We start from the raw sequence: 72089 nt of genomic DNA, 5'->3' as shown, positions 1-72089 counted from the left end.
AATCACTCAAATGCTTTGTGAAGTGTGTTCAACAAGAATGCACGTGGATGGGGGCTCTGGCAGAGATTCAGTACTGTTATTCAGCAAATCTACTGGTGTAGTCTGATGCATTTACTTTATACAGCCCCGGTGGAAGACAGTCTCCAGCTTGGTCCTAGGTGCCAGGAGAGACTGTTTCTACCATAGGAAGACATCAGATAAACATGAGACCAGAAATACCCATTAGGTCAGATAAACATTTGCATAGAGAGAGTGGAAGTCACTGAAAAATGATAAATGGCTTATTACAAAGCTCAAGACTAGGGAAACTTTGTGAACAGATCACTTCTTTCATTAGCACGGAATATTGCTTGTGGAAGTAATGGTGGGGTCTTCCAAGATCTCTCTGCCCCTACTAACATATGGTCTGAACTATAATTTTTTCTAGCTGAGAAAATACATCTTGCTTGTTTCACACATGAGAGTTTCTGGACTGAGGATAGTGCTGATCTTTGCAAATCAGCCAACGTAGATATGCTTCACATGCATTAAAATGCTATTGGAGGAAGGTGATGGTAAATCTGCACGTTGAGTGGAGCTGAGAGCCATGTATTTATAGTGATAGAAGATAAGGGACTTACATCCTCCGGGGAGTGTTTGGGTGTTTATGGATGGATGCTAAAGCCAGTGGTCTATATACTACTAGAAGACTGTCTGATAAAATACATCCTAAGTAAATTTCTACAGGGATTTAGAAGAAAAATTAAGATAGGTCATGCATATATCTATTCAGACGGGGATTGGGAGAATACAGCAGACATCTTGATCAAATTTTACAACTTGGTTTATTAAAAAACTATGCATGTATGTGATCAAATAGTATGAAGATGAAATAAATGATGGCACAGTCCTCTTGCATGTACTGAAACAACCAAGGTAGTGAGAAACTGAACTCAGCATCAATAGAAAATAAATTACCTGAGCATGACTTTAGGTAGATAGAACTCCCCAAGGACAAAAGACTGTGCAGAGCTGGCCAGAGAATTAAACTGAACAGAGGGGTGTATGTGTGTGTGTGTTTGTGAGTGTGTGTGTGTACATAAGGTGGGGATGCTACAAATGTATGTTGGCAGTAATTGACACTATTCTAATCTAGACTGTGCTTATTCTTCAACAGAAACAGAAGCAACCATAGAAAATATGAGAATAAGAAAATATAATAAATAGTATTTGCAGAAGTTACCATCCCATCATTTGGACCCACCTGGTTATATTTCTATGATCACTGTAGTATTGGTTTGGCCAAAAAGTTCGTTCGGTTGATGAATACGTTGTTCAATAAAGTTCTTGGTGAAAATGAAAAATGTATCTTTATTTTTACCTAAAAACAAAACGAACTTTTTGGCCAACCCAATACTTCACTGCTACTGATGTATAATAGTGGGCAAGGAGACATAATGGACATACCACATTAGCTATTATCCTTTCATTGTCTTTTCATGGTTTTATAAAATTGGAATAGGGGTTTAAACAAATGATTAAGGATTGGGGAGATTACTAAATCAACTAAAAAATGTGTTCTCAGATAGAAACAAGTATTCAACATCTTATCTTTCCATCTCATGGAAGTTTTCTTTTTGTTTGTTCCATCCTCAGATTGGGACTATTCCTGTGTGTGCCAATGAAGGGCACTAACAAGGTGTAAAGCATGATGTCTGTACCTCTATAGTATCCTGACCACTGAATGTAACTTTTTATATTCTTACTAAAACAATTGGGCATAGACCGTAATCTCACCTGTTGTAGCTAAATTAGGTTTAACTGCAATTCTTTATTTTCAAATCCTATGACATCTTTCTGGGGATGGAGTAAAGCAGAAGTGATGGTACAGTTGATGTTACTAGGTATTTTTGAGCAAGCAGTATTGCCAAACTTGAAGTCTATGCAATGTATTAAAATTAAAAAATATATAAATAAAAGTTGTGAGAATTGGAAAAAGGAAGCAAACTCTGATGTTAACATGACATTTTATAAATATAGTGTGAGGGTTAATTTTATGTGTCAACTTGACTGGTCTAAGGGATGCCTAGATAGCTGGTAAAGCATTATTTCTCAGCGTGTCTGTGATGGTATCTCCAGAGAGATTAACATTTAAATTGGTGGATTGAGTAAAGAAGATGATCCTCACCATTGTGAATGAGCATCATCTGATCCATTGAGGGCCTGTATAGATCAAAAAGACAAAGAAAAGGCTAATCTATTCTCTCTACTTGAGCTGAGACATCCATCTTCTCCTGCCCTTGGACATCAACGCTCCTTCTTCTCAGAGTTTTTAACTCAGTTCAGGGCTTACACCATCAGCCTCCTAATTTTCTGGCCTTTGGACTTGGACTGAATTACATCACCAGCTTTCCTGGTTTCCAGCTTGCAGAAGGCAGATTGTGGGACTTCTCAGGCTCCATAACCATATGCTCCAATTGCAATAAGAAATCTCCTCTTATACTTATCTATTGACAGTTAATAGATCAATCAATTAAACTATCTGCAATTGCTTCTGTTTATCTAGAGAACTCTGACTAATACATATAGGAAACTCCTAAAATCTGTAAAAGATCATTAAATTAGTAATATTGCTTTTCTGGTAGACCAGATATAACTATTTTTAAAAAATCAATTGATTTCTATATACCAGTAACAAAGAGTTAGATAATTTAAAAGAAAAATTAGAATACGTAAGCTATAAACTAGAAGATGTTTTCAATTCCACTTGAATATATAAACAATTTTGACAAAAAAAAAGAGAAGAAAAATGGACAACCCAATTGGAAAAAAAATAAGGAAAAGAATTGAATCAGTAATCAGTGTTTTGGATGAAAAGAATCACAATTGTCAAATGAATATATGAAAAATCCTCAAGCTCATGAAAAATCAAGGAATTATGAATTAAAAACAAAACATGGAATCTAAAAAGTAAAAATGCTTCTGAAGAACCTAGGGGCAGGATAGGAATAAAGACGCAGACGTAGAGAATGGACTTGAGGACACAGGGAAGGGGAAGGGTAAGCTGGGACGAAGTGAGAGAGTGGCATGGACATATATACACTACCAAATGTAAAATAGATAGCTAGTGGGAAGCAGCCGCATCACATAGGGAGATCAGCTCAGTGCTTTTTGACCACCTAGAGGGGTGGGATAGGGAGGGTGGGAGGGAGACGCAAGAGGAAGGGGATATGGGGATATATGTATATGTATAGCTGATTCACTTTGTTATACAGCAGAAACTAACACACCATTGTAAAGCAATTATACTCCAATAAAGATGTTTAAAAAAACCCCAAAAAACATGGTAACATTTCATACCCACCAGTTTAGAAAATAAGTTAAAAGGTCAAACAATATTGTTAGCTAAGATAAGGAGCAAAAGAGATAATTACACCCTTCAGGTGTTAGGGGATAGATGTATAATAACTGCTGGGCAGCACTGCATCACTGTCCTTGCAGAGCTGAAAGTAGCGGTCCATCCTGGTGAGGTCCTTCCATCTCTCCCTTGCTCATGCCTATGTCTTGAAGCTCCTTGACTGCTCTCTTCCTCTCAGAACCCTAATTCTGACCACTTTTCACAACACTAACTTCCACCATCACAGTTCATGTTACCCTCATCTCTTGTCTAAATTATTAAAATATCCTCCTAACTAGTCCCCTGTTCCTGGCTTTGTCACCCCTCCCCCTAACATTCAGTACATTCTTTCCTAAAAAAAGTTATTGGAGTAGAGTTGATTTCCAATGTTGTTAGTTTCAGGTGTACAGCAAAGTGAATCAGTTATACATGCACATATAACCACTCTTTTTTAGATTCTTTTCCCATATAGGTCATTACAGAGTACTGAGTAGAGTTCTCTGTGCTCTACAGTAGGTCCTTATTAATTACCTATTTTATATATAGTAATGTGTATATGTCAACCCCAATCTCCCAGTTTATCCCTGCCCTCCCTACCACCCACCGATAACCGTAAGTTTGTTTTCTACATTTGTGAGTCTATTTCTGTTTTGTAAATAAGTTTATTTGTACCATTTTTTTCTAGATTCCACATATAAGTGATGTCATATGATATTTGTCTTTCTCTGTCTGACTTTCTTCACTCAGTTTCACAGTCTCTTGGTCCATCCATGTTGCTGCAAATGGCGTTATTTCATTCTTTTTTATGGCTGAATAATATTCCATTGTACATGTGTACTACATCTTCTTTATCCATTCCTCTGTTGATGGGCATTTAGGTTGCTTCCATGTCTTGGCTATTGTAGATAGTGCTGCAATGACAACCCAATCAGAAAATGGTCAGAAGATCTAAATAGAGATTTCTCCAAACAAGACATACCGATGGCCAAAAAGTACATGAAAGATGCTCAACATCATTAATTATTACAGAAATGCAAATCAAAACCACAACAAGGTATCACCTCACACCACTCAGAATGGCCATCATCAAAAAATCTACAAACAATAAATACTGGAGAGGGTGTGGAGAAAAAGAAACCCTCATGCACTGTTGGTGGGAATGTAAACTGATACAGCCACTGTGGAGAACAATATGGAGGTTCCTTAAAAAACTAAAAATAGATTAAAGTTTTACTGAGCTCTGACCACCACAGCAACAGTCAGCTCTACCCACCACCAGAGCCTCCCATCAAGCCTCTTAGATAGCCTCAACAACCAGAGGGCAGACAGCAGAAGCAAGAAAAACTACAATCCTGTAGCCTGTGGAACAAAAACCACATTCACAGAAAGATAGACAAAATGAAAAGGCAGAGGGCTATATACCAGATGAAGGAACAAGATAAAACCCCAGAAACACAACCAAATGAAGTGGAGATAGGCAACCTTCCAGAAAACGAATTCAGAATAATGGTAGTGAAGATGATCCAGGACCTCGGAAAAAGAATGGAGGCAAAGATCAAGAAGATGCAAGAAATGTTTAACAAAGACTTAGAAGAATTAAAGAACAAACAAACAGAGATGAACAATACAATAACTGAAATGAAAACTACACTAGAAGGAATCAATAGCAGAATAACTGAGGCAGAAGAATGGATAAGTGACCTGGAAGACAGAATGGTGGAATTCACTGCTGTGGAACAGACTAAAGAAAAAAGAATGAAAAGAAATGAAGACAGCATAAGAGACCTCTGGGACAATATTAAACAAAACAACATTTGCATTATAGGGGTCCCAGAAGGAGAAGAGAGAGAAAGGACCAGAGAAAATATTTGAAGAGATTATAGTCAAAAACTTCCCTAACATGGGAAAGGAAATAGCCACCCAATTCCAGGAAGCACAGAGAGTCCCATACAGGATAAACCCAAGGAGAAACAGGCCGAGACACATAGTAATCAAATTGGCAAAAATTAAAGACAAAGAAAAATTATTGAAAGCAGCAAAGGAAAAATGACAAATAACATATAAGGGAACTCCCATAAGGTTAACAGCTGATTTCTAAGCAGAAACTCTACAAGCCAGAAGGGAGTGGCAGGATATACTTAAAGTGATGAAAGGGAAGAACCTACAACCAAGATTACTCTACCCGGCAAGGATCTCATTTAGAGTTGATGGAGAAATCAAAAGCTTTACAGAAAAGCAAAAGCTAAGAGAATTCAGCACCACCAAACCAGCTTTACAACAAATGCTAAAGGAACTTCTCTAAGTGGGAAACACAAGAGAAGAAAAGGACCTACAAAAACAAACCCAAAACAATTAAGAAAATGGTCATAGGAACATACATATCGATAATTACCTTAAACGTGAATGGATTAAAGGCTCCAACCAAAAGACACAGGCTTGCTGAATGGATACAAAAACAAGACCCATATATATGTTGTCTACAAGAGACCCAATTCAGACCTAGGGACACATACATACTGAAAGTGAGGGGATGGAAAAAGACATTCCATACAAATGGAAATCAAAAGAAAGCTGGAGTGGCTATACTCATATCAGATAAAATAGACTTTAAAATAAAGAATGTTACAAGAGACAAGGAAGGACACTACATAATGATCAAGGGATCAATCCGAGAAGAAGATATAACAATTATAAATATATATGCACCCAACATAGGAGCACCTCAATACATAAGGCAACTGCTAACAGCTATAAAAGAGGAAATCGACAGTAACACAATAATAGTGGGGGACATTTACACTTCACTTACACCAATGGACAGATCATCCAAAATGAAAATAAATAAGGAAACAGAAGCTTTAAATGACACAATAGACCAGATAGATTTAATTGATATTTATAGGACATTCCTTCCAAAAACAGCAGATTACACTTTCTTCTCAAGGGCGCATGGAACATTCTCCAGGATAGATCACATCTTGGGTCACAAATCAAGCCTCAGTAAATTTAAGAAAATTGAAATCATATCAAGCATCTTTTCTGACCACAACTCTCTGAGATTAGAAATGAATTACAGGGGAAAAAACGTAAAAAGCACAAACACAGGGAGGCTAAACAATACGTTACTAAATAACCAAGAGATCACTGAAGAAATCAAAGAGGAAATCAAAAAATACCTAGAGACAAATGACAATGAAAACACGATGATCCAAAACCTATGGGATGCAGGAAAAGCAGTTGTAAGAGGGAAGATTATTGCAATACAATCCAACCTCAAGAAACAAGAAACATCTCAAATAAACAATCTAACCTTACACCTAAAGGAACTAGAGAAAGAAGAACAAACAAAACTCAAAGTTAATAGAAAGAAAGAAATCATAAAGATGAGAGAAGAAATAAATGAAATGGAAACAGAGAAAACAATAGCAAAGATCAATAAAACTAAAAACTGGTTCTTTGAGAAGGTAAACAAAATTGATAAACCATTAGCCAGACTCATCAAGAAAAAGAGGGAGAGGACACAAATCAATAAAATTAGAAATGACAATGAGGAATTTACAATGGACACTGCAGAAATACAAAACATCATAAGAGACTAATACAAGCAACTCTATGCCAATAAAATGGACAACCTGGAAGAAATGGACAAATTCTTAGAAAGGTATAACCTTCCAAGACTGAACCAGGAAGAAACAGAAAATATGAACAGACCAATCACAAGTAATGAAATTGAAACTGTGATTCAAAATCTTCCAACAAACAGAAGTCCAGGATGAGATGGCTTCACAGGTGAATTCTATCAAATATTTAGAGAAGAGCTAACACCCATCCTTCTCAAACTCTTCCAAAAAATTGCAGAGGAAGGAACACACCCAAACTCATTCTATGAGGCCACCATCACCCTGATACCAAAACCAGACAAAGACACTACAAAAAAAGAAAATTACAGACCAATATCACTGATGAATATAGATGCAAAAATCCTCAACAAAATACTAGCAAACATAATCCAACAACACATTAAAAGGATCATACACCATGATCACGTGGGATTTATCCCAGGGATGCAAGGATTCTTCAATATACGCAAATCAATCAATGTGATACACCATATTAACAAATTGAAGAATAAAAACCATATGATCATCTCAGTAGACGCAGAAAAAGCTTTGTTGACAAAATTCAACATCCATTTATGATAAAATCTCTCCAGAAAGTGGCATAGAGGGAACCTACCTCAACATAGTCAAGGCCATATACAACAAACCCACAGCAAACATCATTCTCAACGGTGAAAAACTGAAAGCATTTCGTCTAAGATCAGGAACGAGACAAGGATGTCCACTCTCACCACTATTTTTCAACATAGATTTGGAAGTTTTAGCCACAGCAATCAGAGAAGAAAAAGAAATAAAAGGAATCCAAATTGGAAAAGAAGAAGTAAAACTGTCACTGTTTGCAGATGACATGTTACTATACATAGAGAATCCTAAAAATGCCACCAGAAAACTATTATAGCTAATCAATGAATTTGGTAAAGTTGCAGGATACAAAATTAATGCACAGAAATCTCTTGCATTTCTATATACTAATGATGAAAAATCTGAAAGAGAAATTATGGAAACACTCCCATTTACCATTGCAACAAAAAGAATAAAATACCTAGGAATACATCTACCTAGGGAGGCAAAAGACCTGTATGCAGAAAACTATAAGACACTGATGAAAGAAATTAAAGATGATACCAACAGATGGAGAGATATACCATGTTCTTGGATTGGAAGAATCAATATTGTGAAAATGACTAAACTACCCAAAGCAATCTACAGATTCAATGCAATCCCTATCAAATTACCAACGGCATTTTTTACAGAACTAGAACAAATCATCTTAAAATTTGTATGGAGACACAAAAGACCCCGAATAGCCAAAGCAGTCTTGAGGGAAAAAAACGGAGCTGGAGGAATCAGACTCCCTGACTTCAGACTATACTACAAAGCTACAGTACTCAAGGCAATATGGTACTGGCACAAAAACAGAAACATAGATCAATGGAACAAGATAGAAAGCCCAGAGATAAACCCATGCACCTATGGTCAACTAATCTATGACAAAGGAGGCAAAGATATACAATGGAGAAAAGACAGTCTCTTCAATAAGTGGTGCTGGGAAAACTGGACAGCTACATGTAAAAGAATGAAATTAGAATGCTCCCTAACACCATACACAAAAATAAACTCAAAATGGATTCAAGACCTAAATGTAAGACCGGACACTATAAAACTCTTAGAGGAAAACGTAGGAAGAACACTCTTTGACATAATTCACAGCAAGATCTTTTTTGATCCACCTCCTAGAGAAGTGGAAATAAAAACAAAAATAAACAAATGGGACCTAATTAAACTTGAAAGCTTTTGCACAGCAAAGGAAACCATAAACAAGATGAAAAGACAACCCTCAGAATGGGAGAAAATATTTGCAAATGTATCAACAGACAAAGGATTAATCTCCAAAATATATAAACAGTTCATTCAGCTCAATATTAAAGAAACAAACAACCCAATCCAAAAATGGGCAGAAGATCTAAATAGACGTTTCTCCAAAGAAGACATACAGATGGCCAAGAAGCACATGAAAAGATGCTCAACATCACTAATTATTAGAGAAATGCAAATCAAAGCTACTATGAGGTATCACCTCACACCACTTAGAATGGGCATCATCAGAAAATCTACAAACAACAAATTCTGGAGAGGGTGTGGAGAAAAGGGAACCCTCTTGCACTGTTGGTGGGAATGTAAATTGATACAGCCACTATAGAGAACAATATGGAGGTTCCTTAAAAAACTAAAAATAGAATTACCATATGATCCAGCAATCCCACTACTGGGCATATACCCAGAGAAAACCGTAATTCAAAAAGACACATGCACCCCAATGTTCATTGCAGCACTATTTACAATAGCCAGATCATGGAAGCAACCTAAATGCCCATTGACAGGCAAATGGATAAAGAAGTTGTGGTACATATATACAATGGAATATTACTCAGCCATAAAAAGAAACGAAATTGAGTCATTTGTTGAGACGTGGATGGATCTAGAGAGTGTCATACAGAGTGAAGTAAGTCAGAAAGAGAAAAACAAATATCGTATATTAATGCATGTATGTGGAACCTAGAAAAATGGTACAGATGAACCAGTTTGCAGGGCAGAAGTTGAGACACAGATGTAGAGAACAAACGTATGGACACCAAGGGGGGAAAACTGCGGTGGGGTGGGGATGGTGGTGTGCTGAATTGGGCGATTGGGATTGACATGTATACACTGATGTGTATAAAATTGATGACTGATTAAAATAAATTAATTAATTAAATTAAATATTGAAAAAAAAAGAGCCTGTTTTCTTAATATGCAGGGAAGAGGAAGCACTTTACCTCTGTGTTCTGCTTTTTCAAAGCCAAGTCTAATTACAACAAAAACACTAAGCAAAAAAAAAAAAAAAACTAAAAATAGAGCTACATATGATCCTGCAATCCTACTCTGGGCATTTATCCAGAGAAAACCATAATTCAAAAAGACACATGCACCCCAATGTTTATTCAGCTTATTTTTACCATAGCAACCATCCTACTAAAATATGTCAGATGGTGTCACTCTTCTTCTCAAATACCTCTATTGAAATCTTTTGTAACTTAGAGTAAATGCCAAATTCCACATGTCAGTTCCCAATCTGCCCCCAGCTTCACTCAGCTTCTACTTCTGGCTCCTTCTCATGCACCTCCTAGCACACTCCACTTAGCTTCTGCCCAGGCCTTTCCCTGATTCCCTTAGTGGGGAGTGGTCTTTCCTGGAAATGCCCCCACAATGAATCAGTCTCTTGTCTGCTTTAGTTGTTTATCCCAAGGTCATCTTCCTGGTGAGACCTTCTCTAATCATCATATGCTAATTACTCTCCCCAACAAGGTTTCCAGTCCTGTATTCTTGTGCTAGTCCTCTTCCTGTTGCATTTTCCCCTTATGATTATAACCATCTAATAAGCCCTATTTGTGCTAGTCACTGGGACTTCTTGCAAGTGTTTGATCACCTCCTTCCTCCCAGGTGCAGGTTGTTTGGAGTTCACAGCCACACTATGTGCAGGGCCAGGAGCCTTTCCTTAGGCTTGAGACACAGATACAAGGACAGGTGTCTGTTCTGTGAAGAAGCTTGATGTGCATCAGTGGCTTTTGCCACATTCTCTTCACCCTCCTCCTCTGTGCCTGATGTGTACCCAGAGTGTGGCGCTTTGGCCACCCTGGGTCCCCAAATGAGAAAGATGACAAGATGTAGAGAGGTCCCTGCTACCCCTTGAAGAACATGTAACAAATCAAGAAATAATATTTTTAATTTTTTAAACCTCTAAGATTTGAGGATTATTTGCTACAGTAGCATAACCAGGCCTATCCTGACAAACATAATGTTTTATTTTTCTGTCTTATTTACTCTTTGCCTTTCCCACAGGTATATAATCACCATAAGGGAAGGGATTTTTGTATGTTTTCTTCATTGCCCTAACTTCTGTCTTAGAAACAATTTTAAAAACTAAATAGTTGAGTGAAAATTGAACAAATGTCCTTTGGCCTACAAGTTTTACATCCTACAGAAACTCTTGCACAGCTATAAAAGGAGATACATACAAGAACTGAAAACAACTACAAAATCTATCATTTGTAGAATGGATAAATCCACTGTGTTATCTTCTCACAATAAAATAACATAAAATAATAAAAAAAAAGAATGAACTACCATTTTCAATAACATAGTGGGATCTCAGGAATCCAATACTGAGTGGGATAAAGCTACTCAAGGAAAAATGTATAAAGTATACTAACGTTTATTTAAAGTAAAAAAAAAATGACATAATGAAATGATACAACTTTGAAGTTAAATACATATGTAAGAAAACTGTATTCAAAATCCAGTTCATTGTAAACACAAATTTCAGAGTTGTGGTTCTTCTTGGGAGAATGGAGAGAGAAAGGTGGATCATATTGGGGGAGGGGGCTTGTGGGGAACATTTGGTAATGGTTACAATCTCTTTAAAGGGTACACACTTCTTTGTTCTCTTTGTCTTATTATTCTCTGGACCTTATGGATACATTTACACAATTCCTTTTATGTGGAAAATATTACAAAAAACACACACTTGCTCACATGCATATGCAAGCAATTAAAAAAAAAGAAAAGGGTCATATAGAGTTATGTTTTAGGGAGGAGCAGCACTGGAGCAGGGGATTGAGTATGGGGTTTTATACTATGCTCTTCAGCTGTGAGCACCTCTGCAACGTACTATGTCTCTATCGATTATAACACCTGATCTTGCCTACTACCTAGGGTGGGGTGAGAATAAATCAGATGACTACACACACTGCTTGTTTTGGGTTGAGCATTTCCTCCAAGCCAGGCATGGGGCAGGCAGTATGAACATCTCATTTTAATAAGGACACTGACGATCAAAAAAGTTAAGACATTATTTTAAGGTCACTCAACTGGTAAGTGGAGGGGCTGGAATTAAGACTTGACCTCTATCTATTAACAAAGTTAGAGTTTGCTTCATTCTGACCAGTGCTTCCCACAGCCCAGGGGAAAGCAGTCTGTAAGATTTGATGTAATTGATGCAATTACAAGAAATTTGCTTTCTATTACTTCTCTCTTCTAAGCCATCTTGTGTGTTGGTGAGATTTAAGTCAGCCTGTCACCTAGTTTTAAAATCTCATTGCTGTGGAAATGGGATCGTTCTATGAAGTGGTGTCCACAGCATTTGCCATGATGATGGTTTCTACTGAATGAGTTGCCCAAGGTAAACCACAGAAGAAAGGTAATCTTACTCTTGACACTGTAGGAGAGCAAAACTTGCCTCACCACAGTGTCTCTTTGGTCTGCAGATTATTTTGAGCTGATAACAATCAAGTCCCAAAGGATTCAGACAGAAACTTTGACCTTCCTCCTAACTGCCTAAAAGAAGGTAGAGGAGCTGCTCCAGGAAAGGTGCTATCCCCACGGATAACTGTAGTTTGAAGTAGGTGTGTAGACAGGAAGGAACCTGGCAAAATCCATTTGTTAAAACTCTTCTTGGCACCCCTTTGTCTCTGCCTGGCCCAGAAAACATTTATTTGCCAAACCTTTGCTTTTCCATCTCCACATGAATGGCCTTCCTCCCCTTTGAAATTCCAAACCACTAACCCCAACATCCTCTGTTGCCTTTAGCTGAAGATGGTATTTAAGGTGAGAGCTTCAGCTATTTTGGTGAGTTACTGAGTTTTCCTGGTCTTTCCCATGATGCTACTAAACTTTTGCTTGATTTTCTCCTGTTAATCTGTCAAGAACCTAGGGGTAGAGGAAAATGTCTTCCTCCTTGACAGCACCATCATAGATTAATTGTTTATTGAACTTTTCTGGTCAAATACTCTATAAATGCCATCATTTACACAGATAACTACATAACAATCACCCCCTCCCCATTGCTTCCTCATTGCATAGGCAGGACTACTCTGTCTTTCATGGTTCAGTGCCAGATTCTGTTGTAAGTAGGCACTGGACAAGACAGAATCTATGATTTCCTGGAACTCGTACACCAGTGGAAGGGAGATGTAAATAAATAAGTGAGCGAATAAATAGACGGGACATTTTTAGGCAGCCATATATGCCTTCAGGAAAACACAACAGCATGCAACATGGTATTATTGAGAAAGGTGGGAGGAGGAGATTCTGACTTAGAGATTTAGATTGAGGTTGGAGAGAAACTTCCCAAGATGTCATTTGATCTGAGACCTAATGTACAAAGGGAAAGAAATACCCCTGCATGAGACCCCTGAATCATAATATATCCAGACGAGGGCTCAGTAAATATGAAGCCCTAAAGCCAGACAGAGAGGCAAAAGGAGGAATAAAGGACAATGGCAGCTGTGGCTTGAGCTTGTGGACAGAGTGGTAAGGATGAGGGCAGAGTTCTGAGAAGTGGCCGGAGCCACTGGGTTGTTGTCTGCAGGGCTCAGACTGACCACTGGGCATATAACTCCTAAGGGCATACAAAAGCCCCAGACTGCCCTTGCTTCATACATTTTATTCTCAGTCTTGCTGTAACTTATGAAATCATATTTCAGAGGGTGATCCCAGACAGCTTTCTTCCTCCAGCCTCATTCCTGGGTTTAAGATGCGGTTTTCTGCTCTAAATGGAACATCTGGGCAGGTTAATGCAAAGGCAAAGGCTTGTGTTCTCAGAGCTGCCTCACCATCATCACTGTCAGGCTTGCCTTGCTGCCTGACTCTGGAAGAGTCAAAACCCTGCCCTACTCCAGGAAGATTCTAGAAGTCCATATATAATACCATGGGACTCAGATCTAAGCCCCAAATGCCAGACTTTGGCCAAGTTCTGAGGTTCCATTTTCTAACCTTTATATTGACTCATAATAGAATCCTGAGTAACAGTGCACTGGGTCTGACTCACACACATTTCCTGACCCCACTTCTACGAAGAGGTAAACTGAGGCTTAGAAATGGAAAGGCCTGATACCTGGACACAGGTGCTCCCAGTCATGAGCAGTGACTGTGGCTGAACCACTGCCCTGTGGCTACACAAAACTATGGCTCCCTTGAACAATCTGTAGCCCCAGGTGTCCCTGAAGAAGGAATGCCAAGTTCAACCTCTTTTCTTCATATCTTAGCTCCTCTCAATGATCGTAGTCATATCACCAAGCACGCCAAAAATTATGCATTTGTTAAATAAAGCTTACTTATGATCTGGTTTCAGTAGAACAAATAGACATTTCTGCAGTTTTATTTTCCTTTCGGAGTTAATTATGGTAACTATCCAAGGATTACAGCAGAAACTGCTTTTCTAGTAATTTCTCCTCCTGTGGGTAACACTGGACCAGGAGCGGTAACATTCCCGCCGAGATTGAGGGAGGGATTTCCCTGATGCAGAACAGGGTTTCCCTGGCACAGGTGGGGAGTCTGGTGAACAGAGCTGGAGAACTAATCTCCTGCAGAGAGAGCCTGTCTGCTGTGGACACACAGCTCCTCCCAACGGAACCCCTTTCTGAGTGTCAGCCTGATGATTGTTTTTGCTCTACCATGGGACATCCTCAAGGAGATGTCTTGACACCTGGGGGACCTGGTTTCTTCTGCGTTAGGGTAACTGGTCCCAGAAGCAGGTCCCCTCTAAGACATCTGATGGGAATCAGCCCAGCTCTTTGCACACCAAACTCCATTTTCTTGTTCAGGTTTCTTAAGAGGGGTATGGATTCTTTTGCTAAGCCCTAGACTCAACTTTCCTTTCTTATACATGAAGGGATTTAAACAATGAGATGTAGAGATAGGACATCTTTTAAATACTTTTGAAAGTTGAAAAAAATCATTATACAATTCTATTGAAATGCAAATAAAGCAAAACCCAACACATATTAATGATAAATTCCTATTGGTTAACCAACACAGGCTATGGTATTAGAATTCCAGCAGGTCTGTACCCTTTTTGAGGATGACATGTGTATGTAGAGAGGTTTCTTTTATGAAACCCATATACAAGCACACACAGTGTACACATATAAATAAGTATATAGTATGTATTTAAAAGCCTAGATATTTTGTAAAGTTATTAAATGTCAATGATTGGGTAAGTGGAATAGTTTGAGTGGGTAAAAAAGAGCAAGCAGGGATTGTAATTGGGAGCTTACATTTTTAATCTATAAACTTCTGTATGATTTTGCTTTTTTATTTTGAAAATATAGTCAATTATTACTTATGTAAACTATTTTTAAAATAAGAAAAGAATTTGAAAATGGGCTTTAGTATTGATAGGGAATAAATATGTTGGAAATAATTATCATGAAAAAGGAATATGAGGAGCTGATTTCATCAGGGATTTTCAGTACTTTATTATTGTGCAATCAGTAAATATTGTTACAGAAAACCATCTGGACTCGTGTCTGCAAGTTGTATGAGAAAAGCATATGGTGAGCAAAACAGAGGTGGCTGTAGCCCTGGATCACATGAGCAGTTGTGGGATGAACAGGGAAATAAGACCTCATGCAAAGCCTGAGGGAAAAGGGACCAGAGATGCAGAAAAGAAATCTGGGCACGGCTGCTATAATTGATAATGGAGCCGAGCATGTCAAGTGATAAAAAGCCCTTTATTGTACTTAATCATTTTAGAGACTTAAGTGAAGTCAAGTGGAACAAGAGATAGAAGATTCTCAGCAGGTTTAGGGCAGTCTCACTGACCTGGGCAAGGTTAGTTCAGTGTGTCAAGGTGATTGTGTGGTGAGAAAGGCAGGGTGGAAATGTCAACCTCTCTTTTGAACATGCAGCTGTAGAGGGAATAAAAGACACACAGCATCGGGTGGACATGGTCAAGGAAAGCTGCCTTAAAGCTGGGCGTCCTAGTGTAAGTATAAACATATTGGAAGAAACAATCCAGTAGAAATGGACAGGTGGGTGGAATGGGAGAGAAAGGGCTTACATATGATGAGCAACCCTCCAGGGTGGGGCTGAGGGAGGGATTCCAAGACCAGGTGAGGCCAGGCCACAGATGGTGACCATGGAACCTCTCTAGCAGGAGAAAGGGAAGGAAAGATGAGCTTAGTTATTTATTATTAGGTAAACTACCACATATAGTTACTTTTGAGATATTCGTTTTTGCCTTCTCCACATATTCTTCCCTTCATTTCCCCTGGTAAATCAAGCAACATTCAGTGTTCTTCCAAACTGAGAAGAAAGTTGTTCTGGATTCTGTTTCCAAAAGCCTAGATCCACTGAAGAAAGAGGTGTATGAGGAAATAAGGTGCGCTTAGAATTAAAAAAGATGCTCCCAGGTGGAGGGACAGAAGAGACTTCTGAGAACCCTGTGCGCAGCGGGGCTGCCCTGTAGGACACCCGGGATGCTCAATGACCACCAGGAAGGCAGCCCTCAGCAGGGGTTCTCAGCTCTTCCACTGGTCCCAACTGTGGTAGGAGATGCAGCCCACTGGATTAAAGATGCCGTGGCAGACACCACACCTGCCCCAGGGCCAGTCAGCCTGGGAGTCAAGGGCTGCAGTAGAGACCTCACCCACAGCCTTAAAACTCAGGTCAGAGCAAGTGAGCCTGGTGGCTTCAAAATGTCTGAGAATAATGTTCCTGCCCACCCAGCGACACAAAATTAAGTTGATTAGAGAAAACAAAAAACAAAAAACTGGTGTTTTCCTACACATATTTCTTAAATTGAGACTCATACTTGCCATGTAAATGTGCAGTTGTTGAAGTCGGGGGGTTCTGTCAAAAAGCTCTCTTTTCTCATCATAGGAGGAGGAGAGTTCATCTTCTTGAGATTGTGTGGGTGGGAGTGTTAGGGGAGAGAGAGAACATTTTAGAAAACTGTTAAAATGATCTTCATTGAATTCAGCAAAATAGTCACCGAATACATAGTGCATGTTAGTAACCTTTCTAGGCAGTAGAAACATAGAGAAGAAAAATCCCAAAGCCGTGACCTAGAGCAGCCTGAGAACAGGAGCTGGGTGTGGACTTAAAGCTGCTGGACAGTGTTCACACCTTGCTGGATATTGCACATCATGGAATTATGATTATAATCCTCACTGCAGCCCAGGTGGGAGATATGGTGGGGCGGGGAGCCCAAACTGGATTCAGAAAGCAGCCAAATCAGAAAGAAACTCAAAGGAGGGAGAAAAGAGTATATTCGGAGGACCAGATGTCTTCCTAAAGTTAAAGCAGAGGCACACTGAGTATAAGATGGTGAGAGATATGGGGTTATTGATGGTGGTGACCAAAGAGAGCCCTGCAAGATTTAAGGTTGGAATCCTTCTGAAAATGAGGAATTCCTGCCACTGTGGGATTGTGGTTCACTGATGTGTAGATAAACATCTCTTGGAATTGAGGAAATTGAGACTTTAAACCTACAGGGCATTGAATGTGCACCAGAATGAGTACTTACACTTTGGGGTGAGGGAAGTTGTGAAGATATAGAGAAATGCTGACACCCTGATGCCAATGTTACCTGTGAATTTGGGGGCGGGATTTCCTGATGACAACAGCTAAGAGGAAGATGACTAGACTGTAACACGAGTTGACAGATTTTATTTTTCAATGTGAGGCTGAAAGTCATGTTGAAAATACGACCTGGAAACAAAAAAGGAGTGTGGGCCCCTTCGAAGCCAATTAGTACATAGCCTGTTGTTGAATGTTCACTCTTCATTGAAGTCTACAAATGTTCTAATAAATATGAAAAAGAGCCAATGTTTCATTAAAATCCAAATGTATAAAAAGTTCTCCCTAAGAATTCTCTGTGGGAGGATTGTGTTGGGGCAGTTCAAGAGGAAGGATGGAGCTGAAAAGACAGCAGGAGAACAGCACAGAACATCCCTGGTCTCGAGAACGGCTCGATTTCTGTTGATGGAGTCAAGAGTCTTAGCGCCACCAACTGGCCTCTGAGATCTCATAGGAACTGAGGGGTTAAAGAGGTTTCAGTGGTAATATACAAGGCACTATGGTTCTAAGGCTGATGATGGAAATGGCCGTGGAACCAGGGTTTGTTCAGGAAAACAGGCTATTCTTGGACTTGGAGTCAAGGTATACCAGGTATTGATGACTTGAATTTGGGAATTTGGTGTGTGTGCCAAGTCTGAAGAGCTGGGGCAGTGGGGATCTGGGAAGATCTCAGCTGGAATCACAAATGTTCACATATCAGCCTGAAGCAGGAAATGGCTGGTTCCAGAAGGGTGTTGGAAACCACTTGTGTGGCTGTGACTGTGTCCAACAGTAGTGACCTCTGATTTCTTTCAGCCTCCCACCCCAAAGGCAATTCCTCATACCAGCCAACTCAACCCAAAATCTTATTGGAAATACAATTTCTGACTTCTTTTCTACAATGCAGAGGTGGCCTTGGGAAGAACAGTGATGATGCTGAATTGGTAACAGGAAATTCAGCACACATGGTCCCTGAGGTATTCAATATTCTGCAGCCTTTATAAAAGTCAGTGAGGCCTATTTTACAGCTTATTTTATTCCTTAATCAACTTTTTAAAAAAGTTTACACAATATGCAAAGCACTGTGCTTGGTTCTGAGGGTGCAAAGATAAGTATTCCACCAACCTTGTCCTGAAAGAAGACACAGACTGGAAACCAGGTCTATTTTTCTAGAAATGTCTTCTTTTTTATGATCCTTATGTGCAAATAATTACCTACTGTTAGGAGCAAACTCTGAAGACCTGGGGCTGAAATTAAATAATGAGGCATATAAAGAGACACTGATTCTTCCTCATATTTAAATTTTCAGATGACTAGAAATAAACAGTTAAGTTTGTAAATTAAAAGAGACCCAAACAATTGCTTACTCTTGGATAAAAAATCAGTGATAAGTTATGACTACTTTTCTTCTTTTCTTTTAAATTTCCAGCCAGTAATTTCCTCATCAAGCCTAAGCAGTAACTTCAGCTTTGAAACTCAACAGCTCTCAACACTGCTTGGATATTAATTTTCAATTTCCTGTGTACGCTGAGTGGGACTCTGGGAGCAGCAGGGTGGAAGGAGGGTTTTTCTGGGAATATTTCAATGGTTAGTGAAGAATACAAATAGCAGTGCCATCTCCTGCAGAGATTTTTTTGCATGCTTAATCAATTTAAGTATCATGCTCCATCGATTTGAGATAAGGTTTATTACCTAATGTACGGGAAGATCTTCTTTAAGGAGTTCTCACCTCATTCTCCATCTTCCTTTGGCTGCATTAATCCTGGCTCCCTGTGCAGTTTTGTCCTCCATCCTGAGTCCTTGTGGTACTTTGCTCTGATTCAGTACTGATTTCCCATTAACGCTGACTCATGTGAATCACTCACTTTGTATTCAGAGAGCATCTGTGCCCTACTGGCTATGCTGTGTTCAGAAGCAAGGCTTTGAAGCATCACATCTGCAGAGATGAATATTGGGCAGTGCAAGAAATCTTGGCAAGTGAAGAATTCACAGCCAGTGGAGAAATCCAAGAAGTAACTTTTGCTAAGTAAAGTTTTTCCCATTCTACCTGGATACCACTAACGTCTGGAACCTTACTATAAAAATGAATTTCACAGGACAATAAGAACATAGATTTCAACTAATTGTGCAGTTTTGAGATAGCCTTTGGTATTTAGGATCATTTTAGAATGTATACATTTCCTATATTCATTAGAATGTATATGTGCACTTCAATATCTGGTAGAAAGTAACTAGCTCCCAGGTTGAAATTCTGGCTTTCTGTCTTATTAACACAATGACACTGGGGAAATTATTTAACTTCTTTGTTCTTCAGTTTTCTCCATGTAAACTGGAAATAATGACTAGAATCTAAGATTTTTCTGTATATTAAACAAGCAGAAGGTGAAAAGTCAAACAGCAGAGAGAGAGAGCAGGAAAGAGGGAAAATTATTCTCTAGATATTGCAGTATATTTTGTTTAAGAGACATATAAATTTAATTTCATACAGCTGAATTTCTGCAAATGCTCTCTTAGAGTACCAGGACTTAGTGGGTCTACACTGTGGACCCACACGTGTTTTAATTCTCATGGCAACCTCATAATATCAGTATTATTCTTGCCAATTTCAGATAAGGAAACTAAGATTCAGGTTGAGTTTATCTCATAATGACTGACTTAGTGAACTACATTATTAGGATAAGAACCAAATTTGCTTGACCTTGAATTCCCTGATTTATTCACAAATTCCAATTATGTACTGAGAATCTGGGTCCTAATATGACGCTGGGTATTGTTTTACAAGACAATCTTTATCAAAGGATAGTTTCTTTCTATTCCCATTTGAGTTTCTTCCTTCCTTCTCCTCTGATTGCTTTCCTCCTTCTGTCCTTTCACCCTTTTCTCCCTCCACCCTACTTATTTTAATTAAGAATAAATATTGAGATCTTATATTAAGAATAAATATTGAGATCTTAAGAATAAATATTGAGATTCTAAAAGAAAAACATTTGTAACTATGTGAGGGGAACTGAACTTATTGTGGTAATCATTTTGCAATATATAAATATGTTGAATCATTATGTAGTACAACTTAAACTAATACAATGTATATCAGTTATATTTCAATTTAAAAAAGAATAAATGCTCAATTATACAAATGGGTTATTAGACTCTCTAGTGTTTACCATGTATGTTTTCATTGATAACTTTTTATTTTGAAGTAATTTAAGATGCAAAAAGTTCCCAAAGTTTAGGGTTCCAATGTACCCTCTACCCAGCTTCCCCCAGTAATAATAATATCTTATCAAATCATAGGACAATGTCAAAACCAGAAACTGATGTCAGTGTCATTCTAATAACTCAGGTACAGACTTTATTCAATATTTATCAGTATTTATGTACTTTTGTTTGTGTGTGTACACTTCATGAAATTTTATCACATGTGTAGGTTTGAGTAACCATCACCAAAATCAGGATACACTATTTCCATCACTAGACAGAAACTCCTTCAGGTCAACCTTTAATAGTTGCATTCTTTCCCCAAACTTGACCCCTGGCAACCACTGATTTATTCTCTATCTTAACTTGTCACTTAGAGAAAGTTATATAAATGGAATCATAAAATATATAACCCTTTAAGATTGGCTTTTTCACTCAATATAATTCCCTGAGATCTATTCATACTGTTGTATGAATAAATTTTCCATTCTACCTGTTTTGGTTTTTATTTTTAATTGATGTATAGTTGATTTACAATGTTATGTTAGTTTCAGGTGTATAGCAAAGTGATTGAGTTATACATACACACATGTGTATATATATATATATAATTTTTCAGATTCTTTTCCCTTATAGGTTATCACAAAATGTTAAATATAGTTCCCTGTGCTACACAGTAGGTCCTTGTTATCTGTTTTATATATAGTAGTGTGTACATGTTAATCCCAAACTCCTAATTTATCCCTCTCCCTGTTTCCCCTTTGGTAGCCATAAGTTTGTTTTCTATGTCTGTGGGTCTATTTCTGTTTTGTATATAAGTTCATTTGTATCACTTTTTACAGATTCCACTATAAGTGATATCATATAATATTTGTCTTTCTCTGTCTGATTTACTTAACTTAGTATGATAATCTCTAGGTACATCTATGTTACTGCAAAGGGCATTATTTCATTCTTCTTTATGGCTGAATAATATTCCATTGTATATATACACACCACATCTTTATCCATTTATCTGTCGATGGGCATTTAGGTTGCTCCCATGACTTGGCTATTGTAAATAGTGCTGCAGTGAACATTTGGGTGCAGGTATCTTTTTAAATTATGGTTTTCTACTTTATTGCTGAGTAGTATTCCATTGTTTGGATGTACCATGGCTTTTTATCCATTCATTTGTTGAAAGACATATGGGTTCTTTCTAGTTTTTGTCCACTTAAAATAAAGCTAATTTAGTGTACAGGTTTTTTTTGAATGTAAGCTTACATTTCCCTAGGATAAATTACCTTTAGTGTGATTTCTGAGAGGTATACTAAATGTAGGCTTAAATTTATAAAACAAAATACCACACTGATTACCAGAGTGGCTGTATTGTTTTACATTTCCACCAGCAATGTACAAAAAATCCAGTTTCTCCACATCCTCACCAGCATTTGACACTGTCAGTATATTTTATTTTGGTCATTAAAAAAGTGTGTAGTGTTATATCATCATGATTTTAATTTGTAATTCTCTGATGGCTAATGAAGTTGAATATCTTTTGATGTGGTTATTTGCAATGTTTTACTTTCTAGATGAACTGTATATTCAAGTCTTTTGCTGATTTTCTAACTGGCTTGCTAAAGTTTAATTAGTGTTATAGTTTTACTATTGAGTATATACTTTATTAATACAAACATATTTTTTTCTGTTGAATGCTTTTGCATTGAAATATGTACTGCTCTCTATTAATATTACTAAGCATCATTTCTTTCATTATGTTTTCTATTTTCTTTTGTATTTATTTAGCATCTTTGTTCTTCATTTTCACCATATATATATATATATATATATATATATACAGTTTGTTTGAGATGTGTGTTATGAAAAAGTCTCTGGTTGAAAGCAAGCAGACATCTGACAGGGTGGGCTAGAACTCAAGATGTGTGCCCTGTAGAAAGGGCAAATGCAAGAGGGCTTTTCAAGCCTGTGTTGGCACCAGTAAACCTAAGCTCACTGTCTAGGGCCATGCTGGTAACACTGGTCACCTGGCCTCTGGAGGACTTGGATGAGCTCTCAGGTCCAAACAGCTCATCGTCTGGCAAAACAGAGAAAGCACACAGAGTGAATTGTCAGAAATCCTCCTATTCTATATAGGTTCCTTGAAAATTCCACTGATTACAAATTATATTTGACAATATTTATCTTTGAATTAGTTGTAATTGTATGTTACAAACTCTAGGGCAACCACTAAAAAATATAAAAACAGAATTATAACTAATATGCTAAGAAAGGGGAGAAAATGAAATCCTATAAAATACTCAATTAAAACCACAAGAGGCAGAAAAAGCATTGGAGACAAAAATGGAAACAAAACACAAGGGCAACACATAGAAAATAGGAAGAGATATGATGGATACTAATCCAATTATACAAATAATCATTTTGAATGTCAGTAGTCTAGATGCATCAGTTAAAATACAGAGATTTGTCAGAGGGACTCAAAAAAGAAAATATATGTTATCTACAAGACATCCTCTTTAAATATAAAGATACATACAGATTAAAAGTAAATGCATTAAGAAAAATATACCATATATCATACCTTCAGAAAGAAGCAGGAGTAGCTATATTAATTGCAGACAGAACATATTTTAAGAAAAGTCATCAGAGATAAAGAAACATATTACATAATGATAAGAAATCAATTTTCTAAGAAGACATAACAACTCTTAAGGTGTATGTGCCTAACAACAAATTGTCAAACTACTGAGAGAAAGTGAGACAAACACTGATAGAAATGCAAGAATAAACAGATGAATCCACTATCATAGCTGGGGATTTTAACACCCTTCTACCAGAAATGGATTGACCTAGCAGGCAGAAAATCAGTAAAGACATAGCTGAACTCAACCACACTACCCATCAACTGGATATGATCAACATCTATAGACCACTACATCCAAAATCAGAATAGATATCCTTCTCAAACTCACATAGAATATTCACTTTCCTGGCAAAAAAACAATCCCACAACTTACCAAATTTAAAATAATATAAATCATGTAATATCTGCTTTAAAACCAAAATGGAATTAAACTAGAAATCAATAACAGGAAGATAACTGGAAAACTCCAAAATAAGTGGAGATTACACAACATAGTTCTAAGTAACACATGGGTCAAAGAATAAATCTCAGGAAAATTTTTTAAATATTTTGAATTAAATGAAAATGAAAACACAACTTATCAAATTTGTGGAATGCAATAGAAGGAGTGTTCAGAGGGAAATTTATAGCATTAAATCTATATATTTGGAGAGAAGAAAGACGTAAATCAATAATCTAAATTTCCACCTTAGGAAACTTGAAAAAAAGAGCAAATTAAATCTAAAGTGAGCAGAAGGAAATAAATATTCATAATTAGAGCAGAAAACAATGAAGTTGAAAACAAGAAATCAATAGAGAAAATCAACAAAACCAAAAGCTGGCTCTTTTTTTCCCCAACTTTATTGAGATATAATTGACACATAACTTTGTGTAAGTTTGAGGTATATGATGTGATGTTGTGATATATGTATCAAATATTATAAAATGTATTTTATAATATTTTATCAAATATTATATTATAAAATGATTACCATGATAATATTAATACATTCATCTCACATAATTACCTTTTTTTGCTTATGTGGTGAGAAAGTTTAAGATCTATTCTCTTAACTTTTAAGTATACAAGACAGTATTGTTAATTATACTCACCATTCTGTTCATTAGATCTCCAGAACTTATTTATATTTTAACTGGAAGCGTGTATCCTTTGACCAAAATTTCCCTATTTTCTCAACCCTCCAGCCTCTGTCAACCACCAACCTACTCTCTGTTTCTATGAATTTGGCTTTTTTTGATCCCACATGTAAGTGAAATCATATAGTATTTGTCTTTCTCTGTCTGACTTTATAAATTTACCAAAATGCCCTTAAGTTCCATCCATACTGTCACAAAAGGCAGAATTTCCTACTTTGTTATAACTGAGTAGTATTCATATATAGTTTATTCATATATATGTATATAGAAATACTTACTATGTTCATTCATATACTTTATATATTATATATATACATTTTCTTTGCACATTCATTGATTGATGGACACTGAGGTTATTTCATCTTGGCTATTGTGAATGATGCTGCAATGAACATGGCAGTCTAGGTATCTCTTTGAAGCAGAGATACCTATATACCTAGAAGTGGGATTGCTGGATTATATTTTTAATATTGTGAGGCACCTCCATATTGTTTTCTATGCTGGCTGTACCAATTTACATTCCCACCAAGAGTACATGAGTTCCCTTTTCTCCACATCATCAGTAGCACTTATCACACCTTTTTTTAACAATAGCAATTCTAACAGGTGTTTAATGATATCTCATTGTGGTTTTTATATACATTCCCCTGATGATTAGTGATGTTGAGAACCTTTTCATGTATCCTTTGTTTTTTTTTTTTTTTTTAATGTCTATTAAGTTATTTGCCCATTTTCTAAATTGGGTTATTTATTTATTTTGTATTGAGTTGTTTGAGTTTCCTATACATTTTGAGTATTAACCCTGCATTGGAAATATGGTTTGCAAATATTTCTTCCCATTCATTTTCCTGAGTTTTTCTTTTGCCATGTAGAAGCTTTTTAGTTTGATGTAGTCTCACTTGTTTATTTTTGCTTTTGTTGCTTGTGCTTTTCATGTCATATACAAAAAATTATAGCCAGGATTAATGTCAAAGAGTTTGCTGTCTGTGTTTTTTTTCTGGAAGTTTTACAGTTTCAGATCTTTAGTCCATTTAAGTCTTTAATCCATTTTGAGTTAGTATTTATGTAGGGTGTAAGATAGGGATCCAATTTCATTCTTTTGCAAGTGAATATCCAGTTTGCCTGTCACAATTTATTAAGGAGTCTTCTTTCCTTATTGACTATTTCCAGGTCCCTTCTCAAATATCAGTTGACTGTATACACATGGGTTTATTTCTGGACGTTTGATTCTATGGACGTTTGGTTCTATGGACGTTTGGTCTATGTGTCTGTTTTTATGCCCTTATCATACTGTTTTATTTACTACAGTTTTGTAATGTCTTAACTTTTAAGTATACAAGACAGTATTGTTAATTATACTCACCATTCTGTACATTAGATCTCCAGAACTTATTTATATTTTAACTGGAAGCGTGTATCCTACAGTTTTGTAATATAGTTTGAAATTAGAAAGTGTGATGTCTCCAGCTTTGTTCTTCTTTCTCAGCATTCCTTTTGCTTCTTGGGATATTTTGCAGTTTTAAACACATTTTAGGATTGTTTATTCTATTTCTGTGAAAAAATTCCGTTGGAATTTTGATGAGTGGCATTTACTTTATGGATGGCTTTGGGTAGTATGTACATTTTAACATTATCAATTCATCCAATCCATGAACATGGGATATCTTTCCATTTATTTGTGTCTTCTTTAATTTCTTTCATTAATGTCTTATATTTTTTAGTGTACAGATCTTTCACCTCATTTAAATTTATTCCTATTTTATTATTTTTGATGCAATTGTAAATGGGATTGTATCTTTATTTTATTTTCAGATAGTTCACCATTAGTGTATAGAAATGCAACTGATTTCTATAGTTGATTTTGTATCCTGCAACTTTACTGAATTTATTAATTCCAACACTTTTTTAGTGGAGTCTTTAGAAATTTCTCTATATAAGATCAGGTAATCTGCAAACAAGACAATTTTACTTCTTCCTTTATAATTTGGATGCCTTTTAATTTTTAAATAATTAAGTAATTAATTATTGCCTAATTGCTCTGTCTAGTACTTGTAGTACTGTGTTGAATAGAAGTGGTGAGATTGGGTACCTTTACCATGTTCCTGGTCTTAGAAGAAAAGCTTTCAGCCTTTCACTGTTGAGTATGATGTTAGCTATAGGTTTGTTATATATGGTCAAGGTACGTTTCTTCTATACCCAATTTGTTGAGTTTTCATGATGAAAGAATGTTGAATTTTGTCAAATGCTTTTTCTCTGTCTATTGAGATGGTCGTATGATTTTTTTTTTTTTTGCTACCTTAAAACTATACCACATCTGATACTTTTTTATACATATATTATTTCCTTGGTAGTTCATGCTTTTTCTTTCTTTTCTGAGTCTTTTATTTCTATGTCAATGGTAAGGACCATTTTATTAATCTTTTGATACACATATATCTTGCTAAAGCTCCTGAAAAGAGTCAGAGTAAAAATAAGTAAATGAATTGAGGTTGTAGGAACTTATTTAACCATCAAATCATTTAAATACCCTTGATTCATAGCCATTGTGATAAAACAGAAACTTGTAATTTAAAATTGAATATTAAACAATTCTGAATTATTTTAAAAATCCAGAAAATTCTTAATTATGCAATTAACTTTAAGTACTTATTTTTTCTTAAGGATTTTATGTGGGAAAGTGGGTGAGCCACTGATGGTCAGCTAATCGCCATGTTGAGGAATTTTAATGATCTATTAACTTAATTTTTTATACCAACTATGAAAAATATTCTGTACTTTCATAATTAAGCAAAAATACATTAATAAAGTTAGATTATGTTTCTACTAATTTTATATATGATTATACAATTGTATGGTTGTGTCTGATTGGAAAGAACTATAATTAGTTATAATTAATGTGCACATTGTAATTGACTTTTTCATTTATGATAGTTCTTGTGGAAATAAATAGGATAATAATTTATCTGACAATAATAGCATTATCTGACATCTATTAACCACTCACTGAGGGCAAGGGGCCACATGCTAAATGATAAATGAGGAGTTTTTAATCTAATCATCTCAACATCCCTAGGAGGTTAATGACATTCTTTTCTCTACATAACCAATGAGAGAACTGAAAGAACAATTAATCTGCACAAGTTTACATAGCTAATAAATTGCAAAAACTAAACCTGAATTCAATGTCTGATAAAACAGAAAAACAAGTTTTCTATAAATTAAACATATCTAAATGTTGCCCCCTGTACTTTACCTCCACTGACCCTGCTGTAGATGAGACTGTATCCCTGTTAACATCTGGTCTGTGGCTTTAGCATCCAAACTGGTCAACTTGGTTGAAATCTCTTCATTTCATCTTCCAAATGAGGCAGCTGAGGCAGGAGGTCTTTGTTACATTCACGCTGCTCAAATTTAATCTTCAGCAGGATCTCAATTATCTTAGCTGATACTTCACTTTCTTGTTGTAGTGTTGAGTACCCTAATAACTTCGCTCCTGACTCCTTTTCTGGTCTGAAATACTGCTGTATAAGTTCTTGAACAGAGTTTTTATGTATTAACAAACAATTCGATCTCCATTTCAAATGTCCTTTCAGCTGGGCATGTTGGAAACCTCTACTTATGTTCCAAGACTCAGTTTGAATGTAAACTCAACAAAACCATCCAAGTGTTCCCTGAAAGCATTCATGTCTTCTTCTTCAGCGTCCCACTGCAGCATGGGATGTCAGGTAAAGATTAGTAAAATGGTGCACTCTCATTTTCCTGTCTCCAGGATAGGAATGTATGCATTCACATTTACAGAACCAATGCCCAACAGAGAGATCGGATTGGCATAGAAACTCAATGAATATGTTCTGAATGATTTTTGATGGAATGAAGTTGCAATGGAAGAGGGCCTTGGGGTACCCGGATCTGAATGATTCTATTGATCAGCTTTCAAGCAGAAGTAAATGAAAGTGGATGGAAATGCACGTGGTGTAACACCCTTCCCACCAAATTGTTGCCAGGCACAGAGCTGACTTCCTACCTCAAGCACCTGTGCTTTTCTGCCTGAAGGCTTCTGACCATGTGAACAGTCTCACCCCATGCACTGGGTAGGTTGGAGGTACCTGGATATTAATGACCCAGAAGCAGCCCTCAACCAATGAAAAATCAATACTCCAGCTTCCTCGCCTCACATCTTGGGTAACTCTGAGAACTGTTTTGTGCAGGTCCCTATTTGGGATCGCCCCAGCAAGTAACATGATTTAATGTGCATGGGCTTTCCTCTCTTACCTGTCTCACTTCTCCCCTACCAGGATCATTTCCTAAATAATTTTCTTGATTTAAATCCTTATCTCAAAGTCTGCTTCCACGTGAGAACCGAAACTAAAACACACACCTTGGCAAATGCACTCAGCTGTTGAGAGAAGACCAGCTCATCTTGGCATGTCCCTTCCTTCAAGCATGCATTTCTGTGATGATCAGAGTGTGAGACGAAAACTCAAAGCTCGTGAGCAGGAGAGAAGCAAAATCGATGGGATTTGATGAGTCCTGGACCACAGTTAGTTGCTGATAATATGAGCTTGTGACTCCACAGTAATATCTCTGGTAATATTTCTTACCACAAATCGCATTCCAGAGATCCCCAGAAGACCCAGCTGCTCACTCACAGGTTTCCTCTCCACAACTTTTTAAAATTGGAGTATAGATGATTCACAATGTTGTGTTAGTTTCAGGTGTACAGTACAGTGATTCAGTTATACATACATATGTATCTATTTTTTCAGATTAAAAATTTTTGAGTATAATTCCCTGTGCTATACAGTAGGTCTTTGGTGTTTATCCATTTTATATATAGTAGTGTGTATCTGTTAATTCCAAACTCTTAATATACCCCTCCCCTGTCTTTCCCCTCTGGTAACCATAAGTTTCTTTTCTGTGTCTGTGCGTACATAACTTCTTAAGAGCATAACTACAACGGACGGTAGGAAATGGCTGCTGATTAATTAAAAAGAAAGCTAAATAGTTATTTTGTAAATAACTTGATTTTTTCTTTGATTTTTCTGCAGCTATGAACCAGCTCTGTAAATCCTGCCAAGTCAGTTAATCCCACGTTAGTTCCTGCATGTGAAGGATGGACTCTATTGAATGCTTAAGTGAGTTGTTCAAAAGGCACCTGGATCATTGTCCATAACAAGTGTTCAATAAATATTTGTTGAAAAATATTTATTTCAATTATTTCTGAAGATGAAATGCCAGCGTTTCCTATGAACATCTTGGCAGGTAGCATACTTATTTTCTAAAACATCATACTTACTTTTGACAGATGAATTCCCTTTAGTGATAGTTTTTGGATTATTATAAGCTCCAACGTCTATCTGCTATGTGTAGTGCCTCTGGCTCTGAATAGAAAAACTTAAGCCCTGTAATTAATGCTATAAAGAAATCTATTCATTCATCATCGAAGCTTTGCCAGGTGGATATCAGCAGGCGTTCACCCCATACCCAATCATGGAGAGCAGGACAGGGAAAATGTTTAATTAATAAAAGGAAATCTTGTCACTGAATTTATGTGATACCTCTAAGTTATTGCTAGTACTCAGATTTTTTTTGAATGTCACACTGAAGAATTTTTTCATATGTGTCAATAGTTATCAATTCACTTACTCATAAATATTTTTTCAAGTGCTTTCTAAATGTTACATACTGTTAACATCATGAGAGATGAATATAACCCAGGACCTTACTCTTAAGGAGAGTAAAGTCTACTGTACATTACAGAAAATAGTAATATAATATAATATAATATAATATAATATAATATAATATAATATAATATAATATAATATAATATAATATAATATAATATAAATCAGAGGTTTTAAAGACAGCTAGCAGTGACCAGGGACAGATCATGGCAGCAACAGCTATTTTAGGGAAAGCATGTTTGAGAAACTGTTGTTCTCACAGAGAAGATGAGGGAGTGTGAAGTAGCGATGGATTAAAGACACTGGGCAGCTGATGCATATGGGAGGGGGCTTGCTAAGCTCGGGAGGGGAAACAATGACTAGACATGGGTAAGTTCTTACAGGTTTTGTCTATGCAGAGAGGTTATAAATCTATACATGCAAGGGCAAGGAGAAAGTGATAGTGATCCGAGAAGTAGAAATAGTATTTGGGGATATGGCAGAGAGAGAGGATTTCCACGTTGGAGAAGAGGTCACATGGGAAACATGGAAACTTGAAGGTCAAGCTTGGATTTTAGGAGTAGCTGGGTTAGGAGGTGTTGGAATACATGTTCCAGTGCATGGACTCAGGAAAATGCAGGGCACGGAAGGCAAGTAACACTTCTTTTTGGTTGGAAGGTGGGAAAAGTGAAAGAATAAAGGGAGAACATTGTGTCTCCATAATACTATAAAATTCTCAGCATTAGAGAAAAATCTTTATCTTTGTAGCAATAGAACCATGAAAATAATAGATATTCAACAAGTCCCAGTTGAGTAAAAGAATGAATGTTTCATGAATAAATTAATTCAAACACTAGGGTTTGAGTTCTGTCTCTAGAATCCACTTCTTACCACTGGACTGACATTGGGCAATTACATTAATTTCTCAGAGTCTCAGCTCCCTTTGTATAAAATGGCAATTGAGAACAAATGTCTGCCATTTTCCAAGACTAATCACTCAAGTGAGTGAGGACAAAATTAAGGTACTTTCCAATATTCAAAGACACAAAAGTTTGCCTTTCCCATATCTTTTATGAAAAAAGAATAGAGGGTGTTTTCCAGCACAACTGTAGGGACACACATCTGAATAAGATATTATCTCTGGTCTAGATATGTATCTCCTGGGAAAGTTGTAAGAAAGAGGGTCACCTAACATAAAACAGTATCTATAGAAGAAACATGGAATGTTGTAAAACTAAAATAAACTAAAATATGTAGAGCTTCTGTCTAAAATGTAAAGCTACATGTAAATCTATATCTATGTGTATATCTATGTTATAGATTTCCAAAACTCATCTATCACAGTCTTAACTCCCAATGTGATTATATTTGAAGACAGGGCCTTTAAGGAGGTAATAAAGGTTACATGAGATCATAAGGGTGGGGTCCTAATCTGATAGGACTGGTGTCTAAAAGAAGAGGAAGAAACACGAGAAATCTTGCTTCCTCTACCTAAACACAGAGGAAATGCCACATGAGGATAAGGACTGAGACACTGTTTAGAAGCCAGGAAGAGAGTCCCTCCAGAATCCAATCCCAATGGCACATTGATCTTGGATTTCTGGTATCCAAAACAGTGAGAAAATAAATTGCTATATTTTAAACCACACAATCTATGGTATTCTGTTTTGGCAGCCCTAGCAGACTAATACACTACATCTACATCTACATCTACATCTATATTACTGGACATCTGACTTTAAATCTGTATATTTTCTGATTTCCTAGAAATTTTCCTTATTTCTTTTTACATTTACAAGGTTTAGTTTTTGTGTTATCAGAGGACCCGAATTAATTAAAGTGGTAGTTCATGTATTGTGTGCCTGTTATGTGTGCAGAGATTATTATTCAGGTGATCAAGGTAATTAAACCAAGAAAGGGTGGGGTGGGAATTCCTCAGCAGCATTAAGACCTAGGGCAGGTAGTCTATGCTTAGTGCTTGGTTGAAGAAAGAACAAACTAGCTTTACGATGGATTCATGGGCAGTAGCCATTACCTTTAATAGATTGTAAGGATCACTAGTGTTGAGAAAGCAAAGCCCTATTTGCTCTCTTAACTTAGAATGCCAGAAATCATGAACCCAAATTGTTAACTTTAGCACGTGTATGAAATACTGTGGAACAATATTCTCAATGTGCAGTCAGTGGACTACCTGCTAGAAAGTCACTTGCAGTTACTGTTAAAATGCAAACAGTCAAATTTACTGTGTTGAACTTCTTGACATAGTGCCTGGGAATCTGCATGAGATTCCCACATGATTCTTAGGTACACAAATGTTTAAGAATAACGATTCTAGAGAGCTTCAAGATGACAGAGGTGTCAGACGTGGATATCACCTTCCTCCTCACAAATACAACAAAAATACATCTACATGTGGAACTACTCCTACAGAACACTTACTGAATGCTGGCAGAAGACCTCAGACTTCCCAAAAGGCAAGAAAATCCTCACGAAGTTGGGTAAGGAAAAAGAAAAAAGGAAAAAAAGAGACAAAAGAATAGAGGCAGGACCTGCACCTCTGGGAGGGAGCTGTGAAGGAGGAAATGTTTCCACACACTAAGAAGCCCCTTCACTGGTGGAGACTGGGGGTGGGCGGAGGGGAAGCTTCAGAGCTATGGAGGAGAGCACAACAACAGAGGTACAGAGAGCAAAGCAGAGAGATTCCCACACAGAGGACCAGTGCCAACCAGCATTCACCAGCCTGAAAGGTTTGTCTGCTCACCCTCTGGGATGGGTGGAGGGTGGGAGCTGAGGCTTCAGCTTTGGAGGTCAGAGCCCAGGGAGAGGGCTGGGGTCGGCTGCGTGAACACAGCCTGAAGAGGCCTAGTGCACCATGGCTAGCTGGAAGGGAGTCCGAGGAAAAGTCTGGACCTGCAAAAGAGGCAAGAGACCATTGCTTTGGGGTGCACAAGGAGAAGGAGTAAAGAGCACCGCCTAAACGAGCTCCAGAGATGGGCATGAGTTGTGGCTATCAGCACAGACAACAGAGATGGGCATGAAATGCTAAGGCTGCTGTTGCAGCCACCAAGAATCCTGTGTACATGCACAGGTCACTATCCACACCTCCCTGGGAATCTGTGCAGCCTGCCACTGCCAGGGTCCCGTGATTCAGGAACAACTTCCCCAGGAGAACACATGGCACACCTCAGGCTGTTGCAATGTCACACCAGCCTCTGCCACCACAGGCTCACCCCCCATTCTGTACCCCACACACCCCTGGACTGAGTGAGCCAGAGCCCCCTAATCAGCTGCTCCTTTAACCCTGTCCTGTCTGGGCAGGGAACAGATGCCCTCAGGTGACCTAAACGCAGAGGTGGGGTGAAATCCAAAGCTGAACCTCAGGAGCTGTGTGAACAAAGAAGAGAAAGGGAAATTTCTCCATGCAGCCTCAGGAGCACTGGATTAATCTACACAATCAACTTGATGTGCCCTTCATCTGTGGAATATCTGAATAGACAATGAAGCAATCCAAAATTGAGGCAATGGATTTTGGGAGCAACTGTAGACCTGGGGTTTGTTGTATGCAGCTGACTAGTTTCTGATTTTTATGTTTATCTTAGTAAAGTTTTTATCACTTGTTATCATTGGTGGATTTGATTATTGGTTTGGTTGCTGTCTTCTTTTTATTTTAATAATATTTTTTATTTTAATTATTTTATTTTTCTTTCTTTCTTTTTTTTTCTCATTTTTATTCTGAGTCAAGTGGCTGACAGGGTCTTGGTGCCCCAGCTGGGTGCCAGGCCTGAGCCTCTGAGGTGGGAGAGCCAAGTACAGGACACTGAACCACCGGACACCTCCTGGTCCCACATAATATCAATCAGCAAGAGCTCTCTCAGAGATCTCCGCCTCAATGCTAAGACCCAGCTCCACTCAACAACCAACAAGCTCCAGTGCTGGACACCCCATGCCAAACAACTAGCAAGACAGGAACACAACCACACCTGTTAGCAAAGAGACTGCCAAAAATCATAATAAGTTCACAGATACCCAAAAATGCACCACTGGATGTGGTCTTGCCCACCAGAAAGACAAGATCCAGCCTCATCCACCAGACACCAATCCCCTCCACCAGGAAGCCTACACAACGCACTGAACAAACCTTACCCACTCGGGGCAGACACCAAAAACAACGGGAACTATGAACCAGCAGCCTGTAAAAAGGAGACACCAAACACAGTAAGTTAAGCAAAATGAGAAGACAGAGAAATATGCAGCAGATGAAGGAAGAAAGTAAAAACCCACCAGACCAAACAAATGAAGAGGAAATAGGCAGTCTACCTGAAAATGAATTCAGAGTAATGATAGTAAAGATGATCCAAAATCTTGGAAATAGAATGGAGAAAATACAAGAAAAGTTTAACAAGGACCTAGAAGAAATAAAGAGCAAACAAACAATGATGGATGAACAACACAATAAATGAAATTAAATATTCTCTAGAAGGAATCAATAGCAGAATAACTGAAGCAGAAGAACAGATAAGTGAACTGGAAGGTAAAATAATGGAAATACCTACCACACAGCAGAATAAAGAAAAAAGAATGGAAAGAATTGAGGACAGTCTCAGAGACCTCTGGGACAACATTAAATGCACCAATATTCGAATTATAGGGGTCCCAGAAGAAGAAGAGAAAAAGAAAGGGACTCAGAAAATATTTGAAGAGATTTTACTTGAAAACTTCCCTAATATGGGAGAGGAAAGAGTCAATCAAGTCCAGGAAGCACAGAGAGTCCCATACATGATAAATCCAGGATACATGCCAAAACACATATTAATCAAACTATCAAATATTAAATACAAAGGAAAACTATTAAAAGCAGCAAGGGAAAAACAACACATAACATACAAGGGAATCCCCATAAGGTTAACAGCTGATCTTTCAGCAGAAACTCTTCAAGCCAGAAGGGAGTGGTAGGACATACTTAAAGTGATGAATGGGAAAAAACTTCTACCAAAAAGCTCTAGTCAGCAAGGATCTCATTCAGATTCGACAGAGAAATTAAAACCTTTACAGATAAGCAAAAGCTGAGAGAATTCAGCACCACCAAACCAGCTTTACAACAAATGCTAAATGAACTTCTCTGGGCAGGAAACACAAGAGAAGGAAAAGACCTACAATAACAAACACAAAACAATTAAGAAAATGGTAATAGGAACATACATATCAATAATTACCTTAAATGTAAATGGATTAAATGTTTCAACCAAAGGACATAGACTGGCTGAATGGATACAAAAACAAGACCTGTGTATATGTTGTCTACAAGAGACCCACATTAAACCTAGGGACACATACAGGCTGAAAGTGAGGGGATGAAAAAGATATCACATGCAAATGGAAATCAAAAGAAAGATGGAGTAGCAATACTCATATTAGACAAAATAGACTTTAAAATAAAGACTATTACAAGAGACAAAGAAGGACACTACATAATGATCAAGGGATCAATCCAAGAAGAAGATATAACAATTGTAAATATTTATGCACCCAACATAGGAGCATCTCAATACATAAGGCAAATGCTAACAGCCATAAAAGGGGAAATTGACAGTAACACAATCATAGTAGGGGACTTTAACACCCCACCTTCACCAATGGACAGATAAAATTAAATGAAAATCAATAAGGAAACACAAACTTTGAATGACACGTTAAACAAGATGGACTTAATTAATATTTATAGGACATTCTATCCAAAAACAAGAGAATACACTTTCTTCTCAAGTGCTCATGGAATATTCTCCAGGATAGAACATATCTTGGGTCACAAATCAACCCTTGGAAAATTTAAGAAAATTAAAATCATATCAAGTATCTTTTCTGACCACAACATTATGAAATTAGATATCAATTACAGGGGAAAAAAACTGTAAAAAATACAAACACATGGAGGCTAAACAATACACTACCAAATATCCAAGAGATCACTGAAGAAATCAAAGAGGAAATTTAAAAATGCCTAGAAATAACATGACAATGACAACACGACGACCTAAAAGCTATGCAGCAAAAGTAGTTCTAAGAAGGAAGTTTATAGCAATACAATCCTACTGTATTGCTATAAACTCAAGAAACAAGAAAAATCTCAAATAAACAACACAATCTTACATTAAAACAATTAGAGAAACAAACAAGAAAAAGAAAACAAGAAAAAAAATCTCAAAAAACAACCAAATCTTACACATAAAGCAATTAGAGAAAGAAAAACCATAAAAACTCAAAATTAGCAAAGAAAGAAATCATAAAAATCTGATCAGAAATAAATGAAAAAGAAATGAGGGAAACAGTAGTAAAGATCAATAAAACTAAAAGCTGGTTCTTAGAGAAGATAAAAAAAAATTGTTAAACCATTAGCCAGACTCATCAAGAAAAAAAGGGAAAAGACTCAAATCAACAGAAGTAGAAATGAAAAAAGAGAAGTAACAACTGACACTGCAGACATACAAAGGATCATGAGAGATTCTTATAAGCAACTATATGCCAGTAAAATGGACAACCTGGAAGAAATGGAGAAATTCTTAGAAAAGCACAACCTTCCAAGACTGAACCAGGAAGAAATAGAAAATATAAACAGACCAATCAAAAGCACTGAAATTAAAACTGCGATTAAAAATCTTTCAACAAACAAACGCCCAGGACCAGATGGCTTCACAGGCAAATTCTTTGAAATATTTAGGGAAGAGCTAACACGTATCCTTCTCAAACTCTTCCAAAATATAACAGAGGGAGGAACACTCCTCAACTCATTCTACAAGGTCACCATCATGCTTATACAAAACCAGACAAAGATGTCACAAAAAACAAAACTATAGGCCAATATCACTGATTAACATAGATGCAAAAACCCTCAACAAAATAGTAGCAAACAGAATCTAACAGCACATTAAAAGGATCATACACTATGATCAAGTGGGGTTTATCCCAGGAATGCAAAGATTCTTCAATATATGCAAACCAATCACTGTGATATACCATATTAATAAACTGAAGGATAAAAACCATATGATCATCTCAATAGATGCGGAAAAAGCCTTCAAAATAATTCAACACCCATTTATGATAAATACCCTCCAAAACGTAGGCACAGAGGGAACTTACCTCAACATAATAAAGGCGATATATGACAAACTCACAGCCAACATCGCTCTTGATGTTGAAAAACTGAAACCACTTCCACTAAGATCTGGACAAGACAAGGCTGCCCACTCTCACTACTATAATTCAACATAGTTTTGGAAGTTTTAGCCACAGCAATCAGAGAAGAGAAGAAATAAAAGGAATCCAAACTGGAAAAGAAGAAGGAAAACTGTCACTGTCTGCAGATGACATGATACTATACATAGAGAATCCTAAAGATGCTACCAGAAAACTACTAGAGCTAATCAATGAACTTGGTAAAGTAGCAGGATACAAAATTAATGCACAGAAATCTCTTGCATTCTTACACACTAATGATGAAATATCTGAAAGAGAAATTAAGGAAACACTTCCATTTACCATTGCAACAAAAAGAATAATATACCTAAGAATAAACCTACCTAAGGAGAAAAAAGACCTTTATGCAGAAAACTATAAGACACTGATGATAGAAATTAAACATGATACAAACAGATGGAGAGAGATACCATGTTCTTGGATTGGAAGAATCAACATTGTGAAAATGACTCTACTACCCAAAGTAATCTACAGATTCAATGCAATTCCTATCAAATTACCAATGGCATTTTTCACAGAACTAGAACAAAAATTTCACAATTTATATGGAAGCATAAAAGACACGAATAACCAAAGCAATCTTGAGAAAGAAAAACGGAGCTGGAAGAATCAGGCTCCCTGACTTCACACTATACTACAAAGCTAAAGTAATCAAGACAGTATGGTACTGGCACATAAACAGAAATCTAGATCAATGGAACAGGATAGAAAGCCCAGCGATAAACCCATGCACCTATGGTCACCTTATCTTTGACAAAGAAGGCAAGAATATACAATGGAGAAAAGACAGCCTCAATAAGTGGTGCTGGGAAAACTGGACAGCCACATGTAAAAGAATGAAATTAGAACACTTCCTAACACCATACACAAAAATAAACTCAAAATGGATTAAAGACCTAAATGGAAGGCCAGACACTAGAAAACTCTTAGAGGAAAACATAGGCAGAATACCCTATGACATAAATCACAGCAAGATCCTTTTTGACCCAGCTCCTAGTGTAAGGGAAATAAAAACAAAAATAAACAAATGGGACCTAATGAAACTTAAAAGCTTTTGCACAACAAAGGAAACCATAAACAAGATGAAAAGACAACTTTCAGAATGGGAGATAATATTTGCAAATGAAGCAACTAACAAAGGATTAATCTCCAAAATATACCAGAAGCTCATACAGCTCAATATCCAAAAAACAAACAACCCAATCCAATAATGGGCAGAAGACCTAAACAGACATTTCTCCAAAGAAGATATACAGATTGCCAACAAACACATGAAAGGATGCTCAACATCACTAATCATTAGAGAATGCAAATCCAAACTACAATGAGGTATCACCTCACACTGGTCAGAATGAACATCATCAGAAAACCTACAAACAATAAATGCTGGAGAGGGTGTGGAGAAAAGGTAATACTCTTGCACTGTTGTTGGGAATGTAAATTGATAAGGCCACTATGGAGAACAGTATGGAGGTTCCTCAAAAAACTAAAAATATAACTACTATACGACCTAGCAATCCCACTACTGGGCATATAACCTGAGAAGACCTTAATTCAAAAAGAGTCATGTACCACAATATTCATTGCAGCTCTATTTACAATAGCCAGGACATGGAAGCAACCTAAGTGTACATTGAAACATGAATGGATAAAGAAGATGTAGCACATATATACAATGGAATATTACTCAGCCATAAAAATAAACAAAATTGAGTTATTTGTAACAGGGTGGATGGACATAGAGTCTGTCATACAGAGTGAAGTAAGTGAGAAAAAGAAAAACAAATACTGTATGCTAACACATATATATGGAATCTTAAAAAAAAAAAGTTTTGAAGAATCTAGGGGCAGGGCAGGAATAAAAATGCAGACATAGAGAATGGACTTGAGGACACAGGGAGGGGGAAGGGTAAGCTCAACGAAGTGAGATAGTGACATTGACATATATACACTATCAAATGTCAAATAGATAGCTAGTGGGAAGAAGCTGCATAGCACAGGGAGATCAGCTCAGTGTTTTGTGACCACCTAGAGTGGTGAGATGGGGAGGGTGGGAAGGAGGCTCAAGAGGGAGTGGATATGGGGACATATGTATACCTATAGCTGATTCACTTTGTTATACAGCAACAACTAATACAACATTGTAAAACAATTATAGTCCAATAAAGATGTTAAAAAAAAAAGAAAATATATACTGAAGAAAAATAAAAACTGCAATCATATGACATCAAGGCAAAAATGTTAAAATTCGGTTATAACTCCTGTGTGTGTAGTTATGCATGTATGTGTGTATGTATGTGTAAATACACATATACGTGTGTAAACAACCTATGATATATCATATATAACCTTTTAATAGGAATAGGGCCATTCTCCACATGCTGTTATGTTTATCACTATTACCCTTTCCTCAGTCATTTGCTCATTCATAGTTCTTATAACTATATTGTATAGAGATTTCTGCTTCTGAGCTGATAGAGTATACTTAATTTTCCCTATTTCTGCCTCCAATTTCAGCTTAAAAATCCTGGACATTACAATTAAACAATCACAAAAAAATTCTGTAATGTCAGAAAATAGGGCAGACTGACAAGGGACCCCAGGACATGTGGAACAACATCATGGTGAATTCCCTGTGTTTGATTTTTGGCTTATACCTCCCTATGTGGTACCAGTGATACCAGAAACCTGGAAAATTCAGTGAGCACAAACATAAAAATTCCAGATTAAACTTACTCTCTCTAGTCACAGTATGAGGAAATAGACACCTCACAAGACAGACAACTTTTAGAAAATAATCACTCTACTCCAGCCCAACACACAAAAACCTGCAGTCCCATTACCACCCTCACTAGAACAGACTGAGTGGAGAACCTAGACTTCCTCACTTACCAGGCAATAATGAGGCACTGTAACCACCCGTATTGGATGGTATTAGAGCAGACCCACTCGGGATCAGGGATTTTCATCTCACTGATAAGTAAGAAAACACCATACCTGTGTGTCAATGGTAATTATGTGGGAAGCCTGCCCCACTAGCCCCACCCAGTGATTATGAGGTACTTCTACCCCTCCTCAATGGGGTGGTGTCAGAGGAGACCTAGAGGGGCTTCATGGCTTTCACCATCACTCAGAAGTAATAAGGCTAACTCTTTCCATGGGGTTAGTAGAGGCATATTAGGGAGGCATAATGCATCATTCTTATAACTCCTTGCCAGGGTGGTATCACCAGAGATGTAGTAGGGAGCTTAAAGTGGAGCTCAAGTGGAGAAGTGAGCTTCCCACCACTGCCCATTGGAATAAGGATCCTCTCCTCGCCCAGATTTTAGTGGTAGCCCAGTTGGAAACCTGGCCTTGTCTCACATGTAAGTAAAAAGGCAGCATCCTGCCCTTCCTCCACTGGAGTTGTGACAGAAGAGGCCTGTTAAAAATACAAGATTTAAATAAGATCCAATCTTATAATATAATAACCAAATATTCAGATTTCAATAGAAAATCACATGACATAGAAAAGAACAGGAAGATCTCATTGTGAAAAAGAAAAAAAAAATCCACAAATGTCAAGAATGAAATGACACAAAAGTTAGAATTATCTGACATGAATTTTAAAGGAATAAAAATGCTTCAACAAGCAATGACAAACATTTTTGAAACAAATGAAAACATAGAAAGATTCAGCAAAGAAATAGAAACTATCATCAAAGAAATAGAAAATATAAAGAAGAACCAAATGGAAATTTTATAACTAGAAAATGCAGTGACCAAAATGAAAAACTCATTGAATGGGCCCCATAGCAGAACGGAGTGGACAAAGTATAGAGTTAGTGAACTTGAGGACAAAACAACAGAATTCACCCAATCTGGACAACTGAGAAAACATATACTTAAGAAAATCATGGGGAACTTGTGGCAGTATAACAAAATATCTAACATTCACATCCTTAGAATTCTGGATGGAGAAGATAAAGATAGTGTGCTAAAAATATTTCAAGAAATTATGGCTGCAAATTACCACGTTTATTCTAAGACATAAACTTGCAGAGTCAAGAAACTGAGTGAACAATGAACATGGTAAACCCTAACAAACATTTCATAACAAATCATAATCAAATTTTGAAAACTAAAGACAAAGAAAAAAATCATGAAAGCATCCAGAAAGAAATGAAGCATTAGGTGTAGGGAAAAACAATTCATATGACAATGGATTTGTCATCACAAACCATAAAGACCAGAATGTAGTGGCACAAAATTTTTCAGTGCTGAAAGAAAAGAACTATAGAACCAGAATTCTATATCTAGTGGGGAAAAAATCCCTCAATAATGAAAGGGAAATCAAGACAGTCTATGAAAAAGGAAAGCTAAGGAATTTGTCTCTAACAGAGCTACCCTAAAATAATGGTTGCAGGAAGTTTTCTAATAAGAAAGGAAATGATCAAAGAAGGAATCTTGGGACATTATGAAGAAAGAAAAAATAATGGATTTTTTTAAATGGGTAAATATAATATCCTTCTCCTCTTGAGTTTTCTAAATTATGTTTGAAGTCAAAGCAAAAATTATAGCACTGCCTGATGTAGTTCTCAATGTATGCAGTGGAAATATTTACACAAATCATATTATAAATAGGGAGATTAAAAGAATGTAAAGGGTAAAACAACATTGCAAACCAACTATACTTCAATTTTAAAAAAAGAAAAAAAACATGTAAAGGGAAGTGAGTTTTCTGCATTTCATTTAAAGTGGAAAAAATTTGACACCAGTAGATTGTGATGTTATACATGTATATGTACTATAATACCTAGAGAAACCACTAAGAAAACTATGCAATGAGGTAAATCCAAAAACATTATACATAAATCAAAATGGAATTTGAAAAAATGTTCAAGTAACTCAGAGGAAGCTAGGATAAAGAAAACAAATAAATATCAGGGAGAACAAACAGAAAACAAAAAATAAAAAGGCATACTTACACCTTTTATATAAAAATCACATTAAATGTAAATGGTCTATATACACCACCTAAAAGACAGACATTGGCATAGTGGATTAAAAAAAATCACCCAACTATATGCTATTGGCAAAAAGTCTCATTTCAAATATAATGAGGCAGTGTATAGTGATACTTTGAAAGTAATATGATAGGAAAAGTTATACAACATACTCATTAATGAACAAAAAGCAAGAGTGGTTATATTAATATCAGATAAAGGAGATGTCAGAGCAAGGAAAATTTTCAAGGGGAGAGGGGAAAATTACATAATAAAATAATAAATCAACCATAATAAAATAATAAATCAACCAAGAATCAACTTCTTGGTTGATTAGGACACATATCTGTCCTAATGTGTATGTACCAAACAATAGCTCGCAAAATGTATGAAGCAAAAACTGATAGAACTGAAAGGAGAAATAGACACATCTCCAATTATAGTCGATAACCTCAAGACTCCTGTAAGCAATTCATGGAACAGCTAAACAGAAATTCACTAAGGATATAGAAGAACTCAATGACACTTGATCAGTCAACAGGATCTCACTGACACTTAGAGAACACTCTTCCTGACAAGAGCAGAATACACACTCTTTTCAAATGCTAACAGAATATATAATGAGATAGACCATGTCCTGGGCCTTATAACAAGCCTCAACTAATTTTCCATATTGAAATCATACACAATGTGTTTTCTGAACACAAGAAAGCAAACTATATATCAACAACAGAAATAAGAGAGGAAATCTAAACACCCAGAACTTAAAAGTAAGCTTCAAAAGAATCCATGATTAAAACCAGAAAATCAGTAGAGAAAAACAATACAATAAAAAGCCAATTCTTTAAGAAAATTAATAAATTTGACAAAAATCTAGCAAGAAAAAAAGTAGAAGATGCAAACTACTAATATCAGGAATGAAACAGTGGATATCACTACACACCCTGCAGATGTCAAAAGGATAACAAGGGAATACTATGAACAACTCTAAATACATATATTTTACAACTTAGGAAGAAACAAAAAGCAGAGACTACCACAACTAACTCAGTTTGAGATAAATACTTTGAATAGCCCTATTGGAATTAAGGTAAATTGTTAAAAATATTTCCAAAGAAGAAAACTCCAGGACTTGATGACATCACTGGAGAATTCTCCAAAATATTTGAATAATAACACCAATTTTACACAGTCACTCCCAGAAAATACAAAAGAGGAGGGACCAATTCTCAATTCCTTCTAACAAAGTCAATATTGCCAACATACAACAAATCCCAAAATACAAAGTATAAAAGGAAAATATGACACACCAGTACCACTCATGAATATAGATGCAAAAATTCTTTTAAAAATATTGGCAAATATAATTAAGCTATAATATGTGCACACAAAAATTATACACTATGACTATTTCATGAATGTAGGCTTGTTCAGTATTTGAAAATCAATGTAGACCATTATATTAACAGGCTAAAGAGAAAAATCATATGATCAAATGCAAAAAAAAGCATTTCACAAATTTGACAGCCATTTATGATAAAAAAAGAAACTGTCATAAAATAAAGAATCCGAGGGAATTTTCCACAATTTTGTTCATATCAGCTTTATTTGTAATGGTGAAAAACTGGAAACAACCCAAACGTCCTCCAGTAGGTGAATGGCTAAACTGTGGTATTCATACCATTGAATATTACACAGCAGTAAAAAGGGACAAACTATTGATACCTGCAACAACTTAGATGGGTCCCAAGGGCATTATTCCAAGTTTAAAAGCCAATCTCAAAACTTTACATGCTATATGATTCCATTTTTATAACCTACTTGAGATGACAAAATTATAGAGATGGAAAACAGATCAGTGGTTACCAGGGATAAGGGATGGCAGCAGTGTGTGGGGGGTAGAGTGTGGGTGTTGACTATAAAGGGGCAGCAAGAAGGAAATGTTTGTTGGGATGAAATAGTTTTATATCTTGTGTTGGTGGCTGTTACATGTGATAAGATGATGTAGAACAATACATGTACATTTATATTCATGTCAGTTTCCTGGTTTTGATATTATCCCATGTATATTTAAGTAGTAATCACTGGGAAATATTGGGTGAAAAGTATACAGAATCTCTCTGTACTACCTTTGTTACTTCCTGTGTATCAGTAATTATTTTAAAACAAAATGTTTAAAAACCCTATTTTTCAATTTTCTGTGTCTTTAAAAATTCTTCTATGACATAATTTGCAATGCTTGTAATACCTTAAATTACCATGAGTGATTCCTACTTTCTCAACCCTCTCCATCATTGTTGAGTATTAAAGGTGATTCAAATTGTCCCAACTTAAACAGTGTTGGTGAACAGAACATCCTTGTATTTAAATTTTTGCTGATATCCAGAATTACTTATGAGGCAAAGATTTCACAAGATTAAGTGGCACTTTGAAAGTACCTGTATATTTCAGAGCTTTGAATTAAATTGTGACAAATGGTTTTCATTGAAGTTGCTCCAATACAGGGTCCCATGGATAATATGATACAGTGCCCAAGTGAATGCCTCCATTGGGTAACTTTAATCACATTGGGTCTGTGCTCATTTAATTAATTAATTAACACTACTTGGTTCTTATTGTTTTGTACAGGCTTTAAAATATTACTACACAAGAGACAGTACTTTGCTGTAGGCAAATAATAAATCAGGATAAGAAGATAAAGAAATCACCAGAATTCCATGCAACATAGAGATGTGACCAAAGTTTAAGAGCATTAATTTCCATTGTATAAATTTTGTGTATATATGCCTATTTTTACAAAAATATAGTCATACCAAATATTTGCTTTTTATCACAAAAAAAGGATAACTATTCTAGAGATTCTAACAGCTAAAATGTATGATTATATCCATGTGTTTTGATTTTCTCTTGTGGATTTTGAAATTATGATAAACATAATTGAGCTACAATTTCCTGCAATTTGAAATCTCTTTGATGTTTACTTGTCTCTCCATATTTCATCAAATCACTTGTTTCAGCTAGGTGGATCTAACAAATGGCTCTTAGGGATCCAGAATGTTTGAAGTTTGATTCTTCAGCATAACACCTGGGTACTATTTAATTTTTTTTTGAGAGCAAAATAATATCACAGTAGTGCAACTATTTAGCTTTGTCTGGATTACAGAAAATCACAGAAGCCATCAAAGTTACAGTGTTCCTATTCTTCACTTAAGAAAATCTACACCTATTTGCTGAAAAACTTGTATGCCACACAAATGCTCTCATAGAAAAGTTCATAGCAAACTAGGAAATATTTGATAGTGAGATATAGGAAGTAACTATATTAGCAAAGCCTTTCTGTATTCTGGAAGAGGAGATTGTATTGACACCCTAGAAAACTGTATACTTTAGAGAACTTTGAAATTTCCTAATCAAGTCTATGGCAGCACATCTAATGTAATCAAACTCCTTGTTTGAGAGATAGATGAGAGAGAGAGAGAGAGAGAGAGAATGATGTGTTACTTTTCCAGATGGCAGGCATGTGCCATGTCAGTGTCAGTGCTTTGCAGAGCACCCAGTGTAAAAAGGACCTCTTTGGATCAAATTGAGTAGCAACTAGAAAAATCAACAACTAAAACTGTAAACATCATTTAGAGAGAAAAAAAAAGATTATTCCACTGGAATTACAGTATTAAACACATTGTGGATATAAGCTGAAATACAAAATGCAACTGGAAAATTACTAAGAAATGATAAAAACTCTCTTAGCCTAGTGTCCAGACAGGTAAGGGATACTGCCAAGGAAGACTGCCCATGAAACATTAATGACTGTATTAGTTCATTAGGGCTGCCATACACCGCCCTGGCTGTCCCATCAGGATCCCAGAGGAGTCCAGGCTTGGGCTGCCTGGGATGGAATGTCATTTGGGTGCATTTGAGCCAAGGACTTTGGGTTGGAACTCTCCCCATGAACCTTAAGTGAAGCACCTGCTGATCACCCTCGGTGTTTCTGGCAGAGGCGTGTCACCTCTAAGCAGCAAAGACAGGGACTGAGTGCTTTGAATGATAAGGTAGAGATGGATGGATAAGAAACAGGTATCACCTATGTCACAGCTAAAATGCACAGACATTCCAGGTGAATGTGCTGTATAGTTTCTGAACAAAAGTTCAGAAACCTCCATCTAAAAGCCTGCTTTTGCATATCTAGAATAGAGTAAAAGAATTATGAAGGGTAATTATCTTGAGAAAATCTTATTTTAAATCACAAAACATCCTGAAACACTCTAACATTTTTTACAGTTAGAAAATATTCAATTTCTAAATGGCAAAGCAAGTAAGGTTTTGGGGAGGTACATTCACAGACTGAGACACTTAGGAAACACAAATGATTCCAAGTGTTTTGTGATTGAATTTTTAATATTTCTATATGAGAAGAAATGTCGGCAAATGCAAATGTCTTTGATTTTCACAGTCTGGCCCTGAGAATGCTTGGGTCTACATATAATTAATCTTTCTTCTTCTGTTTTGGAGTCATAAATAGGAAAGAAGGTTGCATTTCCTTACTGGGAAAAGGAACCCACACTCAGGGAATTAGAGAGGACACAGGTAGAATTCTGGGTTACAGTGGCCCAAGAAGATTAATATTGATAATATTGGAATTTCCACTTTTTCTTCTAACATTTCAGTTGCTGTTTTGGGAGCCTTTTTCAGTCGTGTAGAAGCACATAAGGCTGAAATATGAAGCAGGTAAGTGCATGATTAAGTGCATGACATGGAGAGGATGTGGGGGAGGGGCTTCCGCCCATGCCCCCCTGTTGTCCACTCACAGAGCACTCCCCGAAGCAACGTCCATCTGAAATTAGGTGTCTTCTCCCTCAGGACTGTCCTTGAGTCTGATATGTCATACGTAACTGTCTTCAGAGTTCACACAGTCTGTCCTAAATGACTGGCCCTGAGTCTTATCCATCCGTTCATCCACTCACTCACCCACTTACCACATCATCACCTTCTGTAAGCCTTGCCTTCATTTCTTGTTCCATGTTTCATGGCCTGGCTCTGCAGTTTGGCATCTGCTCTCATGCCTGCTTTTTTACCCATATCCTTGGCTCCTCTGGGATCCAACGAGCTCTTCTAAATTCACTCTTCTCCCAGCCAATACAGTCCTGGCTGTCCTGGGCAACCACAGCCCTCTCCCAGGCTTTATCTCAGTGGTCAGCTGCAGGCCCATGAGCGTCCATGAGGCGCCAGCATTTGCTTCAAGAATGAGCTGCAAGTTTACAAGGTGCCCAGGTAGCCTGAAGACCAGTCTTTTGACCCTTGACCCACATCAGATGAGTGGCAAGGCTGCAGATGTTTTGGTGCAGGATGGTGTTTATTTATTTATTTATTTATTTATTTATTTATTTATTTATTTATTTATTGGATGCTCCTCGCGGCATGCGGGGGATTTTAGTTCCCCGACCAGGGATCGAACCCATGCCCCCTGCAGTGGAAGCACAGAGTCCTAACCACTGGACCATCAGGGAAATCCCCAGGATGGTGTTTAGATATGGTTAAAGTTTTTTTTTATAAAAAGAACCTTAGTTAAACAGTCTGACACACCCATTTTCTAATCTACAGTTCATAAACTTAACAAAGGCACACAGGAGCATCGGGAAAGGTGACAGTCAGTAACATCAGTTCTGCCTCTGAGATGAGCCTGTCCTGAAATGGCTGCTCCCCAGCTATGATCTCCCACGGCCTCAGCCAGATCTTTCCACCCTGATTTTGTGCCCCCCTTCCCATTCTTTCATTCCAGCTTGGCTTTATAATTATTGATTTAGGAAGTTCTATTTTATACAGTATTTCTGGATGGCTGAGCTCTATTTACTAATTTATCCTAGTTAATAAATACTATTTGTACTCTATCAGCAGTAATAATTATAAATATAAAACAAAATTGATATAGAAAAGTACTTATTGAAGAGCTAGGTAACCTAACAATATATCAGAAGTAACCAAAATGTCAAAATATGGGGTAACACTTAAGTAAATTATAGCACATATTCTCAATAATAGCCATTAGCCAATCAGTGTTTGCAACTGATTTGCAGAATGAGTTCTATTATGATAAGAGAAAAAGAAAGATACAATGAAAGATACAATGAAATATATGGAAGTTTTGCAGCTATGTAAAATATGCACAGAAAAAACAAAATGAAATAAAAATTTTATTAGTGAAATTAATAATGATGGAATGTTGTCAATATTTTAAATTTTAATTTTATTTCCTAAGTGTTTTATTTCAAAGTTTTGTTTTTTAAAACTTGAAAAATAAAGTAACGTTTAATTAGAAAACGTTTCAAAAATCAAAAACAAAAGAACTTGTCCAAGCATCACACTGTTACAATTGTAAGCACAAGAGTCAGTTTCCATTGCTGCCTAGTCAAAACGGCATCTCTTCTTTAAGAAGTATGTCCAATAACACAGTATATATGATTCTAAACATACTATGGCTTTCTTTTTTAATAGCAATCTCATATAATAGAATTTATCAAAATTCCAGGACACAAGGTGTAGCAATACCAAAACCAGCAAGTATCCATATGTGAAATCCCAATTTTCTTGCAGCTTTGTGACCTTGGTAGAGGTAAGAAGTCAGCCCAAAGCATTACTTTGGGAAACCTCTAGGAAAATAAATACTCCACCTCATTATCCTGCCCTTTCTCTGATTTCCTGCAAAACTCACCATTGGCTGAACCCGCTGGAAGCTAGAGCACTAAGGAGCGGTGAGCACAATGCATACAATTAACACAATACAGACTGCAGAGAGCAAGGAGTTGGTCTGTGGGAACAAATGGAGAAGTCCTAATAAAATGACTAATCCTTCTTCGAAACACTTGGGACAAATACGCTGCCCAGCTTTCATGTTAATATTGCATTCTAAATTAGATTGACCCATCTAGTCATGCACTTTGCTGAAAACCCACAGGACAGCCTTCCCTAAACTTATTCTGCAAAGAATGTAACTCAGAGGAACAGGGAATGTTTGCCTCCTACCTGTAATAAACCCATGAGGGTGGAGAAGGAAGGGCTGAACCACGGAAGTTTAATCTCCTTCCCCAGACATGCTGAACATACAATAATTCCCCTCTAAGGATAAGGGGCAAGGAACCTTAGACTGACTTGACCGCTGGGTTACAATGAGGACACACAAACCCCTGCATGGTAGAGGAGTGAGTCCTTGTGAATATCAAGTCCTCTGTGGGTGATGTTTATGCACTTTTGTTGGTTCCTAACCTCGGAGCTTCCCGGGTGAGATCTGAAACTGGCGCCCTTACATGCAGGACAAGGAGAGACCTAAGAAAGAGGCAGTCTCTCCAGATTGGGGGGTGGCTGGCTTCATAAACAGGGAACTTACGTGTGAGTAGATCTCAGTACCCGCCCGCCAGAATCTTAAAGTTTACACAGAGGACTTAACTGTGTTCAGTCACATATACTGTCCAGATGGTCTCAACATCACATTACTCCCTCAAGGCTGTATCCTTGAAACAGCTCCAACTGTGGGGACAGTAGGAAGACATACATTCCAAGTACAGAGGAAGGGTGAGGAGCCTCCGATTGCCGGGGTCCAACAGTCACGTCCTCTTGATGACCACCTTCAACAATCCTGCAAGTGTCCACTCCCCCATCCTCTTTCACTTGATGATTTTAGCTCTTATCAATGACCCTTGCCTTGAATGAATTCTCCTGAAGAATGGAAAACTTCTACTATCCCAATGCTATAAGCTGAATTGCCTACATTTGTTAGCTGTCATTCTTAATAGCTGGTACTACTTGGATTCCATGGATAAAGACCTTTTTTTTTTTCCTTTTAATTACCAACTTTTAGATTAAAGTATAAAATAATAGTCATCTCAAATAGTGATAAACCATTATTATTTTTTCTACTTTTTAAACAGCATTAATATTTGAATACTTCCGTGGGCAAAATGTTAATAAAACCCTTTCCCCTGCTGCATGAGGATTTGAACTTCGGTTAACTTCTTAGCTCTGTATCCTTGAAAACAGATAAAGAAGGTAAGTTATTGAGCGACATTGCTAATAGTAAAAATTACCTTTCATTGGCAAACTGCATCTAGCCTCGGAGACTAGTAATTATATGATAGGAAGCTGTATCTGTTGCTTCCCTGGGTGTGGTCACTCTTGGGACTGAATCTCTCTGGAGAGACCATGGGATCTATGTTTGTAGAGCTGTTGCAAGAGATATCAGCTTCTCTCAGAAATGAGGCCCTTACGATAGTGCAGGTTCCATACCTGTCATGTGCATCTATCTCCCTGCACCTGAGCTGTCTGATGTATGGCTGCAGACTCCCACTCAAGACCAATGCCCAGGGTACCCTATGGGCAAGCGCTTATACCAGTCTCATATCCCACTAGCAGACTGGTCCCATGTGTGGCCTGTTATAATCTGGTGAGTCTGGTTATAGAGTTTAGCCTAAGATGATCCTTTCTGGGCACTGCAGAACTTCCCTGTGTTCATCCCCCATCCAGACTAGAGTTGGATTTCTCTGACAAGCTCTGGTTCCTCTCAGTGGAGAAATATGATTAGAAAAAAAAAGGCGGCCTTAAGGATTATTATTGCTTTCCTATTCATTGCTGTTGGGTGTCATGGCTTCTAGGTCTTTTCTGTGAGTACAAACCGTATAATTTTAGAAAATCCTAAATTTGTAATAAAAATTCCAATTAAGTTGGGGAGATTTGGCATAAGTTTTTAGTACTATATTTGTAGCTCTTCTCTCTATACTATAACTGTAACGCAATCACTAATTTGCTTTACCATACACTATAAAAATAATATCAAAATAATGATACCAATAGTTCTAATAATAATGAGACTACAGTATATATAGTGTAATTTAATGTTACTGTTCTTTGGCCCCTTAGTGTATATCCTACTCACTTGTCATAAATGTAGTTTATGTTTTAGATCACCAGAAATAATTATTTCCTCCCTATAGTTATTAAAATATTTTGATATAAAAATGTTCTTTTTTAAAGTTATGTTCATTTTTTTGATTTACATATAATTTAATTTTTTAAACAGCTAAAATATTTTTGTAGTACAGTAGCAAAACTATTTAAAAATGTATGCTCGACCTAAGTGTAAGGCCAGACACTATCAAACTCTTAGAGGAAAACATAGGCAGAACACTGTATGACATAAGTCACAGCAAGATCCTTTTTGACCCAGGTCCTAGAGAAATGGAAATAAAAACACAAATAAACAAATGGGACCTAATGAAACTTAAAAGCTTTTGCACAGCAAAGGAAACCATAAACAAGACCAAAAGACAACCCTCAGAATGGGAGAAAATATTTGCAAATGAAGCAACGGACAAAGGATTAATCTCCAAGATTTACAAGCAGCTCATGCAGCTCAATAACAAAAAAACAAACAACCCAATCCAAAAATGGGCAGAAGACCTAAATAGACATTTCTCCAAAGAAGAGATACAGATTGCCAACAGACACATGAAAGAATGCTCAACATCATTAATCATTAGAGAAATGCAAATCAAAACTACAATGAGGTATCATCTCACACCGGTCAGAATGGCCATCATCAAAAAATCTAGAAACAATAAATGCTGGAGAGGGTGTGGAGAAAAGGGAACACTCTTGCACTGTTGGTGGGAATGTAAATTGATACAGCCACTATGGAGAACAGTATGGAGGTTCCTTAAAAAACTAAAAATAGAACTACCATATGACCCAGCAATCCCACTACTGGGCATATACCCTGAGAAAACCATAATTCAGAAAGAGTCATGTACCAAAATATTCATTGCAGCTCTGTTTACAATAGCCAGGACATGGAAGCAACCTAGGTGTCCATCATCGGATGAATGGATAAAGAAGATGTGGCACATATATACAATGGAATATTACTCAGCCATAAAAAGAAATGAAATGGAGGTGTTTGTAATGAGGTGGATGGAGTTAGAGTCTGTCATACAGAGTGAAGTAAGTCAGAAAGAGAAAAACAAATACAGTATGCTAACACATATATATGGAATCTAAGGGAAAAAAAAAAAAAAAGAGGTCATGAAGAACCTAGTGGCAAGATGGGAATAAAGACACAGACCTACTAGAGAATGGACTTGAGGATATGGGGAGGGGGAGGGGTGAGATGTGACAGGCTGAGAGAGTGTCATGGACATATATACACTACCAAATGTAAAATAGATAACTAGTGGGAAGCAGCCACATAGCACAGGGAGATCAGCTCGGTGCTTTGTGACCACCTAGAGGGGTGGGATAGGGAGGGTGGGAGGGAGGGAGATGCAAGAGGGAAGAGATATGGCAACATATGTATATGTGTAACTGATTCACTTTGTTGTAAAGCAGAAGCTAGCACACCATTGTAAAGCAATTATACTTCAATAAAGATGTTTAAAAAAAAAAAAAAAAAAAAACAGATACCTGAGTACATCTTGAAACCAGTGAAAATAAGAAAATGGATCAGAACAATGAAGTCTTGTCTATGTGATAAATCAATGATACTACTTCTCTCCAATAACAACTAAAAATTAAACACATTAACAAATGCAACTGACAAAGTTAATTCCCTATTGTAAAACATGACTTCCCTTTCTGATACATATTATGGTATTGAACAAGATAAATTTAGAAAGCAATAATAAAATAACCAAGATTATAGACATTTTATGAATTCTAAGAAATTTAATTTTGAATGTATTCTAACTCATGAGTAATTTTTTAAGCCTTCTGTGCAAACTGCTAAATTCAATACTAGACAATTATCACTTAAACAGAAAAACAATGCAGATTACGCGAGCTGTTACTGTTTTGTTAGTACATTTAAAAAATGCAATTGAAATAATGAAATAAAACCTCTTTGGGAGCAAAAAAAAAAATAAATAAATAAATAAATAAATAAATAAATAAATAAAAATGTATGCTCAAAGAAGCCTCAAGCTCATTCCTTCTGCTGCTTATAATTAAGAATTTTATTAGTTTACTTATATTCTTTTAATATAATTAAAGAATATAATTCTTTTCATTTTATATAATAAACACATATTGTTACATATATATTTCATTTATATATATTTTGAATTCTTCTTCTTTCTTATACAAAATATGCTTTATTGTTACTCTGATTTTAAATATTTTCCATACAATAATGTTTCTTAATTTGGATACAACAATGATCTGAGCATAGAACAGGGCATTGTAAACAGTGCTGTTATATCATTAATTGATATAGGATTGTATGGGATTGAGTCTTTAAAGAAATTCTGTAGATCCAATATTGGGGTTGTAAGAGAGGATCACAAAATTATTAACCAAATATAGTATAATTTGATTAAATAATTAAAATGTGTATACATGCATATATATATACATATATATTTTAAAGTTATTTCTTCACCCCTATACTTAATCTTTCTAAATTGAAATTTCTGTGAGGACAAGACAGAGTCCATCTTACACACTGTTAGGCATGACCAGTGTCTAACACATTCCCCAATACAAAGAACTGATTTAATATAAAATTGTGGAATGGATGAATGAGGTTTCCATGAAAGAGTAAATTTTGAGCAAAATTTATAAAATGGAGAAAAAAGCAAACAAGCAGAAGGGAGAAGTTTCTGCATTCCAGTTCAGGTCATAAATGGAATAAAGTACAGAGTGATTCTCTGCTTTTCCAGCACCAAAAGTTCAACTTTTTTTCAAACATAGAGTGTGGGCCAGTCTTTTGGGAATATATCACTTCAAACCAGTTTCACAAGAGTGAGTAACATAGAGTAATTAAGTAGACTGACTGAAATCAGATGGACAGCCACTTGATTCTCAGCTGTTGCTATGTGGTGATAAACCCTGAGCAATTATGTAATTTGTTTTACTTTTTTATATTTCAGTGGGGATAATAATATTTAAGAATTATGGAGCATAGATAATATGTAATAATATTTACATAGATGTTATGCAAAATTTGTTATATAAACAATTTATATATTTGTATATGTTATGTAAATGTTATATAAATATCAATGTTACACGGTGTCTGCTACATTCTTCTTAGAAGAAGAGCTGAGTCGAATATGATATTACTGAGGGATTATGGAATTCGAGGACTTGGTCTATGTATTATGTTAATGATGGAATCAAGGAAGAAAAGACTTTCCAATGGTCCAGTTAAAGTTCATTAATGCTCCTGAGAGCATAGTTGTCCATGGGGAACCCCAGAAGTGAGCTGATGAAGGCAGAGATGGAGGACTTGAACACAACATTTTCCCTGCTCTAGGTCACTTATATAATTTGAATGATTTATTTAATGAAAAAGAAGAACCTGGAATAATAGAATTCCTTGAGGGAGTGAAGAATGATGTCCATGGATATGTTTGTGTTATCTCAACCTAATACAAAATAAGCCAGGGTCCCTGCAGACCCATTTTCTGCAAGTCCAAGACTCCCCTCATTCCACTCCCTGACTCCATTTATATGCTTTGGTCTCTCAGATTTTCCCCCGTTATGTTTGTTGACAGAACCTCTTTCCTTTGATCAAAATTTTGGAATGGTTACATTTCTCATTCATAAGTGTCTTGTCTTGTAAAGGAAAGCCGTAACTTCACAAAGTGAGTCCGTAAGTGATAGCACCGTTGTGATGTAGTGAGATGCCGTCAACACAGACAAATACCAGTTCTTGTTGTGGAAGGTACAGGTATTGACTTTAAATTTCAAGGAATATGATTGCTTGGAATTATGTTCAGTTGTCATTTGTAATAGAGTAGACCCCTGAGATTTGCAGACTTAGTATTCCAAGTTTTGTCTATTCATAAATCAATATGCCATGCCATTTGTAATTTTGCTGAGGCATGAAGTTGAATCTTGCACACTGCAAATGCTGGCATTAACTCTTGAAGTGATAAAAACTTTGTTTCTTTGGGATAATGATACCTAAAAGTGACCTTGGCTTTGTGGTCTTAGGAAATATGGGCATACTTGCAGCTCTCATGGTGAATTGTTCAAGACATTCAATTGACCTCTTGTATAATTCTTCATAATCATTATTCTATAAATCGTAGTAGTTCTTATGAATGAAAGAACAATGGATTGTCCACCAAAAAAAAAATAGCTTACTGTTTAGCTTTAGGACATTCAGTTATTTCTGGGAGGCAGCAATTCTTTGGGGAGGGAGCCAGAGGTTACACATAAAGAGACTTACAGACCATGCAAGGGAATTTGTAATTCTTCCTGTAGGCAAAGCAGTGCTCAGATGACTGAAGATAATTAACGCCAGAGTTCCATGTCCTTCGATGGATTATCACTTTGTCATCTACTGCCTCAATTTTCCTCCTACCTTATACATGTTCTCATATGTCAAGTAAGTCATTTTTTGTTTTACAGTAGAGTTCTGACTCCATAATATCTTAGTCTCGTTGTCTGAAATTATAAAATTTCAGCCTGTAAATTTCAGATTTAATCATCTACATGCCAGTTGTCTAGATACTTCTCTTCTTTCTGTTAAAAAATAATCTGTGAAAATTCTGGAACTGCACTTATTTCCCTTCTAAGTGATAAATTTTTTTTTTTTTCTCTGCAGAGTGCCTTCTTTTCATGCTTCTGTTCAAAGGGTTTTTGTAAACCTTTATGACTTTGGGCACTATAGTAAAATCTAATTCAGTGCCACATGAGAAAATTCACCATTATTTCAAAGGTTTGATTGCCTTTTGGAAGCCAACTTTGCTGACTCTCTCTCTCTTGTTATTATGTCTCTGCCCTCATCAACTGGAGTGTCTTTGTGTAAAATAGAAATAACCACTGTGAGCAGACTGTGAGGATTAACTGAAGATTTAGAACCGAGCTTGATAGATAGAGCTCAGGAAGTTTTAGATTTCTTTTGTTAATCTACAAAACTACCTCCCTGGACTATACTATAAAACACTGCATGTAGGGACAGTATCTTTCTCATCCTTGAGTACTACAGCACCCAGCACAGTACCTACTACAGGGGTGCCCGACAAATGTGTGTCATGCCCAGGATATGCATCCAATGCAAATGTGTTTGGATGATCTGGTTATTATCTTCCATAAGAGGCATTCTATAAATTCTAGCCCCACTACAGATGTCTTCATTCAAATGCAATCTCCCATAAAATGTTATTTTCCAAGCCAAAGTATGAAGATTTTCCCAGAAATAGACTTTTGATGAGCTGTTGAGATTCACATAAAGTGTAATGATAAAATTTTGTTTGTTTGAATTGTAACTCTTGATAGTAAAATCACTACCATTATATACTGGTCCATTCAAAACACCGTGGCTAATTAGGTTCACACACCTGACAGATGGTTTTTCTCTCCCAAATTGATTAAATGCAATTTAATTACCGACAGAGTTCACAGCTAATCCAGGAAACAAATATGACATTGATTCATCTGATGAAAGCGCAGCTATAACTTGACATCTGAATATAGATTGCATGTGATATACTTTTTCTAAGTACAAAATACTTATGTAAGAAGAAAATTATTAACTGATTCATCAGCACTTGTAATGTCTCAATAATTAATTGTATATTTACAAGGGAAGATGTCAAAATTCATATTCTAAGTGAACTCTGCTGGTTTCAACCAATTATTAGTTTAATGGGTGTTTAGATTAAAATACCAGTTCAGCTGCTTACTTGATATGAAACATCAAGCAAGTTATTTGAATATCCCAGTTTAATCACAGGTAAAATGGGACTCATAATAATTCCTTTTGCAGTGATTGTTAAGAAGATTTGGTGAGACAGTGCACATAAGGAAATTAAGGCTCTAAGCAGAACACATTAGAAGTAGGTTATCACTTATTTCTTTTTTACTTAATTATTATTCCTATGATTAGGATAATATTCATGAACAGGTTTACTGACAAGAAGTAAAATCATTAATGAACAAACAAAGCTTATTGATTAATCCTGAAATACATATGGTGAATAAAAATTACAATGAAACATATTTATGGCCTCAAGAACATAAATTCTAGTGGAAAATAAAGAAAAATCAGGTATTTATGAAAATATTGATGGTGAGAAAAGTTCAGAACCTAGAGGTACATACTAAGGAGACCAAGTTGAGAGCCAGTTGACCTGGGAGCACCAGGAATGTGTACCTCGAGGAGATGACACCTGAGATGCATTTTGAAAGGAAGGAAAGAATTAGGTCCCAAAACAGGATATGGGAAAGGCCATCCCAGTGAGAAGAAGGGGTGTGTTTGAAGGCACAGGTGCGTGAGGGTTTCAGGCTTTTCATGAACAGAATGTAGGTTAATGTTGCCGGTGTATTAGGTAGGCAGGTGAGATACGGTTAAGAATTTCCATCCTATGGGAGCTACAACTGAAGCACTGGGAGAAATAAAACCCAAACAGCACTGGCTGGTGTAGACAGACAGTAGCTAGGATTGGGGTGCTTGGAGCTCCTAGGTCACTTGAGTTAAGACAAGACTTAGCATGATACCACTTAGAACATTTGGGTCAATGTAAGTGAGATGATTTGACTTGAGGACCTAGGATTAGGAGAATGGAATGTTGCACAACAGAAGGTGTGATAGAAACTGACCTGGGCTTCCTCACCTGTCAATTTGCTCTCCAGCCTGGGCCACCTTCAGGCTGAGAACAGACCCATGGTTCAAGGAAGCCGTGCAAAACAAGGGCCTTCCAGAAAACACAGGTCTTGAGTCTGTGGGCAGATGCTCTCTGTAAACTCTTCTTCCTCTGGGGGGTTGGGAGACAGCTTACTCAGTTCACAGGTGGAGGTGGCTGGGCTGGTACCCTCACATAACTGTCATTCATCTCAACTGTAACCGTAGTCTATTTTGGTCGTCTCTGGGGCCCACTTGAACTTAAGGATTGGTAGATATCATGATCAGGAAGAGTAAGCTTAATCAGTTTAGGGCTACTTGATCAATGAATATCCCTTCTTGAGAGCTAAGCAACAAGAACCCTGAAAATAGAATGCTAAAGGCAAACCTTGAAGCCATCATTCCTAGGTTTCCTGCAGAAGATGGTCTAGTTCAGAATGAAAAGGGTGTAACAACAGGCCTTAGGAGGTGACGTTCCCATCAGCTGACACCCCAGCTCTGCATAACATTATAAAAGGGGACTGAAAGAGAGACTTAGTGCATGCTTGTGAATGGCATTTTTTCCTCAGAGCATGTGGTTGAGGAGATGCATGCCTCACCCCAGGGAGTGCTCTGAATCATCACCTTTGTTCCTGGGTCTCAAGTGACTCCTGGGAGCAAGATCTTAAGCCCAATACTGGAAAGGATGATGAAAGAAACATCAATCATAATATAAATGAGGGGGAAGATGGTGCCAGTGGCAGAAACAAGCAAGGAGAGATGTGAAGATAATTCCTATTGACACTGGACTCAGTAGAGGACTTTCTTATGATCACTGTACATTCTGTAGAGATGTGACCTTACATTGGCCACTCCACACAGCTGACTGCACTTCCATTCAAACCTAAATATATGTGACTTTTGATAAAGCATATCCCTGGCAAGTAATTTTGGTTTAAAAACTCAATACTCATTAAGCCTAGTTATCACTGTTCCTGCTCAATGATAAAACACGAAAAAACAAATTGGTCAGAGAAGGCCTCTTGAGTGAGTGGGGCCTGAGGAAGACCTCAGAGGTCAGAGACCTGAGTCTACAGGGAGAAGAGTGGAAATTCTCCAGGTGAGAGAGTGAAGGGTCAGTGTGCGTGTGTGAGTTTGGGTGTGTGTCATATGGGACTCAGTGGACGTGAACATAAGCTAAGTGTCCAAATGAACAGCAGTATCTGTTCAGGAGGAATCAATGTGTAGTCAGTTGAGCTGAAGGTAAAGCATAGCTCCAGTCAATGACTGGCAAATCCTTACCAACTGGAAACATCTCCATGGGTAAACTGAGTAAAAGCCAGACTTGGAAATGTGGCTGTAGAATATAGTCATTAAGAACAAATTCTGACTCTACCGTATGCTAGCAGGGTGACTTACAGAAATTCACTAATTTTGACCAAACCTCAGTTTCCTCATCTGTAAAACAATCTTAAAAATAAGCTTCTATGTCTTATATGATTCAAGAGGAGATTAAATGAAGTAATAAGTTTAATGGTTTTAGCCTTATCTCTGATACATAGCAAAATCTCAATGACTTCTAGATAGCAGTAAAAGTAGCAGTAAACAGTCTTCTTCACCTTGTGCCATATTTGGACTTTAGGATTTACTTTTCCAGCTTCCTTTTCATTCTTCTTGCCTAAACAGTGTCTGCCACCCACCATCATACATGTTATGTTTCCATGGCAATGCCACCCTGAACTACTCACAACTTCTTAACTCTTCAGGTCTTCTTTCACCAATTATTCCATTTTCTCTTCTTGGAACTCTGTTTTCTAAACTTTTCTTCTGTTATGTTGTTTATTCCAACATTTTTTTTCAAGGACTACCTCAAGTGTCTTTGGAACCTTTCTTGATATATCAGGAAGAAATATTTGTTCTACATATTAGCTGGGACCTTAAACGGTACCCTGACCAACTAACTACCACCAAGGCAATTAATCACCTTGACCACCATATTGAAACTTGTGGGTCACTGGCATAGAGATGAGTTCCCCATTGACAGAGACCCTCATTGTACTGGCTAGCAATTATGACATCTTCATCTACTACCTAACCAGAAACACGGTTCTAAGAGACAAGCATCATTTTATTTTAGGCGAGATTAAAAAACTGTTCTGCATGTCTCAAGCAAACTTTGTAGATAATTATATTTTCTAAGGGCACACCTACATTTCTTTAGTAGCAGAAACTATTTTCCCAAGAAGCAATGTGTCTTTGGCAGACATCCTCATTCACCAATTTGTTCATTCCATGGTCTATTAATTTCTTTGCTCAAGAAATATTGAGTTAATCGTATGTGAAATCTAGTACAGTCGTTGGGGTGCTAATATGAATACAATGTAGTCATTCATATCAAATAGCTAAACAACTGGTAGCAGAAATATAAAATTGCCCAGACAATTGCATATAGTGTGTAAGGACTATGAAAGAGATATGCCCAGTGTATTTGAGAGTAAATGGATAGGTTTTTTTTAGCATCTTTATTGGAGTATAATTGCTTTACAATGGTGTGTTAGTTTCTGCTTTATAACAAAGTGAATCAGTTATACATATACATATGTCCCAATATCGCTTCCCTCTTGCATCCCTTCCCTCCCACCCTTCCTATCCCACCCCCCTAGGTGGTCACCAAGCACCGAGCTGATCTCCCTGTGCTATGCAGCTTCTTCCCACTAGCTATCTATTTTATATTTGATAGTGTATACATGTCCATGCCACGCTCTCACTTTGTTCCAGCTTACCCTTCCCCCTCCCCGTGTCCTCAATTCCATTCACTAGTAGATCTGCGCCTTTATTCCTGTCTTGCCCCTAGGTTCTTCACGACTATTTTTTTGGTTTTTTTGTGTTTTTTTTAGATTCCATATATATGTGTTAGCATATGGTATTTGTTTGCATATTTTTTTTTCTCTTGCTGACTTACTTCACTCTGTATGACTGACTCTAGGTCCATCCACCTCACTACAAATAACTCAATTTCGTTTTGTTTTATGGCTGAGTAATAGTCCATTGTATATAAGTGTCACATATTCTTTATCCATTCATCTGTCGATGGACACGTAGCTTGCTTCCATGTCCTGGCTACTGTAAATAGAGCTGCAATGAACATTGTGTTACATGACTCTTTTTGAACTATGGTTTTCTCAGGGTATATGCCCAGTAGTGGGATTGCTGGGTAATATGGTAGTTTTATTTTTAGTTTTTTAAGGAACCTTCTTACTGTTCTCCATACTGGCTGTGTCAATTTACATTCCCACCAACAGTGCGAGAAGAGTCCCTTTTCTCCACACCCTCACCAGCATTTATTGTTTCTAGATTTTTTGATGATGGCCATTCTGACTGGTGTGAGATGATATCTCATTGTAGTTTTGATTTGCATTTCTCTAATGACTAATGATGATAAGTATTCTTTCATATGTTTGTTGGCTTTCTGTATATCTTCTCTGGTGAAATGTCTATTTGGGTCTTCTGCCCATTTTTGGATTGGGTTGTCTGTTTTTTTTTGATATTGAGCTGCATGAGCTGCTTGTAAATTTTGGAGATTAATCCTTTGTCAGTTGCTTCATTTGCAAAATTTTCTCCCATTCTGAGGGTTGTCTTTTCATCTTGTTTATGGTTTCCTTTGTTGTGCAAAAGCTTCTAAGTTTCATTAGGTCCCATTTGTTTATTTTTATTTCCATTTCTCTAGGAGGTGGGTCAAAAAGGATCTTGCTGTGATTGATGTCAAAGAGTGTTCTGCCTATATTTTCCTCTAAGAGGTTGATAATGTCTGGCCTTCCATTTAGGTCTTTAATCCGTTTTGAGTTTATTTTTGTGTATGGTGTTAAGGAGTGTTCTAATTTCATTCTTTTATATGTAGCTGTCCAGTTTTCCCAGCACCACTTACTGAAGAGGCTGTTTTTTCTCTATTGTATATGCTTGACTCCTTTATTAAAGATAATGTGACCATATGTGCATGGATTTATCTCTGGGCTTTCTATCCTGTTCCATTGATCTATATTTCTGTTTTCATGTCAGTATCATACTGTCTTGATTACTGTATCTTTGTAGTATAGTCTGAAGTCAGGAATATGAATCCTCCAGCTCCGTTTTTCTTACTCAAGATTGCTTTGTCTATTATGAGTCTTTTGTGTTTCCATACAAATTGTGAATTTTTTTCTTCTAGTTCTGTGAAAAATGCCACTGGTAGTTTGATAGGGATTGCATTGAATCTGTAGATTGCTTTGGGTTGTATAGTCATTTTCACAATGTTGATTCTTCCAATCCAAGAACATGGTATATCTCCCCATTTATTTGTATCATCTTTAATTTCTTTCATCAGTGTTTTATAATTTTCTGCATACAGGTCTTTTGCCTCCTTAAGTAGGTTTATTCCTAGGTATTTTATTCTTTTTGTTGCAGTGGTAAATGGGAGTGTTTTCTTAATTTCACTTTCAGATTTTTCTTCATTAGTGTATAGGAATGCAAGAGATTTCTATGCATTAATTTTGTATCCTGCTACTTTACCAAATTCATTGATTTCCTCTAGTAGTTTTCTAGTAGCATCTTTAGGATTCTCTATGTATAGTATCATGTCATCTGCAAAGCAGTTACAGCTTTACTTCTTCTTTTCCAATTTAGATTCCTTTTATTTCTTTTTCTTCTCTGATTGCTGTGGCTAAAACTTCCAAAACTATGTTGAATAATAGTGGTGAGAGTGAGCAACCTTGTCTTGTTCCTGATCTTAGTGGAAATGGTTTCAGTTTTTCACCATTGAGAACCATGTTGGCTGTGGGTTTGTCATATATGGCCCTTATTATGTTGAGGTAAGTTCCCTCTATGCCTACTTTCTGGAGGGTTTTTATCATAAATGGGTGTTGAATTTTGTCGAAAGCTTTCTCTGCATCTATTGAGATGATCATATGGTTCTTCTCCTTCAACTTTTTAATATGGTGTATCACATTGATTGATTTGCATATATTGAAGAATCCTTGCATTCCTGGGATAAACCCCACTTGATCATGATGTATGATCCTTTTAATGTGCTGTTGAATTCTGTTTGCTAGTATTTTGTTGAGGATTTTTGCATCTATGTTCATCAGTGATATTGGCCTGTAGTTTTCTTTCTTTGTAACATCTTTGTCTGGTTTTGGTATCAGGGTAATGGTGGCCTTGTAGAATGAGTTGGGGAGTGTTCCTCCCTCTGCTATATTTTCAAAGAGTTTGAGAAGGATAGGTGTTAGCTCTTCTCTAAATGTTTGATAGAATTTACCTGTGAAGCCATCTGGTCTTGGGCTTTTGTTGGTTGGAAGAGTTTTAATCACAGTTTCAATTTCAGTGCTTGTGATTGGTCTGTTCATATTTTCTATTTCTTCCTGGTTCAGTTTCAGAAGGTCGTACATTTCTAAGAATTTGTCCATTTCTTCCAGGTTGTCCATTTTATTGGCATAGAGTTGCTTGTAGTAATCTCTCATGATTCTTTGTATTTCTGTAGTGTCAGTTGTTACTTCTCCTTTTTTATTTCTAATTCTATTGATTTGAGTCTTCTCCCTTTTCTTCTTGATGAGTCTGGCTAATGGTTTATCAATTTTGTTTATCTTCTCAAAGAACCAGCTTTTAGCTTTATTGATCTGTGCTATCATTTCCTTCCTTTCTTTTTCATTTATTTCTGATCTGATCTTCATGAGTTCTTTCCTTCTGCTAACTTTGGGGTTTTTTTGTTTGTTTGTTCTTCTTTCTCTACTTGCTTTACGTGTAAGATTAGGTTTTTTATTTGAGATGTTTCTTTTTTCTTAAGGTAGGATTGTATTGCTATAAAATTCCCTCTTAGAACTGCTCTTGCTGCATCCCATAGGTTTTGGGTCGTTGTGTTTTCATTGTCATTTGTTTCTAGGTATTTTCTGATTTCCTCTTTGATTGCTTCAGTGATCTCTTGGTTATTAAGTAGTGTATTGTTTAGCCTCCATGTGTTTGTATTTTTCACAGATTTTTTCCTGTAATTGATATCTAGTCTCGTAGCGTTGTGGTCAGAAAAGATACTTGATACTATTTCAATTTTCTTAAATTTACCAAGGCTTGATTTGTGATCCAAGATATGATTTATCCTATAGAATGTTCCATAAGCACTTGAGAAGAAAGTGTATTCTGTTGTTTTTGGATGGAATGTCCTATAAATATCAACTAAGTCCAAATTGTTTAATGTATCCTTTAAAGCTTGTGTTTCCTTATTTATTTTCATTTTGGATGATCTGTCCATGGGTGAAAGTGGGTTGTTAAAATCCCCTACAATGATTGTGTTACTGTCAATTTCCCCTTTTATGGCTGTTAGTAGTTGCCTTATGTATTGATGTGCTCCTATGTTGGGTGCATAAATAATTACAATTGTTATATCTTTTTCTTGGATTGATCCCTTGATCATTATGTAGTGTCCTTCTTTGTGTCTTGTAATAGTCTTTGTTTTAAAGTCTATTTTTTCTGATATGAGAATTGCTACTCCAGCTTTCTTTGATTACCATTTGCATGGAATATCTTTTTCCATCCCCTCACTTTCAGTCTGTATGTGTCCGTAGGTCTGAAATGGGTCTCTTGTAGACAACATATATACGGGTCTTGCTTTTGTATCCATTCAGCCAGTCTATGTTTTTTGGTTAGAGCATTTAATACATTTATATTTAAGGTAATTATCGATAGGTATGTTCCTATTACCATTTTTTTAATAGTTTTGGGTGTGTTATTGTAGGTGTTTTGCTTCTCTTGTGTTTCCTGGCTAGAGAAGTTCCTTTAGCATTTGTTGTAAAGCTGGTTTGACTGTGCTGAAGTCTCTTAGCTTTTGCTTGTCTGTAAATATTTTAATTTCTCCATCAAATCTGAATGAGATCCTTGTTGGGTAGAGTAATCTTGGTTGTAGGTTTTTCTTCTTCATCACTTTAAATATGTCCTGCCACACCCTTCTGGCTTCCTGCTGAAAGATCAGCTGTTAACCTTATGGGGATTCCCTTGTGTGTTATTTGCTGTTTTTCCCTTGCTGCTTTTAATAGTTTTTCTTTGTATTTAATTTTTGATAGTTTGATTAATATGTGTCTTGGCGTGTTTCTCCTTGGATTTATCCTGTATGGGACTCTGTGCTTCCTGGACTTGATTAACTATTTCCTTTCCCATATTAGGGAAGTTTTCAACTATAATCTCTTCAAATATTTTCTCAGTCCCTTTCTTTTTCTCTTCTTCTTCTGGGACCCCTATAATTTGAATGTTGGTGCATTTAATGTTTTCCCAGAGGTCTCTGAAACTGTCCTCAATTCTTTTCATTCTTTTTTCTTTATTCTGCTCTGCAGTAGTTATTTCCACTATTTTAGCTTCCAGGTCATTTATCCATTCTTCTGCCTCAGTTATTCTGCTATTGATCCCATCTAGAGAAATTTTAATTTCATTTATTGTGTTTTTCATCATTTTTTTTTTGCTCTTTAGGTCTTCTAGGTCCTTCTTAAACAATTGATAGGTTTTTAAACAATATTCCAAGAGAAGGTCATGTTTGAGCCTAGAATGAATATAAATCAACCAAGTAAATGAGTGGAAAAATGTGTTCAATGCAGATTAAACACCATTTACAATATCAGAAGAGAACATAGACTATTAAAGTAATTATAAACAGACCAATATAGATGGAACCCAAATTTTAGGAGAAAGCAGAAAGAGATAACCTTTGAAATCTGCACAGGGATAAAATCCCTCCCTCTGCCTTTCTCCCAGTCCCTCTCTGGTGGCCCAGACTCTAACATCAGGACATAGAAAGATGGCAGGTGGGCAGTCACTGTCGTTTAGGAGACAGCGATGGATACTGGTAATTTAGAGATCATGAACATGTAGGTTGCTGTGGCAGACTTAGGAGTGTTTTGAGAATATGCAAAGTGGGTAGCAAAGTGAGTCTGAACACTGGGAAAGCAGGAATACTTAAGAGGCATTCTGTAGAAAAGTTGTCCACAGGGAGACTGGTGAGATGTAGGAGGAGCCAGAGGAGAATGAACAGGATGTGATTCTCAGGGGTCTTACGTCACTGTCTTACAATGTGACATTCATTAAGTTTATAAAGCTATTTTATAAGAACTTTATTGGGAACAAAATTCTAGTAGGGTTCTAAATGAACAATTTGACTCTAAATTCACAAAGTCCATGTCAGATATACTGTCTTACAATAAGCAAGAGGTTCTGTAAGCCAATACCTTTACAAGAGAAAGCTTGAGATTTGACCTTTCAAGTCTAAATGAAGGCAAGTCATTGAGTTCAATAAGAAAAAGTTGTTCTGTGCAAACTTCTGGTATTCTAAAGAACCTCCATTAGGGGCCAAATTCATGATTTGTTACTGCTTTGAAATTCTGTCTTATAATATAGGTATAAATACACACACACACACACACACACACCCCTTAAAGTTTTGATGTAAATGTACTTCTTGTTACCTCCCAATAGAAAATGAGGTTGAGTTTTTTTTTTTTAATTATTCAATTTCTCAAAGAAATTCTTCTACAATTTGCTGTTTAAATAAACTATGACTTCCTTTTGTTATTTCATAAATTACCTAATCATGCTTCTGGCAAAATAAGGACATATAATGACATATAACTGCAGCAGCAGCTGGGAATATCACTCCTGCCGACCATGGGCAATCAATTCAGCAGTGAAAAATTAATTGAAAATATCTGTACTTGTAACACTAACTTGACAAATATTATTTTTATTAGTTTTTTTTCTTATTTTTTAAAATAAATTTAAAATTAAAAAATATTCTATCTTTCTTAACCTATGTTGCAAGATAATGGTACTGCTAAAATAAAAATACTTTCTAAACGAGGAAAATGTTTCAGTTCTTGCATTATTTTCTAATGCAAAAAAAAAAGAAAAACTTAATTCAGACTTAAATTGTCTTTGGAAAACTACCTCTTTTCAGACTGCTAAGGAGTAATTTGTTCATCCATGTCTTCAGCGACCTATCAAATCAGTATTTTGTTAATGGATTCAAAATAATGAATTCTTACCCTTTATGCACCAGATATCGCTTTGGCACAAGTAAGTTCTGTACTAATGGTTCACATCACCATTTGAATTATTTGGTATCTATATCATGATGTCCACAATGTATGGATCCACTGCCCTCTGTCATTTCAGAATTAGAAGAAATAACGCTTTTAGATGTATGAACTCCTCATAGATGATAAAGTAATTACTTATGCTTCTTTTCATGTGGGCTTGTATATTTAGAAGGGATATTTTTGAATTTGTTTTGCAAGTAAAGAAACTGAGTCTTGAAAAAAAAAAAAAAGAAACTGAGTCTTGGAAAAAATTAAATCCCTGATACATGTCAGGATGGCATAACAGGACTTCAAAATGAATTAAAAATAGAAGTAGAGAGCTCAAAGTAGATGGGCTGGTGATTTATAACCAGAAAAAGAATGGGATGTGACAGTTAAGTTTGTTCCTCATCACCACTTAAGTTACATTTCTTCCTAGATGTAGAAGACTTGATGTGCTGTTTTGATTTTCTTATTTGTCAGGGGATAATAACACCTTTACCCAGTGAGTAAGAATTTCATAAGGTAAAATAATAGAGTGAATGAAAAATGCTGGGTACAGTGTATATTAGATAGAGGATGCAAAATATATATATTTGGTTCCATGTCTTATTTTTGTTTCACCACTATAATGAGTGTGAAGGACGCAGGTGCTGAACAAGGAAAAAGATATGACCATCAGGGGGCAGTAGCACACAGCAAGGTTTATTGAGAGGATGCTTTGACAAGTTTGTACCCTGAGAAAGTCCCTAACATCAGGAGAAGGGGAGGAGGGGGAGGGAACTTCCAGAGGAGAGGGGGGTCCGAGAGGGCCTTCCATGTCCAGACAATGTCACTCAGCAAACAGCCCAGCAGGAGTCTCTGGGTTGGAGGGCAGCGGGGGCTTGGAGTCCTTGGGTTTATCTCATCTATGGCTAGTACATATTGAGTGCAGTGCCATGGGGTATGAAAAGCAAGTGGTCTCTAACAGGCTGAAAATCTGATTATTTTGACTGTATTTTAAACAATTGGATGCGTAAAAATTTGAGTTTGGTGCCAGCAGGCTTTTGAGCTAATAGGTAGCAGCCCGCTGTGAAAAAGTACACAAATATTTTGAGCCCATCTTTGGCTCATTTATGTAACAACCACTATCAAAAGAAAAATAAAATAAAGTTGCAACAGCTTTTGTTTTCCCTACTGTAAAGTTTACAGTTTAATTTATATGCATATATACACCTGGTTATGTATATGTGTATATATTGTTTCCTTCCACAATGATTTATTTGCCTTATAGCAGAAACAATACAATAATACGGCTGAATAAAACAAATAATACAAAATGAGAATGAGAGTAAATATAAATTAGAAGAGAAGTTCAGAGACAAAAGCTAAAAGCTCACAAGATCATTATTGCTATTTGTAAAAATAAAGCTTTTTAAAAAAAATCATTAAAAGTGAATACCATCACTTAAAATATTTTGGTAATGGAAATATTTGGTTAATTCAATCTCTGACTCACAACTGAAGAGACTGAGAGTAAAACCTTATCCCCAAACCTCCAGAACTAGTGACGGGCAATTTAGGACAGTGAACAGGAGTGGTGCCACTCAGGCCCCCCTGGTCCAGGTAACATTGCACCCTGTTCCCCTCCCCACCCCCTGTGATAGGTTTCATCTGAAGATGATCATGGGAAGTAAAACACAAAATCAATCATGATATGACGTCACTAACACTGGGTCTACTACATAGAAAGCACTAAATAACTAATATCTATTAGTATTAACATTTTTAACATTCCAGTTTGAAAGTTTTTAACTAACCTAAAAAAAGAAATCATTTTAGAAATTTTAGAAAAAAAAAAAAACATTGAAAAGAAGACCAAGGACCAAAGAGAATTTTTTTTTTTTTTTTTTAGTGAGTGAGGGAAATTTTTGTACATGGTATTATACTTTTTTTGGTTATTTAGTGTTTTAAGAGAATATCAGGACTCCACTCATATATTTAAAATTTCAGAGTCTAAGAAGGAGTATGCCTTTTTCACTGCCTACAAGGCTTTTTGTCTCTATGTGAATAATGATTCAATGGCATGTGTCCAAAAAAATTACTTCTTTTGAAAAGTTGATTTAGAATTCTTCAGATTTAAAAATACCTAATTCTGATATTACTAACTATTGGTGCCTGTGTTTCCAAAATGTCAAGTTTCTCTAAACTTAAATACCATTTTTCTAAAAAAGTTCTTAAAAGTTGTTCATCTCCTGTACTCTTCATGCTACATTTTGGCATCCAACTTCTTGCTGTGAGTACCTCGGAGATGAACTCAGCCAAGCATGACTTTTCAATAATTTCAAGACATCCTCACTTACTTTCAGATGTCTCTGCTTGTATTCTCTCTTGTTGAATAAAAATGACATCAGGGTGGGCATAATATTTATTTTCTCAAAAACAATCCAGTTCCTTCACTGGGACAATATGTCAGTCTGCTTGCAGTTTCATAGTTTATCCACTTAGGATTCTTCCAAATTGTTTTCACAATGGAAGGAAAGAACTGGGTTTATAGTGCAGTGCAATATAATAAAATTTTACTTCTGAAAAGTCTGTGAAATTCTGAACAAAGTCAGTGGGTACCAGGATGATTTTGAGCTGTGGTATAGAAGATAAAATATCTTTTCTAAATTCTTACCTTTGGGCAATCACTCTTTGCAAGGATCTACAAGAGGGTAATAGTAAAACAAAATAATAATAATGGCTGCCCTCAAATATAACAAATTTAGCTTAAGAACTTTGAAGAAGCAGAAGTAAAGGACATTTTTAATGGCTGTCAAAGTATGACTTGCTTCTTATTATTGCATAATGTTTTGCCCTGTAAACAGTGTGGCTGTCCTATTATTTCTAAAACACCAATCACTTGCTTGGTCCTTTATGCACATAGGGGAGGTTTCAATGAGCCCATGCAAACGGTGTTTCTTGGTTGATTCTAAGTTTCTCATGTTAATTTTCATGTTACTTGAGACTGTATTTATGCTAGTAATATTCTAATCTAATAACCATATGTTTACAGAGTAACAAGGATGAATGCAATATAGTTAATAGCATAATATAATACTCTAGAGAATTGCTGACACAATGTAAAATAGCAGCTCATGATAATTTTCCCAAACTTATTTTGACTACATTAAGGATCCAGATGCTGACATGAGCAAAACTAACTTATAACTCTATCTCGAAGGTCATATTATTTATCATTTTCCTCTTTATGTCTCAGTGTCTTCTTGAAAACTGTGATAATAACCCCTACTGCAGTGAGGCAGGGAGATGCCGGGTTTAAAATTGTTCTGAGAATATGCATGGCACACATGCAAATTCATTAGAGCATAACATTGATCATCCTTTATGAAAATTCCACAGAATTGCTCAGTGAAGGCACTGAAGCACAAAAGTCATAAAAGTTTTCCTCTTGTTATCCCCTTAATCATGATGTGAACCAAGGCCCATGAAGAGTAATTTCTCATAAAGTGACGGAATCAGACATACCAGTAAGTTGTGAAGGTTCTAAATGAAGACCAAGGCATGGTCCTTCTACTCCAGGAGTCCGTAAGCTTGTGGGGAACCCCAGGGTAAGTAATCCCGGTATCAGAAAATTGTTTTATCAGATACCAAATCAAGCAAAGGAGCAGCTTATGAAGGGCTCAGAAAATTGTCTGAAGAATAAGGGAAGGGGCGTTGATGACCTGGTATTTGAGTTATGTTCTAAAAGATAAAGCCTGGAGTTGATGTGAAGGAAAGAAGATGTTCTAAGCTGTAGGGGACCCTCTTGTTCTGGAGGTGTGCTGTGAGCACCGTGGTGAAGTAGATGGAGAATATTCTGAATAAAGGCAGCTAGTGTTGGGTTATGATGGGTTCAAGAAGTACTATACACATGATTAGAAGCCACGTGAGAGTTTTCAGAGCCTGGGAATGATATCAAGGTCCATAGAAGGGACCCCGGAAAGAAGACAGGTGCTAAATTAGGAACTTGTTGCCACAATTTGGTACATGATAAACTAGGGCAAGGCAAGTACAAAGTAATGGGCACACTAGACTGAGATTTACAACTATGCATCACTCCAAAGCGAATAAAAGTGTAATTTAACATAGAACAAGAAGATTAATTTGTTTTAAATATTATAACTTAAAAATGAAATTGCAACTAGGTACACAATGGAAATTACATGTAGAATTGTAGCAAATATCTACAGATTCTTCGGAACTCTAACTACTGTGTGAAAAAAGTTGTTACACCTCACCAGGATGGGGTGTGTGTGTGTGTGTGTGTGTGTGTGTGTGTGAAACTAACTTCTGAACAGCAGCCTTATGAAGGATCCCTCCTGAGAACAATGCTCATTGCACCACAAAAACTACAAATAAAATGTGGTGCAGACATAAACATTTTACAATTTGGGAACTCTTCCATGGCAACATCTGGGCAGTTTAACTGAGTGTTTCATGGCCAGGATACATTAAGTTTCCTACGAGGTCACTGGACAAAGATTTACAAACTGCAATTTTTTGGTCTCTAGACCAAAACTGTCTTACACAGGGAAGGAAAAAGTAAGAAGACATGTTAGCTGCAACTGGTTTCATTTGGAGACCAACCAGTTGTTGATGATATCTGTGATTTTGTATCATTTTTCTGCTTTTTGCATCCAGAGTATCCCAATGACTCTTTGGCAATTGGTTGTAACTGTCTTCCCCGACCCCAAGATTCCCTGTTTATTCTCTCAATTATTTTAGAACAGGGATATTTCATTCCTGCCTATGACACATATCCTTCTTTGAAAGAGCTCTGCATTCATTCTCAAGGCAACACATAACAATATAGTATTGACTTAACAATATAGTATTTACTTATCACCTGGTTGAAACTAGGGCTGGTGAGTTCACTCCTGGCTCTGAGCCATGTGCTGAACTGTACAACTCCTGCCTGCTCTCCACCTGAGCGACCCCCACCAGGGTTCCAGCTGCTGGAGCCTGGCGCAAGCTTCCCTGGACCCATGGGAGGATGAATAGGAAAGGAGCATGGAGTCTCGTTCTTGGCTTCTCCTGCACCAGTACTTCAGGGCAGTCAGAGCCGGTGTTCAGTCCCCATGCCAGTGGAAAGGTGAGGAAATCTGGTGGGTGTTGTGGGGTGCTTCTCCACCCCCCGTC

Source organism: Eubalaena glacialis, chromosome 8, assembly GCF_028564815.1.
Source record: "Eubalaena glacialis isolate mEubGla1 chromosome 8, mEubGla1.1.hap2.+ XY, whole genome shotgun sequence".
Lineage (NCBI taxonomy): Eukaryota > Metazoa > Chordata > Mammalia > Artiodactyla > Balaenidae > Eubalaena > Eubalaena glacialis.
The sequence above is the reverse complement of the archived record's forward strand: the minus strand, read 5'-3'. Positions refer to the sequence as shown.